The sequence below is a fragment of the Lycium barbarum genome, chromosome 8 (genome assembly GCF_019175385.1).
Source record: "Lycium barbarum isolate Lr01 chromosome 8, ASM1917538v2, whole genome shotgun sequence".
NCBI classification, from domain to species: domain Eukaryota; kingdom Viridiplantae; phylum Streptophyta; class Magnoliopsida; order Solanales; family Solanaceae; genus Lycium; species Lycium barbarum.
The window spans coordinates 124,405,904-124,477,992 of record NC_083344.1 but is presented as its reverse complement, the minus strand read 5'-3'; the positions used below and the strand labels follow the sequence as shown (position 1 = coordinate 124,477,992).

General features: G+C 34.5%; 5 protein-coding genes across 10 annotated transcripts in view; 1 reads left to right on the top strand and 4 right to left on the bottom strand.

Annotated features, from left to right (window-relative positions):
- The window catches only part of LOC132607133 (E3 ubiquitin-protein ligase RZFP34-like), a 5,035-nt gene extending 2,331 nt beyond the window's left edge, over positions 1–2,704 (top strand). The window contains exons 5-13 of one of the 3 annotated variants that reach the window (XM_060320969.1): positions 9–41; positions 136–213; positions 297–340; positions 716–756; positions 878–960; positions 1,043–1,134; positions 1,260–1,329; positions 1,411–1,472; positions 1,562–2,704. In XM_060320969.1, the coding sequence (XP_060176952.1) occupies positions 9–41; positions 136–213; positions 297–340; positions 716–756; positions 878–960; positions 1,043–1,134; positions 1,260–1,329; positions 1,411–1,472; positions 1,562–1,691 (633 nt within the window). In that variant the 3' untranslated portion in view covers positions 1,692–2,704. Of the gene's footprint in view, positions 1–8; positions 42–135; positions 214–296; positions 341–715; positions 757–877; positions 961–1,042; positions 1,135–1,259; positions 1,330–1,410; positions 1,473–1,538 lie in introns of all 3 variants that reach the window. The other 2 variants (XM_060320968.1, XM_060320970.1) reach the window with 2 other exon arrangements.
- Positions 2,705–29,375: 26,671 nt separating this feature from the next.
- Positions 29,376–35,651, bottom strand: LOC132605415 (alpha carbonic anhydrase 7-like). Its single transcript, XM_060318572.1, has 7 exons — positions 35,414–35,651; positions 34,518–34,729; positions 32,490–32,596; positions 32,270–32,381; positions 30,517–30,684; positions 30,363–30,416; positions 29,376–29,711 (listed from the first exon to the last, which is right to left on the bottom strand). The coding sequence occupies exons 1-7, from the start codon at positions 35,502–35,504 to the stop codon at positions 29,631–29,633; spliced, it is 825 nt and encodes a 274-aa protein (XP_060174555.1). The 5' UTR covers positions 35,505–35,651; the 3' UTR covers positions 29,376–29,630.
- A 13,005-nt stretch (positions 35,652–48,656) lies between these two features.
- On the bottom strand, positions 48,657–50,247 carry LOC132605414 (transcription factor MYB27-like). The gene is made up of 4 exons (XM_060318571.1): positions 50,133–50,247; positions 49,770–49,899; positions 49,519–49,619; positions 48,657–49,159 (listed from the first exon to the last, which is right to left on the bottom strand). Exons 1-4 carry the CDS (start codon positions 50,245–50,247, stop codon positions 48,882–48,884), a joined length of 624 nt encoding a protein of 207 aa, XP_060174554.1. The 3' UTR covers positions 48,657–48,881.
- A 1,339-nt stretch (positions 50,248–51,586) lies between these two features.
- On the bottom strand, positions 51,587–63,992 carry LOC132607131 (transcription factor MYB27-like). Of its 3 annotated transcripts, XM_060320965.1 has the most exons (8): positions 63,625–63,652; positions 62,887–62,997; positions 61,942–62,010; positions 59,547–60,902; positions 59,299–59,457; positions 58,938–59,067; positions 58,687–58,787; positions 57,906–58,348 (listed from the first exon to the last, which is right to left on the bottom strand). In XM_060320965.1, the coding sequence occupies exons 5-8, from the start codon at positions 59,411–59,413 to the stop codon at positions 58,074–58,076; spliced, it is 621 nt and encodes a 206-aa protein (XP_060176948.1). In that variant the 5' UTR covers positions 59,414–59,457; positions 59,547–60,902; positions 61,942–62,010; positions 62,887–62,997; positions 63,625–63,652; the 3' UTR covers positions 57,906–58,073. The 3 variants fall into 3 exon arrangements, with proteins under 3 accessions (XP_060176950.1, XP_060176948.1, XP_060176949.1); XM_060320967.1 differs by lacking the exons at positions 57,906–58,348; positions 58,687–58,787; positions 58,938–59,067; ... (1 more) ...; positions 59,547–60,902; positions 61,942–62,010 and adding exons at positions 51,587–51,722; positions 52,985–53,053 and having other exon boundaries at positions 63,625–63,992; XM_060320966.1 differs by lacking the exons at positions 57,906–58,348; positions 58,687–58,787; positions 58,938–59,067; positions 59,299–59,457 and having other exon boundaries at positions 60,602–60,902; positions 63,625–63,984.
- A 7,465-nt stretch (positions 63,993–71,457) lies between these two features.
- LOC132605413 (uncharacterized) overlaps positions 71,458–72,089 on the bottom strand; it is a 1,254-nt gene continuing 622 nt past the window's right edge. The window contains exons 1-2 of one of the 2 annotated variants that reach the window (XM_060318569.1): positions 71,861–72,089; positions 71,458–71,762 (exon numbers count right to left, since the gene is read on the bottom strand). The exon at positions 71,861–72,089 is cut by the window's right edge and continues 622 nt beyond it. In XM_060318569.1, the coding sequence (XP_060174552.1) occupies positions 71,664–71,762; positions 71,861–72,089 (328 nt within the window). In that variant the 3' untranslated portion in view covers positions 71,458–71,663. The remainder of the gene's footprint in view (positions 71,763–71,860) is intronic. The other variant, XM_060318570.1, reaches the window with a different exon arrangement.

Genomic DNA, 72,089 nt, shown 5'->3' with positions numbered 1-72,089 from the left:
TTTCTCAGGTCATTTGCTCATTATGTAACACAGAACAAGATGTGAGTTTCCTTAAAAGTTAATAACTCATTCAAGTCATTAAACGTTTGTCGAAACGTCGTTACAACTGGCTTTTTACCCGTGATTGTCCTTTAGGTTCAACAAACGTGCATTCATTGTGGGGTTTGTATGGGGAAGTACTATTGCTCAAAATGCAACTTCTTTGATGACGATGTAAGTTTCTGAAGATCATTCTACTGAAATGTTCTTGGTTCACTGTATGTATGATTCTTACTCTCGATAATTTCTATTTTTAGGTTTCCAAGGATCAATACCACTGTGATAAATGTGGAATATGCAGGTTAGAGTTACTAATATTGCTCGTCATTTTTCAGTTCTTTGGTGCGTTTTCCTAATTTTCTAACTATAAGAACTCAAAGTCCACAACATCTGAGATATTAGCCTGGTCCGTAACATTTCGGCATAAATCTCTTCTTAGGAGGTTTAATTTAGAAATGCCAAAACATATTTGGTTTATTAGCCATATGTTCTTCATCTCATTCACTAAATTTTTCTTTTTGGCGGCTGATGATGGATAATATTTGAAGTGCAAAAGATTCAACTTAGGACTTAGTACTTACTTTGGTCATCGTCCATCTTTTACCTTTCAAGTGTGCTTATATTGTGTCTAATATTCTCTTTTTTCATTTTTCCTGCTCAAAATGCTAAACTGCAGAACTGGTGGCAACAATAATTTCTTTCACTGCAACAGATGCGGTGAGTGAGATGCTTTGCTTATAGATGAAATCTTATTCTGCAACAAAAGCTCATATTAGTTTTAGTTTAATTGATTAGTTACAGAACATCCGTTAATCTTTTTCTTTTTTTCTTCTTTTAGAGTGCTGCTATTCGAATCTGATGAAGGAATCACATATATGTGTAGAAAGAGCAATGCACCATAATTGTGCTGTTTGCTTCGAGGCAAGTGCTAAGTTTCACAAAAAAGAAATTTAAGAAGATATTGAAATGGAAATATCCTGATTTTTGGTATCGTTTCTTGCAGTATGTTTTTGACGCGACTAAAAGCATTACTGTCTTGCCTTGCGGTCACGCCATGCATCTGGAATGTGTGATGCAGATGCAACAGCATTCCCAGTAAGCTTTCATTTATTAATGTTTTTATGTTTTACTTACTTCAAAGGAAACTGATTCTTACCCCCCACCTCACAACCTTCTCCTTATTTGGTAACGTTCTCTTTCATTTTAACGTGCGAATGCAGGTATTCTTGTCCTGTTTGCTCAAAATCATATTGCGATATGTCTCGTGTCTGGGAAAAACTAGACCAGGAGGTACGCATATGACTACCTGAATAGAATTGTTTTCAAATATTTTCTTCACACTGGTTAACTTCATCTATATTCTAATTCTAGGTTGCATCAACACCTATGCTTGAAATGTATCAAAACAAGATGGTAAAAGAAAGTCATGTCTGCCTTTTTGATTTTACACAAGTACTATACTCTTATTTTACGTGTGAATGTCCATGACAATTATTCAGGTTTGGATCCTTTGCAATGACTGTGGGAAAACATCGGAGGTTATTTTCCATGTCGTTGCACTTAAGTGCCCTAGCTGTAAATCTTACAACACTAGGCAGACAAGAGGAGGCCCCAGTTCATACTCATCTGGAGTTGAAGAAATGGTTAGATGAGGTTTAAGGTTCTTAATTGAGACCTCGGAGCCAATCACATTCGTTTTCACGTTGCTGTTGTCAAATGTCAACCAGCAAATCGCTGCAACAACTTTCAAAGGCAACATTATTTGGGGTATTTTACCTTCATTTTCACCCAACCACCAAAGCATTTTATTGTCGGGAAGGATTAACTAGGCAGTTGCAGGATGTTGTTAGCAACCACAGGGGTTTCGGAGCATCCTTTCCTTTATTTTCAAGTAATATTTCTTCACATGTGAAAAGTTTACTTAATCTGATCCATAGATTGTAATGCAAGTCTCGGAGCATGCTGTCTCGATATGATATTAGCTGCTTTTTTTTCATTAACACCAGAAAGCTTTTCTGGTGAACCTTGTCATCTGGTCCTTGTGTTATGAAAGCATATGTGACAGATACTGCTAGAGGAAATACTGGAGACTTAACTGATTTAGCTGCAGACTTTGTGGATCTTTTGGCTTTACCCTGTTCGACAACAATAACGACGAATCAGTCCCAAACAAATGGGGAAAGTTGATGTGTATTGAAATGCTATACAATTGCTATGGGATGTGGAATGTTCTTTTGCTAGTGTTGCTCGTTAGGCTGGTAAAATTCACAAATAACTATTTTTCAACCCCTGCAGTTAAAATTAACCATTATCATGGACTCAAATTCGATAAGTGAAGCTCCAGGACATTATAATGGAGTTGCACCTTGGAATTTGGAACTCCACGACAATTATTTTTTTTCGAAGACAGGACCGAAAACTGTAATGTGATCTGTGAATGCTATTTGTACTCATTAGGATATTTGATTCTTTGGCCCAACAAGGCAACAACACTATGGGGCTAGGTTCGACTCTAGAAGTATAAAGAAGACCAACAGGTTGGGCTTGTTAGTGAGCTAGTCTAGGGAAAAAACTTCAGACATTTTTTTTCAAAAAAAAAAAGATTTCTTTTCTCTTTTTCATCCTAAATTACAAATTGTATTGCTCATGCATCTTTTGGGACACAGCGTTATTCTAATCACCTTCCCTGTCAATTGATAGAGTTCAAAAAAAAAAAAAAAACTGTGTTTATGACTTTATCGAATTTATTCTTTATTAAAATATCCGTCTGGCACATAGGAGTATTGTCTAATGGTCCACGAAGTGAGAGGAGCATCATGAAATCTCATATTCAAATTTCAGTCCATGACGGAGCTATCCATTTTTAGAGGGAGTCATTTGACATTCGAGCATCAGAAAATTATATTGAATAGTGTAGAAACTATACAATCTTGACTTGTTCCATTCATTCACCAAGAGAGAATATATATAGGATACAATCTTGAACCCTAGTGAAACAAGGAAACTAACAAATATATGGTAATTAGTGAAACAAGGAATACTAACTAATATATGGTAATTATCTCCCTACAAATATGCTACCAAATAAGATCAAATAATATAAAGATATTATATCGCAATACCCCCCTCAAGTTGGAGCATGAGAATAAAAAATGCCCAACTTGGAAAGTAAGAAGTCAAACTGAGTTTTGCCGAGAGCTTTGGTAAAAATGTCTGCCAATTGTGAAGATGTTAAAACGTGTGACAGAGAAATCAAACCTTCATTAATTGCATCACGAACAAAGTGACAATCTACCTCAATGTGCTTTGTTCGTTCATGGAAAATCGAATTTTTTGCGATGTGCAAAGCGGACTGACTATCACAAAACAATTTGATCGCCTTGGGATGTTGTATACCTAAACTCAACAACAGACCTCTCAGCCACTTCAACTCACAAGTGACCGCAGCCATGGACCTATATTCAGCCTCTGCAGAAGATCTAGAAATTGTGTGCTGCTTCTTTGTCTTCCAAGAGACGGGAGATTGACCTAGAAATACTAGCCAACCTGTCAACGAACGACGAGTAAGTGGACAAGCCGCCCAATCAAAATCACACCATCCCTGCAAAGTCAACTCACTGTCGGCACGTAACAAAATACCCTGTCCCGGTGTGCCTTTCAAATAACGGACCACTCGTAAGGCCGCTTCCCAATGTTTAATCCGGGATTCTTGCATGAATTGAGACAAAATATGAACAGAATATGCCAAGTCCGGTCGAGTGACCCCCAAATAAATCAAACGCCCGACTAATCTACGGTAGACCTCCGGATCCGACAACAAATCTCCATTTGCAAGGCCAAGTTTATGATTTTGCTCAATAGGGAACCCACTTGGCTTTGCACCTAGCAATCCTGCTTCAGAGATAATATCAAGAGTATACTTGTGTTGACACAAAAACAACCCTGATGAACTACGAGCTACTTCAATACCCAAAAAATATTTGAGAGACCCAAGGTCTTTCATTTTGAAACAATCACTCAAATAGGCTTTGAAAGTTGCAAGTGCAGCGGAATCATTCCCAGAAATAATAAGATCATCAACATAAACCAAGATATTAATCTGAATATTCCCTCTAGTAAATGTAAAAATAGAATAATCAGAATAAGATTGAAGGAAACCGTACCCTTTCAAAGCAGTTACCAATTTTGCAAACCAACATCTAGAGGCCTGTTTCAACCCATACAACGATTTGCGCAAACGACACACCAACGTAGGATCTGGACTTTCAAACCCGGGAGGGAGTGTTATACCTCATTTTAACCGGGTTGATTAGGAAGTACAACGTATTGGTGATTCCTATTTGTTTTATTTAAGGAGTCGCCACCTAATTAATTTAACGGTGAATTAGGACACCTAAATGTTAACTAAGGTAAAGTTAAAACTAAACCTCCGTTAATAATCTGCTTAACCAGTGTGATTCTAGGTAAGGGCTCTATATTATCCTAAAGGGAAGGGGTTAGGCATCCTTTAGAATCCGTTAACTTACGGTTATCCGACCAAACTTAGATTAATTAATTCAAATTAAATATAATGCTTAAATCTTAAAAAAAAATAGGTTGTAAATTTTATTGAGGTTTTAAAGGAAAACGTAATGATGCTATTTAAACTGACTTGAAGAAATACATAGTAGTTCACTTAAAACTTATAAATGCTGTTAAGCTTAAAATAATAATTTTTATTGTAAAAAATGAAACTTGCGAAATATAATGATTTGTATATAAATAGAAGCTTTTAAGAGAAAACCTAGCCGATTTAACTTGGAATAAAATGACATTATATCAGTACAATAGTGTAGGAAATCTAGACTTGTTTTAAAAATAGAATGCAAAGATGAAGAGTTTCTCTCTTTTTTACTGATTTATTTAATTATGCTCGGCTAAAAATAGACGTGATTGATTCAAACTTGAAGAGTTATTTATAAAATATAATTGAGTTTATATTTGCATATTAATGGCGTTTTGAAATGTTTAGATAATAAAATATGATTCTCTTCATTTAAAATATATATAATCATTCTATTTTGCAAATCGATTTTCAAATAAAATAAATATTAGACCTTGTAAATGATTTTAACATGAAGAGAAAGGAGTGATACTTATGAGGTTAATGTTAATATCTCTCTTAAATTTACTACCCAATATACTAAAGCTAAACCCACTAAATTCACTAAGGTTCGTCTAACTTAAGACAACAAAATAAAATAAAGGGTTAGTCATATAATACAAATTAACTGCACAAAACAAAACAAAACAAAAATAGAGGCATAAATAAGATCAAACGGGCTCAGCCCATCCCTTTTTAGGCACTGCTGTGGATCTACTCATTATTGGGCCTCGGCCCAGTCATTTTTTAGACTGCTGCGGCTGTGCTTGGCTATTGGGCTTTGGCCCAGAACTTTTGTGCTTCTCATTTTGGCTGCGGACACGAGAGGAGTCATGTTTCGTTGGGCCTTTAGCCCAACAGCGAATGCAGGAGAAGAACGAATCCGAGACTCATATGCGGTGATCATGCATAAAAGCGAAAGAAAAAGGATTAGTATCTAATCAATGAATAAGGCTAAACATGTAGAATATGAATTCAAAGTAGATCAGTAGACTGTGTATATTCTCTGTATATTTGGGTATATTTCGTATACACAATTCAGCCACTACATACTTACGGCATGGAAGAACAAGGCAACACTCACGATTTATATTCCACAGCATAGAGAAAACATGCCACATAAAAAGGGAACTACTATTCAATGCATCAGTTCTATTATTTTTTAATAAGAAAATACACACAAAGAACACATCTTACACTTTGGGTCTTTCCAGGATATGAATAAACATGGGCTATTTTCTCTGAAACCAACACCAGCTCAAAAAAAGAATTTGATAAGAGAAGCAATAGGATAACTTATGACAGGTTAGTGAGCATCTCAGTATTCCAAGATAAACCAAACAGACCAAAGAAGTAGGGCAAGGGTTGCAACAAATATGATTTGCATTATCTTCCTAAACCATTCATATAGATTCAGACGTAATATACTTATTCAAATATCAAATTATCATTTCAAAACTTCCCTAATCCTCTTTATCAATTTCATCTCTTTTGAATAAGTCAAATCCTAGACAAAGTGCTTAACTTAAGCTAACAGTCTAAGGCCTTGAACAAACTACCTTTTATGGACTGATTTACTGCTCAGAAGTGCATGTAATATTCCTTCTTAGTTTGATTTAACTTAATGATAACTATGTGCTCCTATAAGAGACCGAAAGAAGAAAAAAAAACTGTGTAGTTACAAATCAAGCCTTTAATGATCCTATCATAACAACTCCCAGAAAGGAAAAACCAACCCACATCTTGTCTGAACATAAACTGGATCATAATCATATTACCAAGCATGTCTAAGCTGGACCATCTAAAAAAAAAAACACTAAGCAAACCAAACAAATTAAATAACTGAATACAAGTTCCTTACCGATTACAACACTGAGCAAACAAACTAAATATAGTGCAAGCAAACCAGTTAATCAGGGAGGCATCCAAACATATCTTAAACTGTATTAACACATAGTGCAGGCAAACCAGCAACAAGCAACTAAATGAGACAGTGAAACTATATTATATACGCATTTAAACATACCCTAGCGACATGTTGAGCTAAACAGCAATTTAAGCATAGAAACAAAACAGCCTACATACCAGAACTGGAAGACAATAAATATGAAGTTTCCTGTCCTTGGACTAAGCAAACATCATTCTAAAACCAGTAGGTTAACCATACATAAAGATAAACAAAGAGACCGACACAACATGGGACACACAGGCACCTTTGACACAGATGGGACAAGGACCTCATACAGCGACATTTAAAACAGAAAGCAAACAGCATGTCGAGCAACTCTGATGATATCCTGAAACTTAGCTAGGCATACTTCACTTTAGTAGCCCAACACAACATTTTCATGGCTGGGCTCAGACCAGCAGATCATGGAGAAGAGTAGTTTGGTAAACAAACAACATGGGTATAGGAATAAACAGAAGCAAACACAAGATCCTCTTTATACGTTAAAACAACCTGACAAAACATTTACTAGTTAACTTCCTAATGTCGAATTCCTAAGGTCATGTTTTGCAACAACAACAAAACTAAAATGGTCCTAGCAGTTCAAACTGGTACATAAACTCAACTGTTGGAAGCTAAGGGTATAAACAAAATGCAGTGCCTTTATTTAGGCTCAAATATTCACAATCTCATTCAGACACATTAAAGTAGAGAAGATGAAACTCATCTGTAAGCAGCTGATGAACTCATATAACAGCTAAACGAAACAGAGGACCAAAAGACCGTTTCCATATTTCATACCCACACCATAGCCAATGTAAAGCTTAAACATCTATGAAATTTAATTAACCGATCCCATACTAATTTGAACATTCAACTGGGTATATTGATGTGGTTGTTGTCGTATTTGTTGATACTAATTTTGAACAAACAGAAACAGGAGCTGAAAAAACTACGCACCAAACATTAAAAACGTAATGAAACCATAGCTAGCTCATTTGATCACATATATCAATTAAACGCGAGTGAGGATCAAACAGCAGGACCATCAGCCACAGGGAACTATAAAAAGACTGAGATGAAACTAAACCACGTCAAGACATAAGCATACAGATATTGTTAACTACTAAGCAAGATTAAGACATAGGCATTTTATCCAATCCGACCAGCATATAACATTCTTCGCAAACCACAAACTGAATTAACCTAATAATGTGCTAAATCATGAAGCCGATAAACTAATGCTAAGACATAACAACTAAGAAGCCAAAAGTGCAAAAGATGAAAAACAACAAAAGGGGATTAACGCACCTTCTTCGGGTGCAGCGAAGTGAGGCGAAGGTTTCGATCTAACCTCGAACACTTCAAATCTACTTCGAAACACTACGAACCCCAAATTGGTATACCCTTCGAATTCAAACAGGTGCCAAGGGCAAAACAGAATAAAATGGTGTGAATTTTTGACTCGATATCGAACAATACAGCTAAAGAATTAACCTCGTCTATGGGAAATTTCTTGTGGTTTTTCAGAGCTTAATTTTTCGGGCCTTTTCTTTGCGACTTAAAAAAAACTGTCTTTATGATGGATTTTTGGGTTCAAGAACTCGTTTTTGTAAGGGGATCCTCGCGATTCCGAAACCTCTCCTCTTTCTGCTGGAAAGCTTGTATTTATAGGGTGGATTAGGGTTTTCTTCGACGAAGAGAGAGAGGAGCGGGGGGGAGACAAGATCAAGTGGGGAACAGAAGCGTGGGGGGACTGATGTGGCGTGATTTTACACCACAATCGATGTTTTTTAACTATAAGTTTTACTTGTTTTTAAGCAAGTCTATGTCATTTTACGTAGTTTTTGTCATGTTTCAGGTAATACGAGGTCCCTAGAGCCTAAGTGTGGAAAACAAGCAAAAAAGTTGCAAAACTGGAAATAACTGGAAGTTCTGGAAAATACCGTGGAAAAATGCTCTACGCGATCGCGCTGAGTACCCACGCGATCGCGCCCACGCGGGAATTGCACTCCACGCATTCGCGCTGGAATGTAGCGCGACCGCGCCCACGCGCGTTGTTAATGACACGCGATCGCGCAGGCTCGACACGCGATCGCGATTAAGGGAGCAGGGGAGCTGACGTCATCCACGCGATCGCGCATGTCATACCCCATTTTAACCGGGTTAAAGTAGAGTACAACATATTAGTGATTCCTATTTATGTTTATTTTAAGGAGTCGCCACCTAATTATTTATGGTGAATTAGGACACCTAAAGTTTATTAAAGTAGTTATCTAAAGTTGATTGTGTTTAAGGTCTGCGAAACTTAAGATTCTAGGTAAGGGTTCAGTTAGTCTAAAGGGAAGGTATTAGGCACCCTTTAAGACCCATTAACAATGGTTAACCGACCGGACTTAAAATTAATTAGGCTAATTGTAAATATAGCATTATAGAAAAAGGAAAGTAATTTTGTAAGTATGGCTAAAATTATAGGTAAATATGTAAGAATGCTATTTAAAATAGAACTTGTAAAATAATAATAATTTGTATAAAAGAGTACTTTTAATGCTATTTTGAAATACGACTTATAAATGTTATTAAATTTTTAAACGAAAGTATAATACTTGTGGAAAGGTAATAGTTGCATAAAAGAGTTTTAGTCAAAAATAGACTAAAAGAAAACGGGACATGTAATGTTTATATGTGGAGGAAATGACTAAAATTTAAAAGAATTATTTAATAAAGTTTTAAAGGTTATTTTAGACAAATATGTATTTCAAGTGTTGGAAGGAATTAAAGTGGAAAGTTATCCGTTGAAACTAATTTATCTTTTTATTTCTTAGAATAAGCTAAGTTAGTGTAAAACTTCTAAAATAGTAAGTATAATTTAGTTTCCTTAGTCAAAAAATATATAGTCATGATACTTTGAAAATCAATTATTCTAAAAGATGAATATTATGGATAATAAATAATTTTGACATAAACTAATGAAGCTAATTGTTAGTTTTCTCTTTGAATTAACTACCCATTATTGAAACTAAACCCCTTAATGTCACTAAGGTTCATCTAAATTAACAAACAAAATGTTAGCCATACAATACAAGTTGAATGTACAAAAGAAATAAAATGAAGGAGTAAGATGATTTAAACGGGCTCTGCCCGTTTAGGAATGTCATTGTCCGCCACTGTTGCTGCGTTACTGTTGCTATTGGGCTTGGCCTAGATTTTTTGTCTTCTTAATCTGGCTGTGAACAGGGCTGAGCAAGAAGGAGGTCATGTTGGGCCTTTGGCCCAACACCAAATGCGGAGGAATGACGAGTTCGGGGGACTCATATGCGATGTTCATGCACAAAAGAAAAGAAAAGGATTAGCATATAATCCATAAATAAAACTAAGATTAATGTATTAATGACTTCCCAAACAGGCAATAAGAGAAGAGGTTAGACAAAACATAGTTGGCCCATATTAGATCTTACATATGTGCACGCACATGAAGAACTCTTTAGAGGACTGATATACCAAACTATACATGATATACCAACCTTTATATATCAGGAATATATAAGGGTTGTATACATATGATATATCTAGATATGCGCTCCACATATAACAGCCAAAACATAAATCAAAGCTTAATTTTATAAGATGCTATGCTATACTCTATTTTGAATTTTAATACCCCTGTTTTCATGCCAAGGTGTGCAATATACTGGAAACTATATTGACAGAGAAATGCATATCAGTTGAGCCAAGACTGCATTATATCATGCTATTATGCTTCTAACATGGCATGTATTGATGTTTCACATATTAGACAGTGTCATTATAGGCAAATTTTGAGAAAGAAATTTAGCACAACAAATAAATAAGCAGATGGCCTGGTTATCATTTTGAAGTGCAGGTCTTATTCATGTTCCAGGAATTTCAGAGGATGCAAAAGCAGTCATGCTTTTATAAAGGAAAGACATATCATGACATGGTTTACTAGTTCATTATCAACGCTACTTAAAGTTGTTTTTATGGCATATTTTGCGATAGTTAAAAAAAATTAGACAAGCTTACATTGGTTAATAGCCAAAATTGGTTAGAGTGACTCAACAACTATCTATGCTTCTGAATTAAGCAGATTTGTATTGGCACTGGTCCGTATCAACCGAGGCAAACGTCCATGACTTAGACCTTTACTACTGACATGAGATTCTATTAACAGCGAGTCATATTTAATCTAATCAACAATAACAGTCCTAGCTAAAGATCAGACCAAAGGATCGTGTGGCATCAGTCATATCCAGACTTAAAACAGATTGAATATACTATGAAAAACAGGACTCAGCAGATTCCAAACCCAAATGATAGATTGCAAACATATGAAAATAGCATCTTATAGACAGACTGAAGCTCTAACTAAGAAACAAATTTAGATCACACAAGAAAGGCTATTGCCAGGTTCATTCATACATCAAAAAAAATAAGGAATTAGTGTTCTAAACAGCGGGCTGATACTAAACTTGATTCAGGATAAACTAAACAACACAGATATATTTAACTATTAGTTCGAATGCAAATTCAGTTCCAAGAAACAACGCAATGAGAGATAATCATTAACGACCAGGGCAAGACTAAATTAATTAGAAGAAAACAGTAGCCTGCATAATACTACTAAGGTGCTGAACTTAGTCTAACCGACTGGAAATGGAACAAGGTTTGATACACGACTTGTTAAGGAAACTAAACATAGAATTCAGATTTTAGAACCAAACACATTTCAACAACCAATACCGACATGTTGGGTAATCTTTCATCGTATTTAAATATAAGCGGATTACATTTATGATAGAGTATATTACTTGAAAAAACAGAGTAAAAGCGAGGCAATACTGGTCTGTTCTAATCACATACGGAATATACCTAAGATATACACACAGTGGTGTGTATATCGAATGTATATTTTCTTCTTATCCCGGTAACCCACTGTATATCCTATGTATATCTGACTCTAGAACAAATTCTGAATCTTGGAAGTTCAGTCTAAGCCTCCAAACTACTACAGACACCTTTCAAATTCGACTAACGATTAATATTTTATCCTAACAGCTTCCCAAAATATCAGAAAATAATGTGACGACAAAGAAACTACATAACATAAAAATAGCAGAACCAGCTAAAAATTTGACCAAAGCAGAAATTAAAGACTCGAAGTAATAAAGGTATCGAAGTTTACCTGTTTTGTGCGCAATGAACTGAGGCGTCGAAGTCGTCGAATCTACTCGAACTCGAAAACGATTAAAGTAATTAAGGCTTCAGATTAGAAAGTAAAAATAGAGTAATATGTGGCTATATTATTGATCAAAATTGATGTTTTTTTTTTTTTTTGGGTTCCAAATCCTCTTCTGATGTTCGGATCCCTTTTCTTTTTTTCCATTCAACTTCGACCCTCTTTATAGGGTTTTTCTTCGTATTGAATAAAGGGGAGGAGTGTATGAGAGAGAGGAAGCGGGGGACAGGCGTGGAGATGGCAGAGCGTGGGAAAGAGGAGAAGTGGAAGGGTGTCGGGTGAAGTGGGGTGGAACGTGAAGAGCAGTGATGGTGGAGATGGCAAAACGAAGTGGGGGACAGGGAAACGTGGGGGACACGGGATAGTGGAGGTGCAGAAGCGTGGAGATGAGTTGGCGGCGATGGTGAGTTGAAGGAGGAGGAAAGAGGCGGAGAAAAAAAAAGGAAAGGAGGCGGAAGAGAAGAGAAAAGAATGAGGGAAGAGAAAGAGAGGTTAGGGTAAGAAAAATATGTGTTGGGCCGGACCGGGTCGGGTAATGGGCTGGCCAATAATTCGTTTGGGTCGGTCCACTAATTTAAATATGGGCTGATATAAATGTGGGTTGGATATTTAAAATGTGGGTTGTTTATTTAGGTAGGGAAATAATATTGTATTTGTATTTTGGGTCATTAATTTGGCTGAAAATTGTTGGTCCTTCCTCCACTATTTAATTATTTTTGAGCTTCCAATTTAATAACTGGTATAATATATGTTATGAAAAGGCAATAAATAATTAGTATGTAAAAAATATATTTTATCAAATGTTGTATTGTAATTAATTCAACGAGTCCAAACCCGAAAAAATGAAATGATGACGAATCATCTAAAATTTGTAGTAAAGTAACACTTGTAATGTTAAAAATAAAAGTAGCGATATTAATAGCAGTGAAAATAAAGTACCCAGTTCGTCAATAAATTTAGACGTCCGAGTGAATAAAAATTAAATAAAGGAGGGACAAAATTGGATGTCAACAGCGCAGACACATGGCGCGATCGCGTTGAAGGATTTTCGGCAATTTCGACCAGAACTCGGATTTTGACGATTTCTTCCATTCCAGTTCATATAAATAGAAAATTAGGGCAAAACATTAGATATCTTTGGCAGCTCCCACAAGTTGGAGGCTAGGGTTCCTACAAAAATTGTTCTTTCTTCTTTTTAATCCTTGTTGATGGAAATCTCTTGGTGACAATTAAGATTGACACTCTTGTTGTGCTTATTTATTCATTTGCATTGTTCTTAATCAAGTAAGTTTTTGCTATTTTAATTATTCTTGTTCTTGAATGTTTTCAAGGGATTAGCTAACCTTTGAACTTGCCCATTTACTTTGTTTGAAACTCGGAAGAGGAAAAACGGAGTTGGGATAGGATAATTAACATGAATTTGGGGCGTTAACCCTCATCTAATGGAAATTGACCTAGGGATAGGCAATACCAATTGTAGCCATATTCGGGTGTTCTTAATGCTCCTAATTGCTTGAGGGATCTTCAATTGGGTAGTCTAGTTAATCTTCGGAAGAAGTTAATTTAGAGTCATTATCCGAGGCTAAATAACATAAACTTGCTATTATTTACAATTCGTGAAATAGATTGGATCGTTACTTGAGAAGTAGTTTCCCTCCTTCTATTCTTGTTGCCATTGATCAATTTACTTGTTTTCTAGATTAGAAGTTATATTTTCATATTTTATAAAAACCTTATCAAAAACCACCATTGATGCGTTCGGGCATAGCTATTGTTAGTGATAATTCCTAATCTGCTTAAATCACCTACATATTGTTCTCTGTGGGATTCGACCCCGACTCATAGTTGGGTAAATTATATTTGTATACGACCGTGCCCATTCTAATTAATAGGGTGGATTTGGACGTTATCAGGGACATGGGTAAGTGGAGAGGCAGTGGGGGTAACGTGGGGGAGGCGGCGATGAGGGAGAGAGGCGGGAGAGAGAGGATGATGAAGATGCGGCGAAAATCGGGAAATGAAAGGGAAACCCTTTAGGGTTTCTTATCACGAAACAAAATGGGCTGGACCCGGTTTAAATGGGCACTGGGCTGGGCAAAATTAAAAGTTAATTATTTGGGCTGGTGGTTTCAAGATGTGGGCTTGGAATAAAACGTGGACTGATCTGAAAATTGGTTTGGGGTGAATTAAATTGGGCTGGTAAATTAAAATGATGCCAGGTAAATTAAAGTGTGGACTGGTTTTTGTGGATTGGTCCGAAAATAGTATGAGTTGATTGGGCTACTACATTTAAACAAAGGACCTATTTAAATAACTTGTGTTAAAATATTGTTCAATATGAAATATGCAATTATTAATGCTCAGGTAAAAATGGCGTTGTAATAGCCGTGTAATAATATTTTGAAAATCCACAATAAATAAACACTATTATTTAATTATGCAAAGATAAATGCGATGCGTGTGCGTAAGCTGGTAAAATGCCGAAATGATGATAATAATAATAATAATAATAATAATAATAATAATAATAATAATAATAATAATAATAATAATAATCAGTGCGGTAATAGAATAGTGAAACGCCGGTATTGATAAGAGACTAATAATTATAGTAAAAATATAACATATATATTTTTAAATTTTCCAAAATATTAGAAGGATAAATAGGTATTTCGGGGGAGAGGCGGAACAAAATTGGGTGTCAACAGGGAGCTTCATATACACCTCCTCATCAAGGTCACCATGTAAAAAGGCATTATGAACATCCATTTGGTGAAGTTACCAATTTTTGGATGCTGCAATGGCTAGGAAGGCTCGAACAGTAGTCATCTTGGCGACCGGAGCAAAAGTGTCATTGTAGTCAATCCCCGCTTGTTGATGATTTCCCAACACAACCAAGCGCGATTTGAGCCGTTCCACATCTCCATTTGACAAAAACTTGGTCTTGTACACCCACTGATTACCAAGTGCTTTCTTACCCGGAGGAAGATGTTCCAAAGTCCATGTACCATTGTCTTCCAATGCACGTATCTCTTCTTTCATTGAATGTCTCCAACCTTCGTGTTTCATGGCTTCTTTGAAGGTCTTAGGATCCTTACCCGAAATAATAGCAGCAAGAAACTTACGATAATTTACAGAAAAATTGTCACAATTAATATAGTGTGCCAAAGGATAGGGAGTTCCTGAGGATTGATTGGTAACAAGAGTTGTAGGGGACGGACTATTAGCAAAAAATAAGTGTGTCACATAATCACGAAGCACAACAGAGGGAAATTTCTCCCGAAAACCACGCCCCAAGCCACCTTCCACATTCGTGACTAGGGTATGGTTTTGCTGCCTCCCCTCCCTGCCAGCGGGCGCTGGGTTCCCAGCGGGCTGTGTAGTGGATGTTGGCAGCCGCTCAACCTCGCTGCCAGCTGGCGCTGGGTTCCCAGCGGGCTGGACAGTGGCCGCTGGCTGCAGCTCGGCCTGGCTGCCAGCAGGCGCTTGTTGGGCAGTGGTTTGCGGCTGCTGCTCGGCAGCCTCCAAACTATCAACTTCGCCCCCTAATTCATCCCCGTACACCATAAAATCACGATCAATTTCAACACTCTCATCAAAAAAACTAGACGAAATATTAACATCTTCCGGACAAGCAAAAGGAAACACATCCTCCACAAACTTTACATCACGAGAGACAAAAAATTCCTTCGTATCAAGATCAAACAACCGCCACCCCTTCTTACCAAATGGATATCCCACAAACAAACACTTTCTGCTCCGACTAGCAAATTTGTCACCCTGAGTTTTTTGATTATGAGCAAAGCACAAACACCAAAAAGTACAAATAGCATCAAATGAAGGAGGTTTATTGAATAAAATTTCAAAAGGTTTTTTATTTTCCAATTTGGGTGTGGGGGTACGATTTATGAGATGAGATGTAGCAAGAACACATTCACCCCAGAAAAAAATAGGCAAATTGGCCTGAAATCTGAGAGCCCTCGCAACATTCAACACATGTTTATGCTTCCTCTCTACCCTCCCATTCTGTTGCGGAGTACCCACACAAGAGGTTTGAAACAAAATACCAGTGGCGGAAAAATAATCGATCAAACAATTAAATTTTGTACCATTATCACTTTGTACAACTTTAATTGTTTGATTAAATTGTCGATCAACCATAGCAACAAAAGCCATAAACATCGAAAACACTTCTGTTATATCAACCAACAAGTAAATCCAAACAGCTCGGGAAAAATCATCAACAATTGTTAAAAAATAACGAGCTCCACACGACGAAACATGGCGATATGGGCCCCACAAATCACAATGTATTTTCTCAAATATTCTAGATGCATTATTATCACTTAAAGGAAATTTGTCTCTAGGATGCTTAGCACGTAAACACACTTCACAATCCTTTGCTAAACTACTCTTATCACTACTGACATGAGGAAGCAACTTAACTACTCTCTCGGAAGGATGCCCCAATCGTCGATGCCACAATTCCAATGCGAACGTTGCCACGACAGTAGACACATGTTGCACTACGTCCGGTTTGCTAAAATAGTATAGTCCGTCCCTCCTAACTCCCGTTCCAATCAGCTCCTTCAGTGGGTCATGAATAGCACACATATAAGAATTAAAAGAGACAATAGTATGTAAATTATCAGTAAGTTGGGGGACGGAGAGTAAGTGTTGTTGCACCCTATTTTTACCAAAGGCTAAACAAAGCACAACTTATGGAGCTCTGAAATAATTAATTATGTACAGAGTCGCCACCTAGCATTTAAGGTATACTAGGGTACCTATAAATTATTAATATATGCAGCTTAACATGGTCTACGAAAATAAGTGAGATTCTAAGTAAGGGTTCAAATTATTCCGAAGGGAAGGTGTTAGGCATCCTTCAGAATCCACAAATATGGTTTCCGGCTGGACCAATTTAACTATACGAGGGATGTGTAAAAAGGCTTGATTATTATTTACAAAAATTAATAAAATTTAGACTAAAGAATAACTAATATGACTATTCACATAAATAATCATGCAATACGTATTTTATACATATGTGATATAATAATTATTTTAAAAAAAAAAGTTATGTGCAACTTAGAAGCTTGGGTATGTGACAAAGGTATAAAAAATGGGCATGAAATTATTTTGCCCTGGAAGTGAGTTAACTAATTTAACTAGCTAAGTATGTACGCCTAATCAATTAATTATGAGAGTATATTCTAAAGCCTAAATATTGAGGCAAATCACCCTATTTATTCACTTAAGTGTGCTAAGCTATTGAATTAAAACTCTAGCAAAACATGATAACTATAAGAATATTAATTACAAAAATAATAACTGTCTAATATTAATATGTCTAAAACACATAAAATTTAAATCGGCTAAGTAAATCATAAATAAATACCACCAACCTACACCCTAAAAAATAAAGTTGCACTATATTTTATGCTTGCATAGTTTAAGAATGTAAAATAAATATAAACAAAGAATCTAAGAAGCTATTTGAACTTCTTTTGAGTGTCATCTTCAAAAAATAACTTCGGATACCTGCATGAGACTTAATAAAAAAATGTTAGTAAGAGAATAAATAATTATCGGATGAATTAAAAAAATAATAAATAAACTAAAAATAAAAATCCGTCTTTGTACATGGAAGGCCTTGGAAATCGACGGAAATTTCTTCATTGGCCATTTTAGCTAATAAAGGGAGAAGTTTTGTTCTCTTTCCCTTTGACAGACAAGTAACTTGAAGAAGAGAGACTACAACAGAATCGAAGGGACTCGAGAGGCTAAAATTTAAACTAGATTTGCATAGGCGAAAAGAAAAAGAATAATTTTTGGGGCAGAAAAGAACTCACTCTTGATCATGGCTAGAGAATTAAGGTAAAGAAGGAAAATGAGTTGATTCATATATATATATATATTGACTGTATGATTGACATTCTGTGAGGTTCATGAAATTAAATAATCAGTTACTCCTATTAAGCTTTACAGATTACAAAGAATATCATTGGATAAGAAGTTAGGAAAAATGAAAGAATCAGTTAACAAACAATAACATATGTCGGGTAATGGTGTACATTGATACTGAACTTGCCAGCATTTTCTACCTACTTGAAGCCATTACTAGTGGAGAATCAAAACTAACGAAAGAAACAACAACACTCCATCTTCTAAGATTTCTTACTAGCGGTTGACTGCAACAAAATTTATATCCATAATTTAAATATTTTTTATCACATAGCCCCATCAAAATGCACTCCTCAAGAAAAAAAATCTAATAAGGTCCTAAGTTACAGCTACATATTCAAAACTTTTATATCCGAAGTCTATATAACTGAGCAAAAGAATGAGGTACTAGAAATAAAAAAAAAACCAAAGATTTAGCGAGTACCCATTTCCTGGCAAGTGATTTTGAGTGCTTCAAACAAGTTCTACCAAATGGAGAATTAGCAAAAGGAATGAATCAGGACAAATGAGAGAAAATGGGAATCAACTTAGCAAATAGCGATATCAAAGAAAAAGAAAGCAGCCTTTTCCCTGTTACATTTTAAAGAACAGACCATTCCACAAACAAGTAACTCAATATTCAATGAGCCAGGGACAAGCACGGTGAGCTGTTTGCATTAGTCAAGAAAACAAAGTACTGAAGAAAGGAATGGTCACAATATAGCTAGAAAGAAAACAAAATGTGGGTGTGGGTGAAGAACACAAAGCAAAGAGATAGAGAGTGAGAGGAGTATAACTGACGATGTTGTCACGGAAGAAAACTCTTAGGTGGAGGGCTTGGCGTTCACTGCTCTGGCGTCATGAGTTCGCCGGAGCAGGCAGTGGGTGAGAGAGAGAGGGAGACGCAGTGGTGGAGGTGTGGAAGCTTGTCGGCTTGTGGGGGTGGTTAGGTGTGTCGCCGGAGGCTGCTGGAGGTTCGGGAGTGAAGGGGATTCGCGAGGAAAAGGGCTGGTTTTGTGGTGGTGGGCAGCGGCGGCTGTGGGAAAAAAATATGAGATGAGGGAAAATGTTTAGGGTTTCTTGTTAGGAGAGAAGAAGAGCCAAAAAAATCTGAAACTTAAGTGTGGTGTGTAAATATGGGTTGGATGAATACCCCCTCCCTTTTCTTATAATGCAAAATGGCCCCTTGTTTTGTCCAAAGAATAGAAGATTGCACTCTTTTGTCTCCTCAATGCTTACTTTAATCCCTTTTTTAAAAAAAGTGATGAAACCTTGACTTGATCGAATTTTACTCTGCGTTTAAAAATTAATTACTCCGATTTTCTATGCATTGTTAGGCTGCACTAAAAATATAATTAATTAATACATGTATAAATAATAGCGTAAGTATAAAATATAAATATTAATGTGCAAGATATAAAAAATGTATTGCTATAAAATTAAGAAACAATTATTAATTACACGAAAATGCTAGTATTGCTCTATACATGTGGAAAATAATGATTCTTAAAAAATGACAATAAATTAATAAAATTTCCAAAATAAGGACAATCATCAATAAATTATATAAAAAATGTAAAAATGTGTAAAAATGTATTTCGTGCTCTTTAACGAATCAGGGCCCCCCAAAACGTTAATTTTAAGCACGTCGAGCCAAAATTAGGTGTCAACAACTTGTCCCTCTTCGACCGGAGACGATGAAAGAGTTTTCGGACGAAGACGTTGACATGTAACCTATTTTGGCTCGACAAAGAATTGCTAAATGGATATGTACGGAGAATGAGGCCAGACGTTAGTAGAGCTTTGATAATACCCTCAGTCCGTCGGCGGGGTTGCAATAAAAAGAAAAATGATAAACGGGAAGGATTGTTCAGGGCCGAAAAAAAATGTTCGCATACCCACGTCGTCGCTTCCAAAATTGCCCCAGTATCGAGCTACGAGATACTGGGAGGGTGCAAGATTGCATACTTGCTGGGGAAAGGATGATTCTCGTCCCGATGTGACCAAACTTTGCATAGAGGTTCCTACATATCTCGTCAATCACGAGAATCGGGTCAATGTAGTTCGAAAGGTGATAACTAATGGAAGTTGTGGCAAATTTTGATCGTCCAATCAAAATTTTGCCCCAGTGTTGTTAGAATGGTCCTAGCAAGTGTAGGATGAAGAACGGTCGTGTTATGTAACGCCCTTTTTTTTTTTTTTTTTTTTAAAAGCCGGCATGATGCAATGCGTTTGAAGGGTATCTGAAAGTGATAATGCAATGCATATGCAGTGTTTGCGAGCATTCGCAAAGCAATGATGCAATGTATGTGCAGTGCATCTGCGAGCATATGCAGGGCATTTAAAACAAACAAATGCAGGTACGGTGCAATGCGTCTGCGAGCCACGCAGGGGCATTTGAAAACAATAAAACAATGCAGGTGCAGTGCAATGCGGCTGCGAGCATACGCAGGGGTATTAAGAAAATAATAATAAAACAAGGCAGATGCGGTGCAATGTCTTATGCAGAAATTTTCAAAAGGCGTGCGTGGCCCGTGCAACATATAAAAGGCGGTGCTCAGCCTTATACAGAAATTACAAAAAGGCGGTGCCCAGCCTTATGCAGAAAATTGAAAGGGCGGTGCGCAGCCCAGGCAACATATGAAAGGCGGTGCTCAGCCTTATGCAGAAATTACAAAGGGCGGTGCATGGCCCATGTAACATATGAAAGGCGGTGCTCAGCCTTATGCAGAAATTTAAATGGGCGGTGCGCAGCCCATGCAACATGAAAGGCGGTGCTCAGCCTTATGCAGAAATTACAAAGGGCGGTGCATGGCCCATGTAACATATGAAAGGCGGTGCTCAGCCTTATGCAGAAATTTAAATGGGCGGTGCGCAGCCCATGCAACATGAAAGGCGGTGCTCAGCCTTATGCAGAAATTACAAAGGGCGGTGCATGGCCCATGTAACATATGAAAGCGATGCAAAGGGCGGTGCGCAGCCCATGCATCATATGAAAGGCGGTGCTCAGCCTTATGCAGAAATTACAAAGGGCGGTGCGCAGCCCATGCATCGTATGAAAGGCGGTGCTCAGCCTTATGCAGAAATTACAAAGGGCGGTGCATGGCCCATGTAACGTATGAAAGTGATGCAAAGGGCGGTGCGCAGCCCATGCATCATATGAAAGGCGGTGTTCAGCCTTATGCAGAAATTACAAAGGGCGGTGCATGGCCCATGTAACATATGAAAGGCGGTGAGCAACCTTATGCAGAAATTTAAATGGGCGGTGCGCAGCCCATACAACATGAAAGGCGATGCTCAGCCTTATGCAGAAATTACAAAGGGCGGTGCATGGCCCATGTAATATATGAAAGGCGGTGCTCAGCCTTATGCAGAAATTACAAAGGGCGGTGCATGGCCCATGTAACATATGAAAGCGATGCAAAGGGCGGTGCGCAGCCCATGCATCATATGAAAGGCGGTGCTCAGCCTTATGCAGAAATTACAAAGGGCGGTGCATGGCCCATGTAACGTATGAAAGCGATGCAAAGGGCGGTGCGCAGCCCATGCATCATATGAAAGGCGGTGCTCAGCCTTATGCAGAAATTACAAAGGGCGGTGCATGACCCATGTAACATATGAAAGGCGGTGAACAACCTTATGCAGAAATTTAAATGGGCGGTGCGCAGCCCATACAGCATGAAAGACGGTGCTCAGCCTTATGCAAAAATTACAAAGGGCGGTGCATGGCCCATGTAATATATGAAAGCGATGCAAAGGGCGATGCGCAGCCCATGCATCATATGAAAGGCGGTGCACAGCCTTATGCAGAAATTTAAAAGGGCGGTGCATGGCCCAGGCAGTAATAAAAGGCGGCGAGCAATGCAGGTGCAATGCAATGCGGCTGCGAGCATACGCAGAGGCATTTGAAAGTGATAAAGCAATGCTGGTGTGGAGGGTAACGCCTTTGCTTCGGCGCGAATGAAGTGCAGAAGGTAAGGTCCTTGGGCCATGAAATGGTGCCTTTAGGCGATGAGAATGATGCCTTTAGACTATGACGCCCTCGAAGTCCTGTTGTGGGGCTGGACGAGCCAATGCAGTGTCCTACTGTGGGGCCGGATGAGCCCGTGCCTTTTCTCTTAAAATGTGCCATTGGTGGAATTTTTGAGGGCCCCCTCAAAAATTCTGTCCCAGTTTAAACAAACAAAAATTCGCATACTTCCAGCGGAAAGTGATGTGCACTTGCTCTTTTTTTTTTTTTTTTTTTTTTTTTTAAGCTACTCAAAAAATGTTCTCCCAATTTCATGCTTCAGCGGAGAAATACGAGGATCTTTCATGGTAAGACCAGATGTCGATACCTCGTAGAGTTAGTAACAACACAACAACATTGAACTATATTTACTGTGCAACGATAAAAAACAAAATTAAGAAAAAAAATAACAAAATCACGAAAGCAAAATCTAGCAAATTTTTTTTTTTTTTTTTAATAATAACAATGATTGATATAACATGCCCCGACTTCAGTTGGTACCAACAATTAGTATTGTGCATAAGAATTCACCATTATTTATCGTCCAACAAACCAAGATCGACTTATTGGTAATTCCTATAGCTTCAAGTGGTACCTCAGACATACCTAAAGATCGACAAGATTGGTTCATTTCGCTTCAAACAAGGATTATGAACTATACCTATCCTCATGTTTCAAGTGCCCTCACCAGAAAGAAAGTCCCTTTTTACACATATTCAGTATTTTTGAACTTTGAGACATCTAGAGAAGTACACTCAAACTCAGAAAGATGTTCAATGCTTGCAATTGTAATACCATAAGCTTGGCCGTCATGTAAGTATCCACTAATGAGAGAAACCTTAGCATAGGATCACGTAGGGCTTGTTATGGGGTTGTAATGTAAGCTTGGGAAAAGGTTGAGATATTATTTGGGTAAGGAGTGACTAATCCTTCCCTAAGCGTTGCACTATGTCTGTGCTTGGTATTTGTGTGCTCTGACGCTGATCTACTTTGTTTTATTGTCCCTTTCTTTTGTACTTGTGCGACCTCTTTTGCAAGTTAAAGCCTTTTTTTTTTTTTGAGTTTAGGGTTGCATGCCCGAGACTCTTGTGGGGATTAAGAGAATTGACCTGGGTTGTATGCCCGAGGTCTTGATACTAATTCCGGGTTGTATGCCTGAGTGTGAAAAAAAATAAAAAAGGAATAACGGGTTGTATGTCCGAGATCCCGAATGACTGAGGTTTTTTTTTTTTTTTTTTTTTTTTTTTTGTGGGCTCCTTCTTGCTTTGGAGGTCGTTCTTAGCCTTTGTTTTTCTGGGACGGTCGAATCATTTTTTTTTTGGAAACTTCAGCTCAGATCTCTATCTGCGGTTGCACATTTTTAGTGCGCTCAGGGAGGTTGGGCCAAGAGAAAGATAGTGCATATAAGCACTCAGAAATGGTATAGGCTTATGATGTGGTTGTCAAAGAAAAGGCTTTAGGCTCAAAGGGGGAATGCTAGGGATAACGTCATTTGGTAGGCTAGAAAGGCTCAAACGGGTCAAAGAAGGCCTACGATCCTTTTCTATGCTGAGTGTTACTCATAATTTCGCCTCAACAGACATTCAGGCCAAGTTCTAGATCACAATGCAATGCAATTGAACGTTATATAAAGCTCACCACACAATGCACATGAAACAATGAGGTTGGTTTTGTTCTTGTCTTACAAGCATGCAAGAGAATTTTTCAAGTGTCCCTTAAAGTGTGAATGAGAGGTATCAAAAGAATCTATAGTTTTACCACGAAGTCAGTCATCTCCATTATATTGATTATCACTTGTTTCTTTCATATGCACAACCCTAACTATGTTGGTACCAACCAAGTCAAAGATATGAATCTAAAAAAATATTTTTATATTTTTTGAATAGGGGTACCGAACCCAAAAGGGTTGCCTACGTATCTCATCTTTGATGAGAATCAGGTGCGCGTAGTTCGTTCAAGTAGGATAGAAAGAAACAAAATATTTTTGTGATTTTTTTTTTCAAAATAAAGATTTTTTTTTTTGTGACTTTTTGAATAATAATACCGAACCCAAAAGGGTTGCCTACGTATCTCATCTTTGATGAGAATCAGGTGTGCGTAGTTCTTGCAGATAGGGTATAAAATGCATGATTGAAGAAAAAACATTTTACAAAATAAAGGGTTCAACACAAGTAAACTAAAAATAGTTAGATAAAGTGCTAAGGTAGTGCAAAGCAAATAACACAATATTTATTTAAAAACAAAACATGTAACAAATAAAGAGTATGTGAAAAAATGAAAAGAATGTTCGAAATAAAGGATAAAATTCAATCTAGCTAAAAACAACTGCAAAATGGAATGTACAGTAACCTAGGAATTCTAAGAGTTGGTTTTCCTATGACACAAGGCTCCCCCAAGCGGACAACTTGGGAGTGGAAAGTCCGTGGCCGTCGACTGCACCGCCGATCGACTAAATCCACAAGATCGATCCAACTAAAAGGGTAATTTAGTAGTGCACAGCCGCGAACCGCGAAACCGCTTTAAGTGTGTGAATTTGTGTGAATTTTCCAGGAGTGGAGGAAATATGAACGGAATGCCATTTTATATAAACTGATAACACGTATGAATATTAATATAAAACCACAAAAAGATAGCAATTTAAAGAGAAACAGTAAAAGCAAGATGCATAATTTACAATAAAATAAAAAAAATGAGTATGGTAAATAAAACTTGTTAGTAAAAAAAAAGGCAATAATACAGTGTATGAAATTAAAAGCAGATATGTACGCAAACAAATAAGGGAACAAGGGGAAGGATATACATGACGAATAAATACAGGCACGTAAAATAAACAAAAACTCAAATAAAGATGACATACCTCGAATAACAAATTGAGTCCATATGGTTAGAACCTAAGTGTCCCCAGCAGAGTCGCCATGTTGTTGCACCCTATTTTTACCAAAGGCTAAACAAAGCACAACTTATGGAGCTCTGAAATAATTAATTATGTACAGAGTCGCCACCTAGCATTTAAGGTATACTAGGGTACCTATAAATTATTAATATATGCAGCTTAACATGGTCTACGAAAATAAGTGAGATTCTAAGTAAGGGTTCAAATTATTCCGAAGGGAAGGTGTTAGGCATCCTTCAGAATCCACAAATATGGTTTCCGGCTGGACCAATTTAACTATACGAGGGATGTGTAAAAAGGCTTGATTATTATTTACAAAAATTAATAAAATTTAGACTAAAGAATAACTAATATGACTATTCACATAAATAATCATGCAATACGTATTTTATACATATGTGATATAATAATTATTTTAAAAAAAAAGTTATGTGCAACTTAGAAGCTTGGGTATGTGACAAAGGTATAAAAAATGGGCATGAAATTATTTTGCCCTGGAAGTGAGTTAACTAATTTAACTAGCTAAGTATGTACGCCTAATCAATTAATTATGAGAGTATATTCTAAAGCCTAAATATTGAGGCAAATCACCCTATTTATTCACTTAAGTGTGCTAAGCTATTGAATTAAAACTCTAGCAAAACATGATAACTATAAGAATATTAATTACAAAAATAATAACTGTCTAATATTAATATGTCTAAAACACATAAAATTTAAATCGGCTAAGTAAATCATAAATAAATACCACCAACCTACACCCTAAAAAATAAAGTTGCACTATATTTTATGCTTGCATAGTTTAAGAATGTAAAATAAATATAAACAAAGAATCTAAGAAGCTATTTGAACTTCTTTTGAGTGTCATCTTCAAAAAATAACTTCGGATACCTGCATGAGACTTAATAAAAAAATGTTAGTAAGAGAATAAATAATTATCGGATGAATTAAAAAAATAATAAATAAACTAAAAATAAAAATCCGTCTTTGTACATGGAAGGCCTTGGAAATCGACGGAAATTTCTTCATTGGCCATTTTAGCTAATAAAGGGAGAAGTTTTGTTCTCTTTCCCTTTGACAGACAAGTAACTTGAAGAAGAGAGACTACAACAGAATCGAAGGGACTCGAGAGGCTAAAATTTAAACTAGATTTGCATAGGCGAAAAGAAAAAGAATAATTTTTGGGGCAGAAAAGAACTCACTCTTGATCATGGCTAGAGAATTAAGGTAAAGAAGGAAAATGAGTTGATTCATATATATATATATATTGACTGTATGATTGACATTCTGTGAGGTTCATGAAATTAAATAATCAGTTACTCCTATTAAGCTTTACAGATTACAAAGAATATCATTGGATAAGAAGTTAGGAAAAATGAAAGAATCAGTTAACAAACAATAACATATGTCGGGTAATGGTGTACATTGATACTGAACTTGCCAGCATTTTCTACCTACTTGAAGCCATTACTAGTGGAGAATCAAAACTAACGAAAGAAACAACAACACTCCATCTTCTAAGATTTCTTACTAGCGGTTGACTGCAACAAAATTTATATCCATAATTTAAATATTTTTTATCACATAGCCCCATCAAAATGCACTCCTCAAGAAAAAAAATCTAATAAGGTCCTAAGTTACAGCTACATATTCAAAACTTTTATATCCGAAGTCTATATAACTGAGCAAAAGAATGAGGTACTAGAAATAAAAAAAAAACCAAAGATTTAGCGAGTACCCATTTCCTGGCAAGTGATTTTGAGTGCTTCAAACAAGTTCTACCAAATGGAGAATTAGCAAAAGGAATGAATCAGGACAAATGAGAGAAAATGGGAATCAACTTAGCAAATAGCGATATCAAAGAAAAAGAAAGCAGCCTTTTCCCTGTTACATTTTAAAGAACAGACCATTCCACAAACAAGTAACTCAATATTCAATGAGCCAGGGACAAGCACGGTGAGCTGTTTGCATTAGTCAAGAAAACAAAGTACTGAAGAAAGGAATGGTCACAATATAGCTAGAAAGAAAACAAAATGTGGGTGTGGGTGAAGAACACAAAGCAAAGAGATAGAGAGTGAGAGGAGTATAACTGACGATGTTGTCACGGAAGAAAACTCTTAGGTGGAGGGCTTGGCGTTCACTGCTCCGGCGTCATGAGTTCGCCGGAGCAGGCAGTGGGTGAGAGAGAGAGGGAGACGCAGTGGTGGAGGTGTGGAAGCTTGTCGGCTTGTGGGGGTGGTTAGGTGTGTCGCCGGAGGCTGCTGGAGGTTCGGGAGTGAAGGGGATTCGCGAGGAAAAGGGCTGGTTTTGTGGTGGTGGGCAGCGGCGGCTGTGGGAAAAAAATATGAGATGAGGGAAAATGTTTAGGGTTTCTTGTTAGGAGAGAAGAAGAGCCAAAAAAATCTGAAACTTAAGTGTGGTGTGTAAATATGAGTTGGATGAATACCCCCTCCCTTTTCTTATAATGCAAAATGGCCCCTTGTTTTGTCCAAAGAATAGAAGATTGCACCCTTTTGTCTCCTCAATGCTTACTTTAATCCCTTTTTTAAAAAAAGTGATGAAACCTTGACTTGATCGGATTTTACTCTGCGTTTAAAAATTAATTACTCCGATTTTCTATGCATTGTTAGGCTGCACTAAAAATATAATTAATTAATACATGTATAAATAATAGCGTAAGTATAAAATATAAATATTAATGTGCAAGATATAAAAAATGTATTGCTATAAAATTAAGAAACAATTATTAATTACACGAAAATGGTAGTATTGCTCTATACATGTGGAAAATAATGATTCTTAAAAAATGACAATAAATTAATAAAATTTCCAAAATAAGGACAATCATCAATAAATTATATAAAAAATGTAAAAATGTGTAAAAATGTATTTCGTGCTCTTTAACGAATCAGGGCCCCCCAAAACGTTAATTTTAAGCACGTCGAGCCAAAATTAGGTGTCAACAGTAAGTTGCAACGTAAATAGGGCACATAAAGGACATGATGTAAGGTGATTTTATCTGACAGTCGAACAGAACCTTCCAAAGAAGCAAGCACCTTTTCACCATTAGGCAAACCAATAGGACAATCAACAGTATGGACATCAAACAACCAAGATTTCTCACCGGTAACATGATGAGTAGCACCAGTGTCAATAATCCAAGAAAAAACATCAAACTTACCATTCAAGCGATTTTCGGGAATTGTAGCATTACCAAAAAATCTCGTAATAGCCTTCCATTGTTCGGAAGTAAAGTGCTGACCGACGGCAGCGTTATTTGATGCGCCCTTGAAACGAGTAGGCGTGATATAGTCCCCGGGTCGGTCTTGAGGATCGAGAAAATAGAGAGAATTAGACTCAATTTTGGGTGGTGGTGGAGGAGGTACGGCGTCACCGGCCATGGAAATTTACGATAAAGAGAAGAAAAAAAATGTGTGGCCTGATACCATGTAGAAACTATACAATCTTGACTTGTTCCATTCATTCACCAAGAGAGAATATATATAGGATACAATCTTGAACCCTAGTGAAACAAGGAAACTAAGATCCTAGTGAAACAAGGAAACTAACTAATATATGGTAATTAGCGAAACAAGGACTACTAACTAATATATGGTAATTATCTCCCTACAAATATGCTACCAAATAATATCAAATAATATAAAGATATTATACCGCAATAAATAGAGATGTTAATCTTTTTTTTTAATGTATATTATACGTTGAATCTTTTTAAAAGATGTAAATTATATTTTGAATCCCCTTAGTAAAAGTCTTAGCTTCACCACTGATCCCAATAGAGGCAGAATTAAAAAAATATCTGTTAGGATTTGAATCCCAAATCCGACCTTTGTAAGCAGGTTCCCAGGAAAGATTGGAGGGTCACAGCTGGACCACTTAAATACCAACCTCCTTAGACAGAACCTACTTACGCCGTGATGTAAGCGAAGAATAAATAGCACACACAAATTTATAGTGGTTCACCCTCAATGTGAGAGCTACGTCCACGTTGCTGCTGCAGATCTTATTAAAGAAGAAATATTACAAGTGTTTACAACACTCAACCTCACAACCCCAATCCCAATTACACTCAAGAATTTTACCACAAAATATTCTCTCAAAGACCTTCTCTTACTTAGGCCTTTCACTAAGAGTATTTCTCTTAGATTTTTTTCTCTCTTTGGGATGTGTTGTCTTCTTCAATTTGGTGTGTATTGCAAATGATCTTGGTGTGCCTATTTATAGGAATGAATTTCCTATGATGAGGTAAGCGCTTACATCACGACTAAGATGAGGTAAGCGCTTACATCATGACTATGTGAACAAAAGAATTGACTTGTTGGTCAATTCCACACCTAACAATATCTGCCTATGGTTTGGTTTGGCGGGCAATGTTATCCCCAAGTTGGCTCGAACACCGGTGTCCTTAAAAAATCGGCTTTGTTTTTCCTCGTCAAATGTTTAAACATTTTTATTCCAAATTAATTTTAAGATATAATCGTAATTCGTATGTCAAGTTTGTTCGAGTCTTTGAAAAAGGCAAACAGAAAAAGGAAAAAGCATGTCTATTAGAGCCAGGATTTCCGCTGAGTGGGTTCAAAATATAAAAAAGTAAACATATGAAGAAGTCTAAGGGGGTTCAACATCTACTATATATACATAAAAAATAATTTTAACTTTGTAAAAACAATGTTTTTTTCTGCCGATATGTGGCTCTGCCACTGTCTATTAATATACATTTCTCTTGACAGCAAGCGCTCTGCTTTAGCAAAAGAAAAGAACATTCATATGCAAGTGTTTTTGCTTTAGCAAAAGGAATAAGAACAATCAAGAGAATTTCAAGTGAACAGCCATCTAATCTGTTACTTCTAAGCTAGTATGAAAAGAACAATTGTCTTAAGCAGTATCCTCTGGTGCCATAAGATAAATTGGCCTCTTGTTGATGGGTTGCAATGGCCTTACATTCCTTTCAGCATACTGCATTCAAAATTAGACAGTAATATATAGTAATGCCGAAGTGTACTAGCAAAGAACTCAATTTATCTAATATTAACAAAGAAAGAAGCTCATTCGATGGACAACATAGACACTAGCGTGTTTGGTACGACATTAGTCATTCTTTTTAAAAAAAACATTTCATGAGAAAGTCAGTTGTTGGTGTTTGGTTACTAGGAAAAATGGGAAATGATTTTTCTCAATTTATGGACGAAAGTCATTTTCCGTACAATTATCATAGCTTTTAATTTCATATCGCTTGCTCAAACCAACATGAGACATTATTATCATATTCTAATCAGAGGCATATCTAATAAGTATATGTTACAGACTTACAGGTTTGGCAGAATTCAGTAACTTTGGTCCACACCTATATTTGTGTTAAAAGATTTACTTAATACATATAAATAATCTAATTCCGAACTCAGTAAGCAAAACATGGTTGTGAATTTAAAAGCCAATAAACTTAAAATCTTGCATCCCCAATGGCTATTTATCAAAATAAGTACAATTTACTAATATTATTAATAATTTTTAATCTATAAAAGATATCATCCGTGAAAATATGTTACGTCATACCAAACATACTTGACAGAAATTAAAGAAAAACTCTTTGTGGATAAGGGAACTTACATCATGAACTGCTTCTCTAAGCATTTTTACTTGAGCTTTTGAAACGGTCCGTACCTAATTTTGTTTCAAATTGCATTTTAGTATAAATAAATCATCATTAAACAGAAAAGTAAGGTTTTAATTTGGACTTAGTTAGTGTCAAGTTGTTAATTACCTTCTTTTTTATGGTCCAAATGACTCCTTCAGTGCAAGGAGGAACTGTAAGTGAACCAATATATCTATAGTATTTTCTGCTGCCAATCTTGATTTCTCTAGGATCAATCATGCCAGCATTTTTCACTTCGTCTTTTTTGTCAATCATAGATGATATATTTCTTATCAACTGCCAACAAAATGTTAATTACCATTTGAATTAGAAAACAACAGATCGAGTTACATTTTTTCAAAATTGAGAAACTATAGTTATAGGATTAGGTAATTTGAGTACTTCATGCAAAGAAAGAGTCAGTATGTACGTTTAAGCTAAATAATTCGATTATTGATTGCAAGAAAGAGTTGGTGTGTTTAATATATGCTGTTCCACTTGAAGTTTATATATACTCAATGTCAACTATATATTGACAAGGTTACCAATAATTGAAATTTTCTTATTCAGTGTCAACTATTAGAACCTTAGAAGGATTAAAATTATAAGAATTTATCCATTCACTTCCTTTTATTTAAGTGTTATTTAAACATCATTTTTTACCAGCTGATTCTGACTACGTAAGCTTGAATCCTAGGAGAATATTGAACTTTTTATTTCACAGTAGTCTCAGCACAGCACGTATATACTCAGAGTTTTAAATGGGTGGGTTCCGAGTTCATCATACGTGTTGTGACAATGAGTACACAAACAGGGCCTCATTTATTTTTATTAAAATTAAGACGACTAAATCTCAATACACGTCTAAATATATATTATAGTCTGTATTACGTTTAGGACGTCCGAAAACACACATATTTGAATATTAAAATGTGTATCAAGATTAAGATGTCTGAATTGAATTACTCATCTGAATATTAAGGTATTGTCTTAAGACTTGAACACTAAATAATTAAGCTTGTTCATTTTCTTAACATTGGAATGTGCAAAATTTAGCTTTATTTAAAAATTAATACATATAAAATGCAACTAAAATACTAAATAATCTAACACTATATATCAACAATATATTTTAAAATTATGATGGTTGGTGATGGTTATGGCTAACGGTGTGTTTAATCTACTCTTCCCCGACTTGAAGTGTATATATCCTCGATGTCAACTATGTATTGACAAGGTCACCAATAATTGATATTTTCATATTCAATGTCAGCCGTAATATGCACCAAAATCAAAAGTTATCCCTTCCCTTCCTTTTTACGTGTTGCTAGTTAATTCTGACTACACAAGCTTGAATCCTAGGAGAATATTGAACTTTTTATTTGCAAATCTAAGCACATCCAGAATTGTAAATGGGTGGGTGCTGAGTTTATGATAATAAAGTGGACAAGTAGTATAAACAGTGACGGAGCCAGAATTTAAATTTTACGGGTTCTAAATTTTACGATAGAAACATTAAGCGTTAATAACTTAAGATATGGATAAAAGTTAATGAATTCAGCTTAGCCCGTATGTAACCTTCTAGCTCTGCCCTTAAGTATACTTTTGCACATTGTTGACACAGACACGCACACACATGACCATCGGTCTCAAAATAAGTGTCATTTTTTCAGGATTTGACCAATATTTGAAGCTAAATTGGATTAGATAAATTTAAAATATTAATATAAAATTATACATATTCAAGAAGTTGCAGTTCATTTCATATCTATAAGAAGAAAAAATATATTTTAAACTAATAAAAATTCACATAATTTGAATTTCGAAAAGCGAAAAGTAACAGCGCGACATTAGAGTAACAATATAGAGAGAATTTTATTACCTTAGAGAGAAATCGGTCGGGTTTGCCAATCTTGTAGAGGACTGCAGTCACAGCAATCTTATAATTTGTTGCATTTTCGTTTAAGTGAACCATGTGCATTTCCATGTCATACCTTACCAAAAGTATCCCAAAAATAACATTAATTAAAGAAATGCGAAAGAAGAAGAAAAGAATACGTATATATACATTTGGACCAAGAAAAAAGAGAATATATTCTTACCTTCTGCCATTGACAGTGTGTTCAGAAGGAGAGTGCCAGTGTGCTTGTTGTAGAGGATAATTTGTGCCATTTATCAAAACATATCCAGCATCACCATGCCATTGTACCTACACCCATATTACTTGGGATTTTTAGACAGAGCTAATATTTTGAATTTATGCGTTTTGAATCTTTATAAAAAGATAGCTTAAGTTTTGGATATATATAAATAATTTTTTTACAAATATAAGATTGAACAAAAGCTACTGGGTTCTATTAAAACCGTAGCTTAGCTCCTAATTTCGAATCGATAAATAACCATTTTACTATTAAAATTAAATTGAATAAATTGATCAACTATATATAAATAGTGGAAAGAGTAATTTATCTTTTAAAGAATAGCAGATCTTTTTTGAAGAATAATTCTCGATTGCCACTAGCCCACTACTTATATCACTTCCCATAGCACCAAAAAAAAAAAAAAAAAGAGTATATACGTCAATATAATAATTCTTTCATAGTATTAATACTTGCCTATGGATATATTTGAATAAAAATATTTTAAGATAAATTTTCCTAAAATGTGAGGTGATGATATAGATATCTCTTACAAAAGTTCAAATTTGTATAGGGAAAAGAGAGGTTAAAGTCCGTTAGAATCTTTAAAACTATAGAAGTGCGTGTAACTTTCTCAAAATACGAAGAATAAAATAAAGCATGATTCGTCTTCGATTATTAGCAATTTTGAATTAGGACGATTCAGAATTGTTATTTTTTCTATTGGCAAACTCCTAGCACATTTACTCGATTAGTACGTTGTCAACAGCTATATTTTATATATAAAAATGTTTAATTTCCATGCATAATTGGTGTAACAAAATATCTACTATATAGTCCGATTTTATTAGGTTGATTACAAATAAATTTCTATATAAAAGTATTTTGTTTGTTGGGTTAGTACTAGTAGCAGCCTGTTCGGTAAGAAGGAAAGGCCAGGTAGTTGGACAGAAGAAACTTAAAAAGTCGTCGAATAGTATTTTTCAGCTTGTTTTGGAGAAATAATTATTGTTTTGGAGTTTTAAATTTGACAATGAAATATTTTATTCAAATTTGAATATTCAGATAGTAATTATTTTTTAATTAGAAACATAAATAAATGACTATTTTTTATCTAAAAAAGAAGTGGCATATTGTGAGAGTAATATCTATTGGATACTAGTAATTGTTTAACAAATGCATATATAATATGACGAAATTGGAAAAATTAATTGAAAGAATACCAACAAATATGTGACGACAAAACAACAACAACAACAACAACAGCCCAGTGAAATCTCACATCTTGGGATCTGGGGAGGGTATAATGTACGCAGACCTTACTCCTACCAAGGTAGGATGGCTGTTTCCGAGAGACCCTCGGCTCAATAGAAGCATAAAAAGGGGGTCAGATAAGGTTAAAAGATTTAAAACGATATTGCAATGAAATAATGCAAGCGACACAGTAAAACAGGATAATCAAGGAATTCAAAGCGATATGGAAATGCAAATCACGAATGTGACGACAAAACATGGTTGGTTATAAAAATGTATCGAGATTGAGATTCTTGAATCTTAGAGTGAAGGCTTTTTTTTTTTTTTTTTAATAATGGAAACAACTAAGCACAATTTGAAATTGGATAATTAACGGTCATGCATTTTTATTTTATTTTTCCATTTTTATTATATTAAATTTTTTGTGTCGAAAGTTGGAACAAGGTTTGAATTCGTGACATGCACGTTTAAATCATATGGTAGGTTCGACACTCTTGCCACAAAATCAAATCTCTAGAACAATAGTCTTCATAAAGAAACTTGTCAATCTTATAACTCATGCATAATTTATTTATTTTTTAAACATAAAATCCAAACAACATCCTTTTTCCAAACACAGGCATCCAAAAACACAACTATATAAATTTCTCGAAATTAATCTCAATCAATATATATGCATTTTAATTTTTTGAGATATGAATGATGGTATTAAGATATAATTAAAGAATATAAACTCACCGAAATATCATGGCCTCTATTCTTGACAGTAGCATTGTGTCGCTTGTAATGCCTTTTTTCTGGCTTTCGAATAATTCTAACTCTTTCATGGGACATATCTATAGGAGATTGCATATCTCCATTCTTGCAAGCTTCCCATTCTTTCTTCAATTCTCCCCACATTTTTGGACCTTTCTCACTTTTTCCACCATAATCAAACTCCCTCTCATCCTCTAAACGAAATCACAAACATCATAAACCAAATATCAATAACAAATTAATCAAACTATAAAAAAGATAATGTAATACGTAATAGAAAGACAGTTCGGTGCACTAATCTCCAACTATCAAGGAACAAAAGTTATGTAGAACCGCGAAGAGATTCAATTGAATTCCCTTCATGAAAAATGTTATATTGTATAAATATAAACAGTGACGGCATAAGAGAAATTTTTAGTATAATCATGACAAGTAGAATTCAAAAATTGCTTTAGGTGGATCAAGGGTTTTCAAATCTCTAAGTGTGATATTCTAGTAAGTTTTTGAATCTCATTACGACCATTATTGCAGCTATGTGTGAGGTCCGGGAAAATACTTAGACCTCATTGAATCTATCATATGCAGCCTGGATTCAATGTTGTGTCATGACTTTTCGGGACCCTCCTCATAATCAATGACGGAGCCAGAACTAGAGGGATTTAAAAAAAAAAGTAAACACACTAAGAAGATAAATGGATTCGAACATTTACTACATTACATAAAAATAATTTTGATCTTGTAATATACTACGCTAATTTTTTCAAGGAAAGCTAGGGGTTCAGTGACAGTACTCTTGCTCCGCCTCACAGTTGAAGCTTAATGTATCGGACTGTCCCTTTTCTTAAATACGAAGAGCACACAAGTGTTGCAGCACTTACCAACTTCTTGAGCTGTAATGGATGTAGCAGAGAAGAAGAAGATAACGAAATAAAGAATGAATAAAACTGACAAATATCTCTGTTCCCTCATTGTTAGAATTGCTACTTTTTTTTTTTTTTTTTCCTCTTGGTGAAAGAAAATGTAAGATTGATTCTGATAATAATTAGAGGGTCATCTACCGGGGCTTTATATAGATGAGATCTATAGAAATATAAGTTTGTAAAGAGACCGTGTATGGTAGTTGGCATCGTGGCTGTGTGTATTTTCCTATGTGGCTGCCACATGAGACTTTCCTATGAGTTTCTTCTTTCTAATTTCATTGGACAACACCAAAGACCACGTGGCGACAAAATTACAACTTGTGGAAAAAGAAATGGAAATCAGTAACTTAATTACTCGAGGAGCGAAGCTAAGGCTCAAGCATTGACAGAGTTAGGATTTTCATTAAGAGAGTTTATAATACGAAAAAGTATACACAGGAAAAATCCAAGGGGTCAATATTTATTACTATATATACATAAAACATAATTTAACCTTTAATATACACTTATACAGTGTCATTTTTTGTCTAAGGGGATCCGATGAACCCTTCGCTCGCACTTGGCTTGGACAATTTGCAAGGGGATCATTTGAAATTTCTTCGTTGGAAAATTCTACTATATACAATATATATGAGGTTAATTTATATATATATATATATATATATATATATGTTGAATTCCCTTAATATGTTCATATATTTACTAATTTATATGTGGATCCACTTACTAAAAATCTGGGGTGCCACTGATTACTAGTTTTCCTCATTTCTTTTGCTAAACATCATTGATGAATGTCGCGTCTTCCTTTTTATTACTCCATTTGTTACTTTATTTGATACAATTTGTATTTTAATCTGTTTAAAAAAAATTGTCATTTTTTTATATTTAAAAATAATATTTTTATCTTTATAAAATAATTTATAAATACATAGATATCTAATTCTTATTTTAACCACATATTTATGATACCTTTTATTTCTTTTTAATTAAATTTCGTACTAGTCGAAAGATTCCACAAAATTGGAAAGGAGGGAGTTCTTTTTCTTTCAGCCCTTTGCGCAAGGTGTAACGCGAGCCAGTAAGACCATGCATGTTTGACCATTCTAGAAGGCCTATCATTCAAGACTAGTCAACGTGCACTGAATGGTCTTTAAAAAAGGTGTTTTAAAATCGAGTTTTCATGAGTCTTAGGCGGAAAAAGTTAATTATACATACAATTAGGTTACATCGTAAGATAATTACATGCAAATTATTATGATCGTCATTAATTAGTAATTTAGTAGAAATAGTTGTACTAACTAAAACTTATTATTACAGATTAGATTGTATAAACATTCATATATACACAAGAAAATATGTGTCAAATGCCCTTTCCGACGAACCCCTTGGAGATTTAATTAGAATGTTCATACTTTTAACATCCATCATTCAAGAGTTGGCTCGAGGACATAACTTCTCTCTCTATATAATATTAATTAATAATATATGCTCCTTCTCTATATATAGTCTAAGCTACGGCTAACTACTTTTTTTTTTTTTTTTTCCTCTCCCATTTAGGAGGATTTATAGTGTTTCCACACTTCCCCTCCACTGTGACTCGAACCCAGGACCTACCGATCGTGAATGGAGGTGCTTAACCACTGAGTCATCCCTCAGTTGTCACGGCTAACTACTCTAGAAAATGCTTGTAATCCTTGAAATTTTTATTTTATCTGGTGGTCAAATGGGAATTTTCCTACAAGCTTCTACATATTCAAATTCTGTTTATGAACTTGATAAATTAATAAGAAATACACTAAATACTATTGAGCTGTACTAAAGTACAACAGAGAACGAATAAACTTTATTGTCAAATATATTTGTTTGGTTGAATGCATAGGGAGACCCTTAAATTTGACCTAATTTTCCTTTCAGACGCTTAAAATAACTCTTCCTATTGTGCACCTAAACTACTAAAAAAAATGTACCAATTTAACACATTTTTGTAGCAAGTTAAAATGCTAGATGTGTGAGATTCACTTGCCACTTACATAATAATGTGACTAATGATAAAATCACACATTAGCAGTAAAAGAAAATTGGAAAATAATTGTGGAAGCTTGGCCGCCGGCGACTACAGAGGAGAGGACTGCTAAGACAAGCGATGGAGACGATGAAGTTGACGCGAAAGAAGATGATTTCATCAACAAGTTCAAACAACAGTTGAAGTTGCAGAGGATGGATTCAATTCTCAGGTACAAGGATATGATTGGCATAGGGAGCTAAAACGTATAAATGATCTGGTCTTTTGGGGCTTAATTTTCAGCGTTATGGTGGTGGAGATGGTGGCGGCAGTTAATAGCTGAAGAAGATAGAAGTTGAAACTAAAAAGTTTTTTTTTAAAATAAAAAAAACTTTCTAGTTTTACTCTCTTAGTCTCTTACGGGAGAGTGTATTACACACAATATGATATATAGCAAAATGTGTTAAATTGGTATACTTTTTTAATAGTTTAGGTGTTCAATAGAAATAAGAGTTAGTTCAGGTGTCTAGGAGGAAAATTGTTGCAAGTTTAAGGGTCTCCTTATGTATTCAGCCTATTTTGTTTTTAAATTAAGGACCCGTTTGGCCATAAGGATTATTTAGAATTATTCACTTTTTTTCGGAATTTTTTTTCACTTTTTTCAAAAATTAGTGTTTGATCATGAAAATTCCAAATACTTGTATTTGGAATTTGAAAACAAGAAAAACTTGTTTTTCACAACCCAAAACAAGTACATTTCAATAAAAAAAAAATACTATTTCAAAAAGTATGACCAAACACAACTTCAACTCCAACTCCAAAATTCTAAAAAAAGTGAAAAAGTTTTTGATTTCTATGGCCAAACGCCTACTAAGTGTTGAACTTTGTTCCACAAATGCATGCTTGATTGATGCTTCCCTACCATAATTTGAAATTTTTGAATATCCACAAAAACCCAATTGAGAATATGGACGACAACTTAACGCTTCTTATTTATGGCTATCACTTTTATAGATTCATCACTTATATTGTCCCGTCATCTGTTGATTAACATCATGAAATTGTTGGAATAGTTAGTGTTGATGGAAATATATGAGAGAATGAACTTTGGAGAAAAAAGAAAGCTACTCTGTTCAAAGGGAAAAATAATAATTAAGTCTGAAATTAATTAAAACGTTTTTGGATTATGGCTGTAGTGCATATTCCTAAAGGATGTGTCTGTTACGAAAAGCCATCTTTGAACTGCTGCGAACAGCTTCCTAAGGTATTATAAATATCTGGTACTGCTTCAAAACAAAGAATGTACAATTACAGATTTCTTCTCTTCTTTTCTAAATACTGATTACAAAACACAATTTTGTTCTTGTGGGATATTCAAGTTAATTGCTGAAACTTGAATTTCATAGGCTTTGTAAAATTCTAGAGGAATTCTGCCACCATCCCTACAGCAACGAAGTGGGAGACTTAAATTCTTTAAGGACAGAAATTACTCTATCAAAGCCGGATTATTTCTTTTCCACTTTTAAAATCTATTTTTCTAACATATTACTTAAAAAAAATTCAATCAGTAATAGCCGAAAGGCCAAAAAGGAGAAGATAAGGGGGAAATAGTCACTCTAGTACACCATTCAGCTGGTCTTGGGTCAAAGAACTAAGAAATTCTTTCCTTCTTCGGTTCCTTTTTTTTTCCGGTTTTTATTACCAATCTAGAGTGTGAGTTAGGCCCAATATGGTATATTCTCTTCAGTTTTAAACTGGCATAAATGCAAGTACCCCCACTCCTTAATCATTTTTCCTGCAATTTTTTCGTTATGGTTAACCATTCGGTATTTGATACTCATGTGTATAATTAGTCCAAATAAGCGTCTCATAGGGCTTGTATAAGGGGAGAATCACACTCCCTATACAAAATTCTCCTCCGAAAGTTTAAATTCGAGATCTATGAGCAAGTGCGAAGGAATTCCATATATTCAATCACATCTCTTGGTGGTAGGTATTTTCTTCATGGCATGGAAAATTAGGGGCTCTATTCATTTTCTTTTTATCTCCATGGAATATCTTGCTTATTTACAAGAAAAAGAAGAAGATAAACAATCTCTAGGTTAATCTAAGGTCTACATTTCTTCCAGAATGTTGGGCCGACTAGGAGCGCAGGACCAAATTTCATCAGAACCAAATTACGGCTGTTTTCTTTTTATATTTGGTTTGGTGGATAATTCATACCACACTATTAATTTCAGCTCCTATTCTTAATTTTGTCAAGTAGCAGAAATATAAAACCTGCTATTAGCTTATTCTGGTGAGTGTTTTAAATTCTTATTTTTAAAGAATTCTATTAATTCGAAATTTTTTTTTTAAAAAAAGGATTAATGTCGCGTCTACCAATTTTACTATAAGAGCATGCAAGAAATTGCACTCAAATGGGTAATCTTAAACTTTTGACTTCCTCTTACTTTTTGCGTAAATTTTTAAGTTCAAAAGTTAAAACTTGTAAAGCTAGACTAGAAGTTTTACCCATCTTTAGATCAAAAGTTCCAAATTTCCCACCTTCAAAATCATTATTGTAAATTAGTCATAAGCTAAGCTCACAGTAGCATATAAGGGAGAAACTGTCGTGAGGACTGAGGCAAGCCCATCCCACTGTCTCTTAAAAGGTCGAAGCCCACTCAATTTGATTTAGGGAAAAGGGCAATTTGCACAATTGGCCTTCATACGGACTGGTCTTTAATTTTTGACCCTCAATTTGCCGGTCTTTAATTTTTGTCCTTTGTTCAAAAAGGTGGCTGAAAATACCTCGAGGTTTGAGTTTGAAACCCAACAAAGTAAAAAATAATATTAATTTCGCAAGGCATAGGTTTCTATGAGCTTATGCCTATTCGGACGAATTTAAATAGAGCCTACGCCGGAGACGGCAGACTTTACCTTGTTAGGCAAATTTTTAATTATGCCTTAAGGCAAAGTATGCCGCATGAGGCAGAATTATTGCAAAAGCTTTGCCTTGCAATTTTTTTTTTAACTGAGCGGGGTTCGAACCCAAAACCTCGGGGTATTTTCAGTCACCTATTTAAGCGAAGGATAAAAATTAAAGACCAACAATTTGAAGGATAAAAATTAAAGACAACCCCAAAAGAAGGGCAATTCCGAGCAAAAACAATGTAGGGAAAACAACACAACATACCCACGAACATCAAACTATTTACCCCCACCAAAATTAATTACATACTGAACAATTTGCACGATTTCCCTTCTTTGGGGATGGTCTTTAAGTTTTATCCTTCGCCTAAAATACCACGACGTTATGGGTTCGAATTCAGGCTTAGTCATAAAAATAAAAATAAAATCGTAAGGCAAAGCTTCGCGAAAAGTGCGCCTTATGCGGCAGTTCGCGATAAGGTATAACTGAAAGTCTGCCGGATACGGCAAACTTTGCCTTATAAGGCAAACTTTTAGTTATGCCTTAAGGCAACGTCTACCGCATAAGACTGACTTTAGTTATGCCTTAAGGCAATCTCTGCCGCATAAGGCAGACTTTTTGCAAAGACTTGCCTTCCGATTTTTTTTTTTAATTTTCTTTTGACTGAGTGATGTTTGAATCCAAAACTTCGAGATATTTTCAGCCTTTTTAAACGAAGGGAAAAAATAAATAAAGACCAGCAGTTTGAGGACAAAACTTAAAGACGAGTACCTTCAAAGGACAATCCGCGCAAAAAATTGTTACATACCTACTCGTTCGACATACCCGTATGTTTAATGAGAGACAAGATCGGTAATCCTTCTCCGTTAATTACATCGGTCAATTTGCAGGATTGCCCTACGCTGGGGGTGGTCTTTAATTTTGGCCCTCAAATTGGTGGTCTTTATTTTTTATCCTTTGCTCATAATTTCTTGATTTCGTATTCGACCCCCGCTCAGTCAAATTTAAACAAAATCTCAAGGTAAAGTTTAGATTCGCAAGGCCTTTGCATGCAATTTGAAGGCAAAACTCTACCTTGTGAATCCAAACATGCCTTACGATTTTTTTTTCTTTTTTACTAAGCTCGAGTTTAAATCCAGAATCTCAAGGTATTACGCGAAAGATAAAAATTAAAGACCACCAATTTGAAGGGAAAAAAATTAAATACCACCCCAAAAAAGGATTACATCATCCAAATGGATTCACTATTCTAGAAATAAAAATGCAGCCCACGAGTATTAATAAGCCACAAGCCATTTGCACACATTCTATGCCCTTAAGCCACTACTTTCCTGCCCCTGCCACATAGTCGTTTCTCAAAAGTTAGAATTACTAGTTTTTCTTCTCCTATTTTTGGAGGATTATTTCCTTAACTAACTATTTTTAGATTAAATAATTAAATTACAAAAAAAAAAATTAAAGACAGTACTAAAGTCACAACTTTATTTGTTAAACTCCAAATTAATAGAAAACATATGTTTATACTTTATTTAGTTTTTGCAAATGAAAACAAAACTTATACTCTCTTTGTCCAATTTATGTGATTCATTTTTCTTTTCCTTCTGTCCAAAAAGAATGATTTACTTTCATATTTAAAAATAATTTAACCTGAAACTTCGCTTTTACACTTAATGAAATGATTTACAGCCGCACAAATATCTATAACTTGTTTAGACCACAAGTTTCAAAAGTCTTACTATATTCTTTCTTAAACTTCGTGTATAGTCAAACTATATCTCATAAATTGAAACAGAGAGAGAATTTAAAATATGATTCTATTTTTTGTAAATGAGTCACTAGTCAAACTCTTTTTTTTTTGGTTGCCAAAAAAATAAAAATGAATTGTGTTTTTCTTGAAGAATGAACCAATCCTTTGTGATACTCTGTCAGTATATGATATATACTATGTGAGTATCATAGAGGAGTGAGCTCTTTTTTCAAGTAATGAATCAGCCCTCTATGATATCTTGCGAAAACATGATATATCATGTGGGTCAACCATCCATTATATCCTATCAGTATATGATATATACCATGTGGTATCATAGAGAATATAATTGTGTTTTTCTTAAAGGGATGAACCAGTCCTCTATGATACATTGTCAGTATATACTATATGATATATAACATGATGTGGGTATCATAGCGGATTGAAGAGTGTTTTTCTTGAATAAATGAACTAGTCCTCTAGATACCCTATCGGTATATGATATATATCATGTGGGCATCATAGAGGACTGAGTAATATTGTAATGAATATGCCTGCTATGATACCCTATCAGTAGATGATATGTACCAGGATGATATCATAAAGGAGTGAATATTTTTCTTGAAGGAATGAAGTGCCAGTCATCTATGATACGCTATCGGTATATGATATACCATGTGGGTATCATAGAGGACAGGATAGTATTTTTTGAAGGAATGAATCAATCTTTTATGATACCCTTTCAGTATATGTTATATATCATGTGGGTATCATGGAAGATTGAATTGTGTTTTTCTTGAAGGGATGAAGCAGTGCACTATGATACTTATGACCAGGTTGGTATCATAAAGGACAGTGTGTTTTGTCTTGAAGGAATGAATCATCAGTCCTGTATGATACTCTGTCAGTGTATGATATATACTTTGCGGGTATCATAGTATACTGCAACAGCATACTTCAGCTGCTATTGTTTTGATCTATTATATACTAAAATAAATTATTTTTTGAGATATAGAAAATTAAAATAAATAAAAAAAGTAATATACCAGTTATCCATTTTATTAATATTAAAAAATAATAATGGAGGCAAAAGGTTTGTAGAATTAGATTATGAAAAAAATAGGAAATAAATAAAAAAACAATTTTAAAAAATACAATTAGAAAACGAGAAAAAAATTAAATGAAAATCACCATAAATTAAAAAAAAAAAAAAAGAACAAATAAAAATAGCAAAAAAGGTGAATTGAATTAGATTATGAAGATAAAAAAGAAAAGAAATTAATGAAATTAAAAAAGGAACAAGAAATAAAGAAAGAAAATAGAAAAAAAAGGAAAAAAAAGGAGCTAGAATTAAATGTGAAATGAGATTATGGTGAAAAGGAAAATAAAAAATGGTATGATTTGGGAAAAAATAAATGAACCAAAAAGGAGAAAAAAAAAAGATGAGAAGTAGAGAAATAAAAAAGAAAACACAGAAAATTACCTACAAAACCTACAATGTGTAGTAAGAGTAAATAGTTTTAGGGGTATAAAAGTAAGGGGGACATGAAAGGATAATTATTGAAAGGGTAATTATTTTGTGTGTAATGGACGTGGGTGTTCTTTTCAGTTTGATTTACATTGGGATTAAATGTCACGTGAAATAGTTTTTATGAGATCATGAGTATGTATATGAAATTTACTAAAATATTTATACATATTTAAAAAGATCTCATTCTCACTAAGATATACCACGCCATAAGACAAATTAATTATAAGTTTGAACCGAAATCTCGCTATCAAACTGTTGACCTAAAATAGTAATCCTTCTCGATAAAATTGATTAATGAGGGTAAAATTGTATACTTTATTAGGAACCTTTTGATGCAAATGGTTTAAAAAAATTGTAACTTAATATATAGATTCCAGATTTTTTTTAATTCTGTTGAAAAGGTTTTTACCTTAACGAAAGGGCTTGTCTTCAATTTTTCAATAAAATAAATTTCAACTTATATTTAGTTATTATTATATATCAATTTAGTATAGTTATAAAAATTATAGTAAACTGTAAAATTTGTATCTGCCTTTCCGTCTTTGCTAGCTTAGATTTGAATGATGAAATGGTGAATATTGCTGAGGTTATATATTAAACCTGAAACTGAGCTATACCCCCTGTTTGGATGGTGATTTCCCGTGGTTCATTAATGTATGGTTTTCTAGGAAAACATGTTTGTTTCCATTATTCTTAAAATTATGTGGTATGGTGTTGTAAACCCGTGGTTCATTCCATGGTTATATAACCATGAAAAGTCCCAATTTTTGAAACCATGGATTTGGTGATTTTTTCGTGGTTACGTATTTTATTTCTCTATTATACCCTTCACCCTCCACCATCCACCCCACCCCACCCCACTCCCACCCTACCACTCACCCCCAGCCCTACCCCTGCCCCACGCTACCACTTACCCCCACCCCAACTACCCCACTCCTCTGCCACCCATCCCTACCACCCCAACCACCACCCACTACCCTTCACCACCGCCCAACCCCACCCCACAACAACACCCACCCCTACCCACTACCCCTCACCACTACCCAACCCACCCCCACCCTACTACCCACTACCCCCACTCTCATCTCACAATCACCCACCTCACACCACCCACCCCTCCCCCACCCACTACCTACTTATTTAAAGTTCCTGTTTTATTCTTTACCTGAGTTTTATTAATATATATAAATTATTTCTAATTAAGAGTTAAGGGTATTTTAGTAAACTTACAAGTTATTATACAATACTATACAGTCAAACCAAACAATACAAATGTTATTAAACCACAACAAACGATACAGTCTATTCAAATATTATATTCATTAATACAGTACAATACAATATCATACTGTACCATACCATACTGTACATTAATGAACCACCGAAACAACCATCCAAACAGAGGGTTAGAATACGTAAGAAAGCACTGGGTTAAGGAAATCATAACGAACAAAATGATACAAAACATAATTACAAGTGCCTCCTCTTTATGATGCCAGCACAACACATTCCTTTTAGACAAAATTCCCACGTTCTCTTTCTACATTTGTCTCTTTTCCCTGTAGAAGTTTCTATGTAGTTCATTCCTAATCTTCTTTATAACGTCTCTCTTAAAATATCATTCGAGTTGCATATCTTATGCGTATTGAACTTCATATAAATGCACGAAAAGGAGTGACTAATTATGTTTAGGATTTAAGTTATGTATATCGTCAACGGAATGAGTGTTTACTCCTTCCATTTAATTTTACCTATGTTATCTTTAAAATAACCTGATTATTATTGCATAAAATTTTACATTAGATCAATATATATACACTCCGAAAACTTCCAATAATAGTAAGTTAGGATATTTCAACAACTTAATTGATGGTACATATCTAGTGGCTCACATTATCACTAAGAGGTGTCTCTGTACCATTGGCTAACAGATCATATATTGCCATTTAAAATTTAAAACATATCTATAGGTAGCAAAAAGTGGAGCACTGGATTTAGCAATCACAGGTGGAATTAAATCCCACAGTAACTCAGATATTTTGTAGCTCACCCAGCTGATATTTATCTACTCTTTCTTACCCAATTCCCCCTATAAATATTAATCGCCAACATACGGCATTTGATGAAGCAAATATTTTGGACAAAATAACAATGAAAATCGTAGTAGTATTGTTTATGTTTTCTCTAATTATGGCAACAGACTCCGTTATTGCTATAAACAGGAAGATGGCAGTAACGGTATCGACGAAATCAGGTGTCGACGATGACGTAGCCAGAGGCAAATCTAGAGCGGGTTCTGTGGACGAGACAAAGGAAAAGTTATTTGCACCGGAAATGGAGCCAGATATAGATAATCACCATAGCATTCCAAGGCAGTCTTGGGGTAATAACCATGGTTAGGATTTCATTTACGTTATGCATGCGCACTAGTTTAATGTTATTAGTGGTAGTAGTATAGTATGTGGTCTTTTTGTAATGCATCGATGTTGCTAATGTTGTATGTAACTTAAGTTTTCTAGATTTTATTTTAAGAGTTTAAGTTCTATTTAATTACGGTACCCATGTAAATTTTGATAATATACAAATAATGATAAGTAATACTTTCCGAACAAAAGTCTCACATAAGTACATGCAAAGAAAAATTGGAAACTACATATAAGGTGTAGCCGTGTAGTGATATGTTTAATTTAAAGCTGATAATATTACAATTCATTAAAAGTATCTTTGGATTATTTTAGCCACACCAACATTCTTTCCTTTTTAGTTTAATACAAAATGAATGAAACCACTTTATATCTAAAAATACTTTAACTTCTAATCTTTTATTTTATCTTTAATAATTTGTATTTATAGCCACAAAAATGTAATGACATGTTTAAAGTCATATATTTCAAAAATAAAGTTTACTAAATCTTGTGTCTAATCCGATAATATCACATTAAAAACCGAACTACTTTCAATTTGCTTTGAGTAAGGGAAGAAAAAAAATCTAATAGAAGTTGATAGAAAAAGGTCTTTTGGCCACACTATTTTGGCCACAATGGTCCAAATGGGATAAATTTATATGATTATTTAGGTCAAATTTAATAATTTATGCTTACTTAATGTCATTTCTATCTTTTCTTCTCAAGGTTTATCTTAATTTAAAATTGTATAATAGTGGTTATGGTGATTTTTACATAAGTGTGGCTAAATTTAGATTAAATTGGTGTGGCAATTTAGCAACTCCCTAAATATAATGATAAGAATCTAATCCAATACGTCATACTACGTTTTCTTTATGTTATTACTTTTTCAAATAACTCGAAATTTTTTATTTCACTTTTGGCAATTTCAATATTAGAGAATACCCAAACTGATCGGCATGAATCTTGGAAGATAAGATTCTAATAAATTGAGGGTCCACGATTTCAGTTGCGTACTTGAATTTAGCCAGTTAATTAAGGACTCATTCTCTCTTTCTAATTTTTCCCTGAAGTGATGAAAACTTTATTTTTTCTCTACAGTCAATAAAGCTGATAGGGAGAGGGAGTGAGAGGAGAAAGCGTTCACGTATAAACGACATAACAATAAACAACGAATGTAACTTAATTATATATTAGACCGAATACACCGGTGATCGATAGCCCTTTCGACTTATTATATTATAAATTCTATTTAGACACTCAAAATATAACTTTGAATTGAACATTTGAACATAAGATAATTAATTTTTGCCCTTCTTTCTTTTAACTGTAACCGATGTATGATTTTATGCCCTCCTCTCATTTGTAGCTTTATTTGGTGGGATTGACGCTGTAGGGGTCCAAGCCTAACACCCCATCACCACAAGGACTGAGACACTAGGTGAAAGGCTTAAACTTAGAAAAATGCATGGTAAAACATTCCCATTAGCAGAGGCAGGGTTCGGAATCACAATTTGTTTTAATTTATTTACTGAGTTCTGAATAAATTATTTGTACATATTAAATGAATTCTAACACAAATACATATAGGATTTGAGCTAAAATTATTCATTCGGTAAAATTACTAAGTTCTGCCGAACTTGTAACTTACACTGTGGTTCCACCCTGCCTATTAGACACTTTCAGTAGCAAGTGATCTGCCAAATTTTCTAGTTGCTAGTTAATCTACTTATTACGGACATTTACCACTTACTTAGGTCGGTTGGCAAACATTTCAAGTTTCTAATCCCACTTATGTTAAATAATTGGAGATCACATGACGAAGATTTAATATGGTAAAAACAGTAACAGTATCTAAGAAATATTTATATTATTTTTTCTTAATATCTTAATACCAAAATTAATTTCATGATATTCAATGTAACGGCTCGGAAGAGCACAAACTCTCAATGAATTCATATATAATAAATTATGCAGGATATCCTTGCACATATCTTTGAAAAAAACGAAATTATTTCCATAAGTTGGCTACTGCCACAAAGCATTCTTGGTGCATGGTGCTTCAAGCATGTTGCCTGTATGAAAAAACAAACTTTACAAAACTCTTTCACCTAATCGATCATGGTGAAGTTAGCAAAGGATACGACGGATAATACACCTTACAATAGAATTGGGAAAGAATACGAGACTAAGGTGAATTTTAAGAGAAAGATAGAGTGGATCTTTTTTTTTTTTTTTTTTGGTTGTTCTATCTGGCTGTAGGCATGGGCATTGCATTGGCAGGGTAGAAGATCTCAGTCCAAAGAGACACTTCACCTCCTCAATTGTGACTCTTACCCTTGCTCATCTCTTTAATCAGAGAAATTCCTCTCGGCTCGTATTAGTCTGTGTTTTATTGTAGGTAGTCATTCCCCTGTTCCTTATTACTCTTCTCCAGGATATGACGCCATGAATCAAGAAATTCGGGTGATATACATACAAAGGCCTTAGTTCATCAATGCTTTAAAGAAAAAGTCATCAGCCCTAACCGGGAACAATGATCTTTATCAAGCCTAACGCCTAAATTGGACTTTCTCTTGCAGTACTTGCCACTCTGAAATTTAGGATTTAGTTTCGATATGGCTTTTTACCTATTGTTGTAGGTTATTTTACTTGATTATTAGTACACATAACTTAAAGCTAAAGGAAGAGATAGTAGTATGGCCAAAATGGATATTTTTCTCCTTTTCCCCCATAAGAATGTACAATTCAAGCTGTATATACAGATCAAGATTCTTTGCATTTCTACAGAAAGAAAAAAAAAAAAAAACTAAACATTACTATTGATTTAACTATTGTCCCATGTAGTGCTAGTATTGTCTTCAGAGGTCCATGGAGAATAACAAGAACATTGGTATGAGCTGCAAAAGTACATATGATGCTCCATTCTGCTTTGTTCATATGACCAACTTGGAATCCAATCCAATAATTTCACTTCATTTGAAGAGTATGCCAAAGAATCAGCAGAGGAACAATCACCTTTTTCAGAAAAAGAGCCACCACTGTTAGATGAAGGGACATTTGATGATTTTTGTTCTGAATTACTCGTATTATTTCCAGAGCATTCTGTCAGAATGAAACAAATCATTTGTGAGAAAAGGCACAGTTAGGAAACAGACATTCACTTATAAACACTGACTGTGTGAACAAATTATTACATTATCTGCTTATGCTGCTCGGATTCTCCAAAAGTGCTGCTAGACTCATGTCGTATCCTCCAAAAATACACTACTTTTGGAGGATCCAACATACACCAATAGCATTTTGGAAGAGTCCGAGCAACACAGGTATCTGGTCATCTAAAAGATAACTACGTATAATTGTCCATATATAAGTGGAACTGGTTGTCTGAAAAACAACATGTCAAATTACGTTGATAGTGTGAAAATTAAATCTATATCACCAAGCAGAGTCATGCAATAGACCTTGTTCGTAAATTAGTGCTTTCTTTCTCAGATGACTTCTCCAGTAGTTCTTGATTTCATTGTCAGTTCTTCCAGGCAATTTTTTAGCAATCTTCGACCACCTATATGATGTCAATAAAACTTTAGTACAATAAGCAAGTGGGATAATCCTAGGCTGAAAACAGGAAAAGGTTTTTTGGCATTTGGATAGCAGACTTTGTTGTAAAGCATCTTTAGAACTTATCAAAATGAAAATAAGGTTAATTACTTACTTGTTTCCCAAATGTTTCTGAAGTCGAATTATCAAACGTTCGTCATCTCTTGTTATATGACCATGCTTTAGATTTGGGCGGAGGTAGTTCAGCCATCGCAATCTGCAGCTTTTTCCACTTCTCCTCAGCCCTGCGTGGAGCATATTTAAACAGGGTTATTTGATGTTTCTTCTCAGTATGAATAGAGGGAACAAGGGCGGATTTTGTGGACTCGACTTGAACTCTATATATATGCATATTTATGTTAAAAACATTTAAAGTGTATAAATACAATAAGATTAACGCATTCTGAGCCCACTTACTCTTGATTCTAAATTCACCTCTGATTCGTGAAGTTTAAACATTGTGCATAGCTAATCATACCTGAAGCTTTTGCTAATGCATCCCAACGACGTTCACCTAAAATGGCTACAATCATAGCTAGTCTTTCATCTTCCTCTTCGAGCCATTGCCCTCTTCGCAGTTCCTCTTCTTGCATGGTTAATTGAGAAGCCATTAGTGAATATTTATGGTTGCCAGAACCTAAGAGAGTCACCCTTCTTATATAGGACGCCAAGTTGGCTAATTGTATATGGATAAAAAAGAGAAAAAGAGTAAGCAGAAGATCTTACCTGGAAAAAATGGTGGAAACCATCAGTTTATAATGGAATGTTAGCATCATCTTAGATAAATTCATCCTCTTGAGGCTACCATTGAGTCAGCAATGGGTTTTTGAATTTTATATACATAAAGAGTGGGGTTCTATCTCCTTTTTACATCACCGAGGTTGTCTGCTACACAAGTTCTTTAACACTACACTGGGCATAAAGATTGTCTCATTCATCATAATAATATAAACTATAAAAGAACTTTAATTAGGCATGTGCTTACATAGAAAAATCAAGATAAGCATGAAGTTTTGGTGCATAGCAAAATCCAATATATGCATCTCCTGTGGAGGCAACTAAATCTTATTGTGCTTCACAGCATTTTTAATTGAATTGAGACACTAATACAAGTTGAATTTTACCACTACTGCGAAAACCATTCACTTAGCCAATTGCAAGACCTGTAAATATGGCCCCAGCTTTCAAAAACTGGAAGGGTTATATTACCTCACTGTTTCAATTGCTTGTCTTTATTTTCTCTTTTTTTTTCGTCACACATGTGAGCTCCTCTATTATTCCGCTGCTATCTCCTACCAGCACAATGTAAAGCAGTGCAGATAGATTGACGCATAGTGTAAAAGCATATCTGGTGTATTGTGAACAAAGTCCCACATAGAAAGTAGGGAAAAAAAAAGCCACTTATAAGATGTCGGATACTCTTAGTGAAGCCTTATGGGGAAAATCACGTGAGCTTGGCCAAACGAGGACAATATAAGAGTATCTTTGGCTGTTTAGCCAAATAAAGCTGACATGCTTCGTAGATTGATTTGGCAAGATAACATTCGCTCTATCACTATTATCATCCTTACTTGACAGTCAATACATGACAAATTTAAGTGATTCTACTAGTAAATCTTCATTGTGTATTCTTATTTTTTCTTATAAGCAAGAAAAAGTCATTGTGTATTCATATATCATTATACGTGATGGAAGTCTGACATTTGGGAGATGTTACTGAATAGAGTAAAAGTTTGATAGTCTGCAATGAGAAGGTAGCATAGGATAATGACATCACCATAAAAAGTTCCATACCATATAACTTGAGATGTAATTAACTTTATCAAAAAGCCACAACTCCATGTAGTTGTCAAATGTACAATAAATTTCAAGTTTGATAAAGTACAAATAGGACCTCCTTAAATAAGGAACAGTTGCAGTAACCGATGATCTCTATAACCCACTTCACTAGTTTTTGACAAGCCTCAAAGTAGTTGGTATAACAAATGGTGAACTTCAGCCACTCCAACGGAAAGTATTAGCGATCAATGAAAGATTTGTTCATAAGATCAACTGCAGAATCCATGAACTGCAAGCACAAAAACAATAGCGAAGTGTCAAAAAGGTAAAATGACACTTGTACTTTTGTAACCACAGTTCTATGCAAGAATCCAGCTACAAATGTGCATCTTTGTAACAGATGGTCTATTTTCACATTCTTGATTATACTTTTGTCTAATTGAGAAATTTATACTAGCAAGAAGAAAGGGAAGATCACCATCAACCTATTTGTTAATTAGCCAAATCCTTTTTTATGAATGCATTTATAATAACTACATTCATTACTTTGATAATAGTTTGCAAATGTAACAGGAAATGGAACTATCAGCTCCACCTTCTTCAGAGATCAACATATTATTTTTGTCCACCTAGCCATTCTATTAATAACTCTCTTTGAAAAGCATGGAAAGCATTCTATCATCCAACAGCTTCGAGGAGCTAGTAATTTGCTATCCATATTCCACAGAAATCATAAGCTATTACATTGAAGTTCAAAAGATGTGACAACTTTTGCAGGTAATATATTTTATAAAGCTAAATCAGTTTTGAGACAAGGCAGTATCTGCTTATGCAAGGTTATGTGAAAGGAATGTACAGCTTGCATTAGAGGCAATAAATCAATAAACTGATGAAATTAGTTTGCTTTCACAAGAACTAAACCAGATACTAGATTTGCCTTAATAGCGGGATCCTTTTCTATCAAATAGGAAGGTCTGTAGCACAAAATGTACTTCTAAGTAATTTCCCCATAGATCTTATATCTACCTTTTTTTTTTTTTTTGAATAAGAGATCCTATATCTACCTATATGAAGAAGAAATCATGCAACGAAACGGGAAGACCTAGTATGTAGAAGATCATAACATGAGTGATTAGGCAGATTTGGATATATATATATATATATATATATATATATATATATATATATATATATATATATATATATATATATATATAGTGGCGGAGCCAGGATTTTCGCCGAGAAGGTTCAAAATATAAAAAAGTAAACATACAAAAAGCCTAAGAGGGTTCAACATCTACTATATATACATAAAAAATAATTTTAACCTTATAAAAATAATGTTTTTTTCCGCCGAGGGGGTTCGGATGAACACCCTCAGCATTGTGTGGCTCCGCCACTATATATATATCCACCCATGTGATAATTCATTCTACGATATATATATATATATATATAAGATCCATATGTATAGATATCATCATCGACATCCAGAAAGCCGGTTCGTTTTTTGATAATTGGAACACTAAACCAGACGAAGTAAGAATTTACCTTCCCAACTGACTTTAGTTCTCGCCCAACAGGTTCCATAAATTTCAAGTCGACTTCAATGGGCCATACCTGCATGAATATTAAAAATAGGGAGTGTTAGAACTGAACGTTAGGAATTAAATGAAGAGGCTCAAAAAAAAATCCAAAAAGTAAGGGATAAAACATATTTAGCACATAAAGCCAACTATCATAAGTATTTACATTACTAAATTCAACAAGTGTCTTTCATGTGAGCTCCACAACCCACCACCCAACCCCCCACCCCCCAACCAAAAAAATATAAACTTGTAACGGAAAAGGAATTGATTTCCTTCTTTACATGTACTGATTTGCAACATCATCATTCGCTTTCCCTAAAAGTGCAAGCTTGTTTCAAGCCGAGCAACAATCCCATCTTTATTATACCTTACAAAGACAACTAGTAGAATTTCAAAATGCTAAGAAGATTTCAGTATCACCAACTTAAATCCCCTCTGCATAGCAGTTCTATCATTAATAATATGCAACCATCAGACTGCAGCTTAGAAATGCTTGAACTTTGATGAACCTACATTAAGCTAACAAAAAGAAGCACCACCAAAAGCGCTACATAATATTACATAGAAAATATATAGTTAACTATAATAAAATTAACCTATAGAATATTAATCAAGTACTATTTTTGAATTAATAACAAAACTAGATTAGATAATACGTCCAAATTATTAATGACAAAGAAGTGCAAAGAAAAGCAGGACAACATTGGGTGTCAACACCATTGAACTACGAAATGACTCATTTATGCACTCGTAAAATGAAGGGTTTAGATTATGCCATGTGGCAAATCTGGTAATAGTAGAATTTTGCTAGTGAGTAATGGCATATATGACCCTAAATGGTAACGATGGTGACATTTTTGAGCCCAGCTATTAACGAGTGGCATGACTGAGCCTATTCTGACAGTTCGATAGCATATTTGAACATTTTCCATAAATTCTATTTAGATACTCAAACTCCAACTTTCAATTGAACATAAGATGATAATTTTTGCCCTTTCTTTCTTTAACTGTAACCGATGTATGGTTTTATGCCCTCCTCTCATCAGTGGCGGATGTAGATAGAGCCGAGGGGGTTCATCCGAACCCCCTTCGGCGAAAAATTACACTGTATATATAAGGTGAAAATTATTTTTTATGTATATATAGTAGACGTTGAACCCCCTTAGCTTCTTCATTTATGGCTTCTTTATATTTTTGAACCCCCTTGACATAAATCCTGGCTCCGCCACTGCCTCTCATTAGTAGTTTTGTTTGGTGGGACTGACGCAGTAGGGGTCCAAGCCTAACATCCCATCACCACAAGGACCGAGACACTAGGTGAAAGGCTTAAATTTAGAAAAATACATGATAAAACATTACTATTAGCAGAGGCAGGGTTCAAAATCACAATTTGTTTTGTTTAGTGGTTCTGAATAAATTATTTGTACATATTATATGATTTCTAACACAAATACATATAGGATTTGAGCTAAAATTGTTCATTCGGTAAAATTACTGAGTTCTGCCGAACTCGTAACTTAGATTGTGGTTCCACCCCGCCTATTGGACACTTTCAGTAGCAAGTGATCTGCCAAATTTTCTAGTTGCTAGCTAATATACTTATTACGGACTAAAATCAGCTTATTTTGAAAAGTGTTTTTAAAAAAAGGACTTTTGGTGAAAAATAGTTTGTGTTTGGCCAATTAATTTAAAAAAACACTTTTGAATAGCAATTAGTGTTTGACCAAGCTTTTAAAAAGTGCTTTTAAATGTATTTTTCTTAAAAGTACTTTTCAAAAAAGTACTTCCGGAGAAAAACTACTTTTTTTAGCTTCTGAAAAACTATTTATACTACTCCCCAAAAGTACTTATTTTCTCTCAAAAGCTTGCCCAAACACCTCCCCTTTTTAAAAATAAGCACTTTTTGAGAAAAATAAGCTTGGCCATACAGGTTATACTTCGGCCGCTTGGCAAACTTTTCAAGTTTCTAATCCCACTTATTTTAAATAATTGGAGATCACATGACAAAGATTTAATATGGTAATAACAGTATTTAAGAAATATTTATATTATTTTTTCTTAATATCTTAATACTGAAATTAATTTCATGATATTTAATGTAACGGCTCGGAAGAGCACAAACTCTTAATGAATTCATATATAATAAATTATGCAGGGTATCCTTACACATATCTTTGAAAAAAACGAAATTGTTTCCATAACTTGATGATATACGCATGCAACACGAAACTAGTATTCCTAATAAGAAAGGGCTAATTAATTAGAAGACCAAGTAAACTGATCAATAAAGGATGCAGCTCTTTTAAGTTGCTCGTCACACTCCGCATTAACGAACCAACATCTTTTCTAATAGTATTTCATTTTAGTAGAAAAAAAACCAACTTGTTTTTGGATAACACATGATCCATAATTGATTTTGCACTTTATGGATAGGATTTAATTCATATGCACTAATTAATAATAATAATAATAATAATGTAAAAAAATTCTACAATCAATGTTGTAGCAGGTGATCTATAATATTTTCTAGCTTACTAATCCTACTTTTATGAAAGATTATAACCAAATACTTTGAAAAAAAATTCTTACATTGTCAGTGTTTAGAAGTTAAAATCCAGGGTTAATACACTGAATATCACTCAATTTATAGTATTGATCGTTACAACAAAAGTCATCAAACTAGTTATTTTTCTAATCGCAAAATAACTCAACTTTTACTTATTTTCCTAAAATATCATTTGTGTCAATGAATTTGACTGGAAAACACACAATTTCATTTTGAACAAAAAGAATACATGACCCAAATTACAGTGACCTGCTTACTGAAAATGCTAAATTATCAATTACTAACAATGCTTGCTGATGGAGGAGTTATATGGTCAGTAATTTTAGCAGGATGGATTTGATGTAAGATCATGATCCAATGATTTTAAAAGATAGATGTTTAATTTATCAGCATTATCATGATCTTAATTAGAATTTGAAGCATATGGGTAAGCATTGCTATCATCACCTAATAAGGTAGAAGCATATGGCTCCCATCTATTGAAAATTATTAGTTCAATGTATATGGATAATCAAGTACAGATTGAATATATATCGTGACGGATGCAAATTATTTTTAAATGTTGGTGATTGTACTTAACGGACTTGATGACCTCTGGAAGATTATGAATTGTGAAATGCATGCAAATTTAGAATTGAAAAAATTGTATTAAAACGAGCATAAGATTCGAGATCAGTAAAATGGGCACCTAAATAATAGAATAAAGGCATCCAATGTATATTTAAGTGGTTTGTAATGTTGGTGGGAACGTACCAAAGGTATGGGTGCCCAAGAGCCTTTTGAAGGCTTTACAAGTAGAGGTTCTCCAAATTACTTTTAGAGTAAAATAATCATTCTGTCTCCATCCCAATTTAAGTAATGAGATTTGAGACACGAAATTTAAGAAAAAAAAAAAAAAACTTTTGAAATTTGTGACCTAAACTACGATTATATCATCTTTTACGGTATATGTTAGGTGCCTAAATACAAGTCATATTTGGGAGTTGTAAAATAATGTCCAATCTTTATCGGAATTTGGAGGTCAATCCCAAGGACTGATTGTGGGACCGAGGAATATTGGATTTGAGATTGATTCCTCTTCTTCCATTTAGTGCTTGAGGGATAGAAAACAAGTTATCACGAATAAAATGTAGATTTAATTTTTGTCTAACGTTTTCCACATTTTACTTTCAAGATAGTGAAGTACTTGTTTGTGCAAGCCATTCCATTAAAAAACATGATTTGTAAAAATAAAGAGAGAAATGTAAATCAACTGTCTAAAACATGTAGTTAGTACCATTAAATATAAACTTCTCTGGGGATAATAAGCAAATAGACTTGTAAGAATCAGTTTCTGTAATTGTTGCCTTCTCTTTTTCAATTTTATGAATAGAGTCCTCATATGATTTCAGTCAAACTGGTAGAGCTGATAAGTCCATTAATAGATGTAGAAAAGTGCTGTTGGTCCTCGTCATTGCTCCTTTGAGTGTCCTCTGGCATTATTCCATTCCTTTATCCTTCTTCATGTTTAATTTAATGGCAAACAAGTAAAAGTTAAAGAATGGAGTTATATACATTGACAGTATAAAGAGTGTTTCTGTTATTACTGCAATTTAACTGGTTATAGTAAGTTCTCATTCTGTTTTTAAATGATCATATCAGGCTAAGATACTGACTTTGCCGAATAATAACAGGAAAGCCAGACCTGATTTCATCTTCATGCCCAAGAGGGATGGACGTGTTCGCATATGCATCTATTTTGAAAAGCAGACACGCCGAAGTTGGCTACTGCCACAAAGTATTCTTGGTGCATGGTGCTTCAAGCATGTTGCCTGTATGAAAAAAACAAACTTTACAGAACTCTTTCACCTAATCGATCATGGTGAAGTTAGCAAAGGATACGACGGACAATACACCTTACACCAGAATTGGGAAAGATATTTACGAGACTAAGTTGAATTTTAAGAGAAAGACAGGGTGGACCTTTTTTTTTTGTGTGTGGTTGCTCTATCTGGCTGTAGGCATGGGCATAGTCATTCCCCTGTTCCATATTCTTCTTCTCAAGGATATGACGCCATGAATCAACAAATTCGGGTGATATACATACGAAGGCGCTAGTTCATCAATGCTTTAAGGAAAAATCATCTGCCCTAACCGGGAACGATGATATTTCTCAAGCCTAACGCCTAAATTGGACTTTATCTTGCAGTACTTGCCACTCTGAAATTTAGGATTTAGTTTCGATATGGCTTACCTATTGTTGTAGGTTATTTTACTTGATTATTAGTACACATAACTCAAACTCAACGCTAAAGGAAGAGATAGTAGTATGTCCAAAATGGATATATAATCATGTTGTTTTTCTAGTATGTCCAAAATGGATATATAATCATGTTGTTTTTGTCCCTTTTCCCCATAAGAATGTACAACTCAAGCCGTATATCCAGAACAAAATTCTTTGCATTTCTACAGAAAGAAAAAAAAAAAACTAAACATTACTATTGATTTAACTATGGTCCCATGTAGTGCTATTGTCTTCAGAGGTCCATGGGGAATAACAAGAACAATGGTATGAGCTGCAAAAGTACATATGATGCTCCATTCTGCTTTGTTCATATGACCAACTTGGAATCCAATCCAATAATTTCACTTCATTTGAAGAGTATGCCAAAGAATCAGCGGAGGAACAATCACCTTTTTCAGAAAAAGAGTCACCACTGTTGGATGAAGGAACACTTGATGATTTTTGTTCTGAAGTACTTGTATTATTTCCAGAGCATTCTGTCAGAATGAAACAAATCATTTGTGAGAGAAAGCACAGTTAGGAAACAGACATTCACTTATATACACTAACTGTTTGAACAAATTATTACACTATTTGGCTATGCTGCTCGGATTCTCCAAAAGTGTTGCCGGACTCATGTTGGAGGATCCAACATGCACCAATGGCATTTTCGAAGAGTCCGAGCAACAAAGGTGTCTGGTCATCTAAAAGAATGTCCATATATAAGTGGAACTGGTTGTCTGAAAAACAAAGCAGACAACCTAAAACAACATGTCAATTACATTGATAGTGTGAAAATTATATCTATATCAACAAGCAGAGTCTTGCAATAGACCTTGTTCGTAAATTGGTGCTTTCTTTCTCAGATGACTTCTCCAATAGTTCTTGATTTCATTGTCAGTTCTTCCAGGCAATTGTTTAGCAATATTCGACCACCTATATGATGTCAATAAAACCTTAGTACTATAAGCAAGTGGGACAATCTTAGGCTGAAAACAGGAAAAGGTTTTTTGGCATTTGGATAGCAGACTTTGTTGTAAAGCATCTTTAGAACTTATCAAAAAGACAATAAGGTTAATTACTTACTTGTTTCCCAACTGTTTCTGAAGTCGAATTATCAAACGTTCTTCATCTCGTGTTATATGACCGTGCTTTAGATTTGGCCGGAGGTAGTTCAGCCATCGCAATCTGCAGCTTTTTCCACTTCTCCTCAGCCCTGCGTGGAAGCATATTTAAACAGGGTTATTTGATGTTTCATCTCAGTATGAATAGAGGGAACAAGGGCGGATTTTGTGGACTAAACTTGAACTATGTATATGCGTACGTATGTTAAAAACATTTAAAGTGTATACATATAATAAGATTAACGCATTCTGAGCCCACTGACTCTTGATTCTGAATTCAGCTCTGATTCGTGAAGTTTAAACATTGTGCATAGCTATTATACCTGAAGCTTTTGCTAATGCATCCCAACGACGTTCACCTAAAATGGCTACAATCATAGCCAGTCTTTCATCTTCCTCTTCGAGCCATTGCCCTCTTCGCAGTTCCTCTTCTTGCATGTTTAATTTAGAAGCCGTTAATGAATATTTATGGTTGCCACAACCTAAGAGAGTCACCCTTCTTATATAAGATGTCAAGTTGGCTAATTGTATATGGATAAAAAAAGAGAAAAGAGTAAGCAGAATATCTTACCTGGCAAAAATAAGTGGAATAAATCAGTTTATAATGGAATACCAGCATCATCTTAGATAAATTCATCCTCTTAAGTCTTAAGGCTACCATTGGGTCAGCAATGGATTTTTTGAATTTTATATACATAAAGAGCGGGGTTGTATGTCTATTTTTACATCACCAGTTTTGGTACGGTACACCAAGGTTGTCTGCTACACAAGTTTTTTAACACTACGCTGTGGGCATAAAGTTTTTGCCCATTCAACACTATAATATAAACTATAATAACTTTAATTAGGCGTGTGCTTACATAGAAAAATCAAGATAAGCATGAGATTTTGGTGCATAGCAAAATCCAATATATTCATCTCCTGTGGGGGCAACTAAATCTTATTGTGCTTCACAGCTTTTTTCATTGAATTGAAACACTAATACAAGTTGAATTTTACCACTACTGTCATGACCTGTAAATATGGCCCCAGCATTCAAAAACTGGAAGGGTTATATTACCTCACTGTTTCAATTGCTTGTCTTTCTTTTTTATTGTCTTTTTTTTCCGTCACACATGTGAGTTCCTCTACTATTCCACTGCTATCTCCTACCAGCACAATGTAAAGCAATGCAGAAAAATTGACGCATAGTATAAAAGGATATCTGGTGTATTATGAACAAAGTCCCACATAGAAAGTAGACAGAAAAAAGAAAAAAAGCTATTTATAAGATGTCAAATACTCTTAGTGAGGCCTTAAGGGAAAAATCGTGTGAGCTTAGCCGAAAGCGAAAAATATAAGAGTATTTTTTAGCTGTTTTAGCCAAATAAAGTGACATGCTTCATAGATTGATTTGGCAAGATAACATTCGCTCTATCGCTATTATCATCCTTACTTGACAGTCAATACACGACAAATTTAAGTGATTCTACTAGTAAATCTTCATTGTCTATTCTTATTTTTTCTGGTAAGCAAGAAAAAGTTATTGTGTATTCATCTATCACTATCCGTGATGAAAGTCTGACATTTGGGAGATGTTACTGAATAGAGTAAAAGTTTGATGGTCTGCAAGATAGCAAAGGATAATGACATCACCATAAAAAGTTCCATACCATATAACTTGAGGCGTAATTAACTTTATCAAAAAGCCACAACTCCATGTAGCTGTCACATGTACAATAAATTTCAAGTTTGATAAAGTACAAATAGGACCTCCTTAAATAAGGAACAGCTGTAGTGACCGATGATCTCTATAACCCGCTTCACTAGTTTTTGACAAGCCTCAAAGTAGTTGGTATAACAAATGGTGAAACTTCAGCCACTCCAACGGAAAGTATTAGCGATCAATGAAAGATTTGTTCATAAGATCAACTGCAGAATCCATGAACTGCAAGCACAAAAACAATAGCGAAGTGTCAAAAAGGTAAAATGACACTTGTACTTATGTACCCACAGTTCTATGCAAGAATCCAGCTACAAATGTGCATCTTTGTAACAGATGGTCTATTTTCACATTCTTGATTATACTTTTGTCTAATTGAGAAATTTATACTAGCAAGAAGAAAGGGAAGATCACCATCAACCTATTTGTTAATTAGCCAAATCCTTTTTTATGAATGCATTTATAATAACTACATTCATTACTTTGATTATAGTTTGCAAATGTAACAGGAAATGGAACTATCAGCTCCACCTTCTTCAGAGATCAACATATTATTTTTGTCCACCTAGCCATTCTATTAATAAGTCTCTTTAAAAATACCAATCTCGAGTCCCACAGAGAGAATATACCATGGAAAGCATTCTATCATCCAGCAGTTTCGAGGAGCTAGTAATTTGCTATCCATATTCCACAGAAATCATAAGCTATTACATTGAAGTTCAAAAGATGTGATAACTTTTGGAGGTAATATATTTTATAAAACTAAATCAGTTTTGACTTTTGAGACAAGGCAGTATCTGCTTATGCAAGGTTATGTGAAAGGAATGTACAACTTGCTTTAGAGGCAATAAATCAATAAACTGATGAAATTAGTTTGCTTTCATAAGATCTAAACCAGCTACTAGATTTGCCTTAAGAGCAGGATCCTTTTCTATCAGATAGTAAGGGTTGTAGCACAAAATGTACTTCTAAGTAATTTCCCCATAGATTCTATATCTACCTTTTTTTTTTTTTTTGAATAAGAGATCCTATATTTACCTATATGAAGAAGAAATCATGCAACGAAACGGGAAGACCCAGTATGTAGAAGATCATAACATGAGTGATTAGGCAGATTTGGATTCATATATATATCCACCCATGTGGTAATTCATTCTGCGATATATATATAAGATCCATTTGTATAGATATCATCATCTACATCCAGAAAGCCGGCTCTTTTTTAGATAATTGGAACACTAAACTAGACGGAGTAAGAATTTACCTTCCCAACGGACTTTAGTTCTCGCCCAACAGGTTTCATAAATTTCAAGTCGACTTCAATGGGCCATACCTGAATAAATATTAAAAATAGGGAGTGTAAGAACTGAATGTTAGGAATTAAATGAAGAGGCTCAAAAGAAAATCCAAAAAGTAAGGGATAAAACATATTTAGCACATAAAGCCAACTATCACCAAACATGTAACAGAAAAGGAATTGATTTCCTTCTTTACATGTACTGATTTGCAACATCATCCCCTCACTTTCCCTAAAAGTGCAAGATTGTTTCAAGCCGAGCAACATTGTTTCAAGCCGAGCAACAATCCAATCTTTATTATACCTTACAAAGACAACCGGTAGAATTTCAAAATGCTAAGAAGATTTCAGTATCCCAAACTTAAATCCCCTCTGCATAGCAGTTCTATCATTAATAATATGCAACCATCAGACTGCAGCTTAGGAATGCTTGAACTTTGATGAACCTACATTAATCTAAAAAAAAGAAGCACCACCAAAAGCAGATTTTTTTTTGTCTTCCTTTTTTCTTTTTTCCAAATTAACACTTGGAGATTAAATTGAAGAGACCCCCATAAGCTCATAGTGAGCATAGTCAACTTCTAATTACCTTTTCCCTACAAGCTAAGCTATATAAAATTACAAATAACTAGATAACAGCCGCAGCAAGCTTAAGTTAAACAAATCACCAGTCCTCTCATTCATTCACAATTCTGTTTATATTCTCACGATAACAAGCTAAGAAGTGCATCACAGAATTTACCATCTTAAGAGTATTAATTCTATCACATTATCCAATACAGTCATAGTTCTGGAAGAGAAGTAAAACATTTTAGGCTCTAATAGTAAGAAAAATCTAATCTTTGAAAACTTGTCATTGTCATCTAAAACGCACTACAGATAAGATAAAAAGAGCAAGTCAGATAGAAGCACCTTTAACCCGAGAAGTTTGATAGGTGGATTCTGTCCAGGAACAACGCAATCAGGCCCTGCTGCTTCTACTATAGCCTCCGTCCCCAATCCGCTTCCAATTGGATCTGGATGCTGCAATTCCCATCCAAAAAAGACCACAAAGATTACATCTTTTGAAGTGAATTCCATAGCCACTCATCATCCCCAATAAAAAGAAAAACGGAATACTACTGCAGCAACTCTAAGGGCGTGTTTGATAAAATGTTTCCAATTTTCCCATGTTTGATTGGACAGAATGTTTCGGAAAACATATTTTCTTGGAAAACAAGTTCCTTAAAAATGACTTTCTAATGGAAGTAGGGAAAACAAGTTCGATAAGTGATATTCCAAGTTCATTATCTCCTCCCCAACCCCTTGACCATTCCCCCCCCCCCACCCACCCCATCCCACCACATAGTATTTTGCTAGATTACATATAAATGCACTTGAGATAATATCTTTTTGCCTACTTGTTTTCCAAGAAAAGATTTTCCTTGGTACCAAACACACCCTAAGTATAAAGTGCCATAGTACAAATTAAAGAACCGTATAACTTGCAGAAAGGGAAAAACTATAACCTAACACCTCACCAAAACAATGAACGCCTATAAAGCCTAATATGCACTCCAATCTTTTCTTGGTCATCTTTTTCCTAGCAGGACCAATAAAACAGAAACAAATATATGATTCTTGAAAGACTGCCCAAAAAAAGAAATAAACCTTCATGATGGAAAGAGCATAATCTGAGTGAGGGTTTTGAGGAATACGAAGAATAGGTGAATAATGAATCTTGGGTATTGGTCTTGCACCACCAGATACAGCTCTCCATGGCACATCTTTCTGTAGCGCTGCCGTTCCTCCACCCATCCAATTGTCCTTAAATTTCTATATCTATTCACTTCTTTTCCTGTCTCTGGAAAACAAAAACAAACCCTTTTTTATATTGCAGAATTGAAAGAGAAGATGTGTGATTGAAGAAAGCGTTAGCTACAACAAGTGGTGCTTCCTTTCTGTTTTATCTGGTTTTTAGTGGACGGACGCCATCTATTTTTATCACACATAAGGGCTATCTCAAGAACATAACTTGTACAAATTAAATTTCTCTGTTTTAATTATAAATTGATAACATAATTAATTTTTCATTTTCTAATTTCTCTAATCTTTTTCATGTAGGTCCAATATCCTACAGAGTGGAAGACTGTTTGGAAAACAAAGTCAAAGTAGCCTTTGTATGTCTTTTTCAATTTTTAATTTATTTTTCTTGTTGTGACATGGTAAAATATGAGAAGGTTACAGAAGTACAAATTCCTTTCTTTTAAGGAGGCAAATTCACGATTTCACGAGGATGAGTTCACCATTGCTTTAAAATAAGATATAAATTTATGGGGTTCACCATTTTTTTTTTTCATTTTTTTTTTTAAAAAAAAAAAATGGGACTTGATATAATTAGAAATAAAGAAAAGAAAATTATATGATGCAGTATGAAGTAAAAATACCTTTTTTACTTGAGTAATAGTATAAAAAGGAAGGTAAAAAGGTAGCTTTAGTAAAAATAAAAAACGCTATCCAAGCTGGGGATTGAACCTGTGACCTTGAGAAAATAAAGATAACCTTTGACTAGTGCTCCACTCAGCCTATTATAACCATGTTTTCATTTAGTTAATATTAGGTATATTTTCAGAATTATACACATAATATATCGAGATTAGTCGAGTGATCATGTATTCACATGACCCAAAATTTACACACAAATTCGCCCCCGCTAACACGGGCCCAACATTTTAATTCTTTTCTGTTAACTTTTAGTAATTATTATTTTCTTAAGCTAGAACCTTTATCTCTTCTGCTTCGCATTGTTAAGTTTTTTTGTTGTGCGTGTTATTTTGGCCATTTTTAATTATATATACCTATTAATGGCTGGCTCAATGTAATTTAGCCATAAATCTCCGGATTTACAAATCACATAAGAGGAAGAATTTTTCAAAAGTGGAGTTTTAGAATTTCTATGTTTTGCTGTTTTTTTTCCTTTTTTAAATAATAAATTCATTAGAAGTTTGGTCTCTAAGTTTTGTCAATCTCATTTAGCTGGAGGTTCAACGCTGCATTTTATAATACCTAAAATTTTAATAAATCATAACAAAATCATTTGCACTAATATTTCATATGGATATGGAATTTCATTTGTATATTTATCATTTAACATTAGAAATTACATTAGGGATTGTAAAATGTAACTGTTAAACTTATAGTTTAAAGTTGGTGCGGGTTAAAAAAAAAAAAAAAACTTAAATGTGTTGTCATATTGCAAGAAATGGGTTAAACGACGCACTACTTGTGCGCTCTTTTCTAATCTTTCCAATGGAACGTTGATTATTTTAAGCAGAATTTTATCATGGAATTATTTCTCCTAATTTTGACCAATTGAATCCTTAATAATAATGTTAAGAAGTTGTGCTTTGAACTTGAAGTGCTGCACTAATGAGCTTTTGAGTGTGCTGCACTAATGAGCTTTTGAGTGTTAGAGCCTGTTTGGATGGGCTTATGCTTATAAGTTGTTTGCAGCTTATAAGTTAAAAAAAATAAGTTGGGGTAGTCTAACTTATTTTTTTTTTACTTATAAGCTGTTTTCAACTTATAAGTTGCTTTAGATAAGCTAAGTCAAATGGGCCCAATTATTTTTTTGAGCTTATTTTAAGCATAAAATGACTTTAACCTGGCTAGCTAAACACTCAAAAAAACTGAAAACAATTTATAAGCAACTTATAAGTCAATTCAAATGGGCTCTTAATGGTTAATTTTTTCAACGTTAGTGACATGCAGTGTGAGTGGAGTCATTTCAGAAACCACTTGGCCTTAGAGTATTAGACGTGCAAAAAGCAAACTAATCAGCAGTTTTTTTAAAACTGAATAATGAATAGTGCACAATTACTCAAAAATGTCATTAGATAAAATAAATCGATCCAACAGAAATAAGGTGAATCGGTGATATTTTTTGATGACATAAGCACAGGAGTAAATAGGTCAACACTTTCAAACTTTCGTCTTCAGCTACAGTGCAGCTCTTTTTCATCCAATGGAATTGTTCCCTTTTAATGCAATTACAAAAACGTCCTACTGGGCCCAAAAAAAGGATACGCTTGACCATGGGCAAAAACGTCTGAGCAGCCAAAAGCTGATAGCAGGCACAATGATCTATTTACTTGGACCAATTAAGCAATTCAACTGAAATTACCAAAGTGCCCTCTGGTCGACAAGCTGGCATGATGACCAGGAAGATATATAATGAAGTCCGTGTTGTGCACGGCCCAACATTGTGTGTGCTTATAGTTTTACAAGATAATTTATATAAAAACTTAATTTTTTTTCTTATTTAAAGCTCATCTTTAAATCAGTTTAACGTTTTTTTTTCCAGACAAAAAGTTAATTCGGGTTTTGGAGGAGATGGTCTTCCATGATCATTTACAAATTGAATAGAATAAAATAATCTTTTCAGATTTTTTGCGAGTTATTTCTAAAATTTTATCTGCAAAAAAAATCTCTTAAAAAAGACATAATTAATTTTAAAATCTCTAAATATAAATTTTTATATTTTATCTTCAAATTGAGATAAATATTTATTTCTAAATTTATTTCTATTTATGATAGTCACAATAATTGTATATCAACATTAAGGCCCCGTTTGAACATGGTTTTAAATCATGTTTGGACATACAATTTGATGGTTTATAAGTTGTATTTTCTCTTATAGACATAAAAATTTCACAAATTGTGAAAAATATCAAAACATTCTCAATTCTTATACAATCTTACCAAATGAGCAAATCATAGTTTATAGCAAAATTAGTACACCGCTAGAAGGCTTTTCTAAAAAAATGCAACATCAATTAATCAAACTTTACTTCAATAAAAAAAAACAAAATACATCAAAATACCCCTAAACTATACCCCAAAAGTCATTTTCACACTTAAACTATCCTGCGATCTATTACACACATAATATATAAAAAAGTGATATTTTTTATCCCTCCAAAGCTGATGTGACATAAAAAAGAATTATATTTAAATAATAGGAAAGTGAGATCAATTTTTTTAAAATTTATTATAAAAAATAATTTTTAAATAATAAAAAAATTATTCCTCCACCACAACCGCGCCCCCATCCACGCACCGCACCCCACCCCCTTCTCTTCCAACTTCACGCCACTGCCACCCCACCCTCCCGTCTCCTCCACCTTCATGCCACCCTATCCTCCCGTCTCCTCCACCATCACGCCGCCCTACCCCACCCCCCAAACCCTTTTTCTTCATTTCACCACCACCACCCTCGCCCGCTCCCACCTCCATTCTCCTCCGCCTTCACGGTTGGCGGAGCTCTTGCCCAACTCCCCGATCTCTCGCCCACTGCTCGACACCAAGCATACAAAAACGCACAAAAAGGGACAAAAGAACAGCAGCTCTGCACAAACAGCCAGCAGCCAAACGATTTTTTTTTTCTTTTTCTCTTCTGCTGCTGCCTCATTCTCGTTCCAATTTTTTTCTTGTTCCTCTTCATCTTGGTATTCTTCTAATCTTTAATTTTGTCAAAATTTCACTTTTTCTTTTCATGCTCTAAGACACACATTAATTTGATTGTTTCTTTTTAATGGGTTTATGTCAAATCTCATTCTATCTTGTTCATGATACTGATTTTTTTTTTTATCTCCCAAATGTGCATTCGTGATTCTAATCATTCTACAACTTTGATAACCTTATCAGCGGCTTGAATGTTTGTATGATATGTTTTTTTGATTATGGGTTCTCGTTCTTAAGTTGTTTACACTCTCAGTTGAACTTGTTTTTTTAGCATGAATTTCATATTTGAGCTGAAAATGTGAAAAAGAAAGGGAGTAGGGATAAAGAAGAAAGGGAGGGTGGGGGAGGAAGGGAAAGGAAAAAAATATAAAATTAAAAATACATGGCGCTGATATGGACTGACGTGGAGCTGATGTGGGGAGAGAGTGTGTACACTCTCCCCTAGTGCAACTGGTCATATTATATGAGGGAGTAAAAAATATCACTTTTTCATATATTAGGTGTGTAATGAGTCACCGGGATAGTTTAAGTGTGAAAATGATTTTTGGGGTATAGTTTAGGGGTGTTTTGATGTATTTTGCCATAAAAAAAAAAAAATTAACATGAATAGTAATGTAACTACTCTTTAAGATAATCTTCCCACATAAATAAAGGTTGGCGGAAGTTACTGAGATTGGTGAATGATTGATGGGGTAATTGTTAAAAATATTTATCAACTTAAGGGTCTTTTTTTACAAAATATAAACTTATGGGTTAAATTTTATATTTAAAAAAACTGAAATCATAGTTTCAAATCCCAAACCATGCTTTTTGGATGATTTGGGGTTTTAAACCATGACTGAAAATGCACGTTTAAATGCTGGTTTCAAACCATGATTTGAAAATTGATGGCCCAAACGCCTACTAAGTATGTTAATATGCATAATATTAAAATCGGAGGAATATTTCAGTACTCCATCCTTATAAAATGGATAATACTGGCAGCACATTCATATCAGATAATTAATCTTCTTTTCTTCCTTTCGTTACAATTGAAATATTCTTCTCTTTTCATGTAAATTTTTGGGAAAGGAAATAATATTTCAGTTGCCAAACCAACAAAAAATACACAACTCCACATTTAGTCAGTAAGGTTAGCACGCAAACATTTTTAAGGAAGTGAAGACATAATTAAAGTAGCAGATTCGCATTGAGATAATTAAATTTATCACATATTAGCTGTTTTAATAAATCAAGACTGAAATAATATTTACCTAAACGTGCATTTGAAATGGCTATCGGTTGGACCCACGTACAAGGTAAGAGAAAACCCAAGTACCAACAACTAACAAATGCAGAGAGAGGTTAGAAAATGTATTCTCAATGGGGCCCACAGGTATTACAACATTTCGGCTGGCATAGATGTAATTAAAGTAAAGTGAATTGGTTTTCTTGTTCAGCAGCCGAAAAGTACATTCATGCAGCTGTCTGGTATAATACTTTTAAAGCACTGAAACTGTGGAATTCCAACAATAGCCCTATTTCAGCAAGCTGGCATAACGACCTCCAGCTGCTTTTAGGGCTCTTCTATATATAGGAAAATTTTAAATATTTATCTACTTTTACCACTGAAAAATCAAAGAGTAAATTGTGTGAGAAATTAAAATATAATATTCATAAATAGAGATAGAGTTACGTTTCAAAACTTATGTAAAAAGATATAAATAATATTTTTGTAATTTCTTTTGGAAAGAAAAAAGAATAATGGTATATACATTTGGAAAGAAAAAAGATCTCAAAATAGTTTTTGTTAAGAAAAATATTTGAACACATCGAACTATACAATTATTTATGAGGAGAACGGAAAGAACAAAATGTATATGTAAACTAATTTATGGTTATTCATAATATCAAATATTTAGTAAAATATTTTATGAATTTAATAAAATGTTTTACAATCGCACGAAGCGCGAGAAAATTCACTAATAGTAAATATGCTGAAAGTTAATGCATAATTTCTTCCCTGGATTAAGCTCTTATTTTCTTATCTTTCTAGAGCCCAATCTCTTATATCATACTCCCAAATATCTTTCTAATTATTATATCTACGACTTCTTTAGGTAGTAGTTATCTTAATCCTAATATAAGTCCTGTAGTAAATTGACGAAGATCTCTCATATGAGAAACATGTGGTAAAAGATAAGCTAGGAAGTAAAAAAGGTTTGATACAAAAAATCTTCACTTCCAACTAAACAAGTCAATGCTGGCCTGGCCCACCTAACTCGGCTCATAACCGGCCCGGAATGAACCCCGTAAGAGGGATAGTGGGCTGGGCTAGTGGAACAATTTAGGGGGCTGGGCCGGACATGCCATATAGATTGGTAGCCCGGCTCACCAACAGGCCAGGGTTCTAGGTCACTGGCCCAGCTCAGTTCGAATTAATTTTAAAAAAATATATATATAAATAGGCAGTTTAAAAATGAATACATATATATATGATAACGTTAATTGATATCAGTTATGACATATCAAATATTTACTTTCATAACTAGTATCAGATTCATGTAAAAACTTAAAAAGAATGAGAAACTAAATGACAGGACCAAAAACACCTAAAAAGTAGAAGGAAATTGGCAAAGAATACATATAATTAATCACTTATTAATCTAAAACTTCACAAATGCACAGATCATTATAATCCCCGTTTAATCCCTTATTTTAAAATTCATGTATAACTTGTTTGATCATTGTGTATAACTTGTTTACCCATCAAACTGCATTTAAGATGTATTTTAAGTGTAATGACCGGAGACTCTAGGAATTTGTTTTGCTGCATTAATAAAGAATAGGTGATGGAAAATTCTCATAGAGTGAAATTAGTACTCTCCCTTTAATAAAAAAATTGCACGGAAGAACAACACATTTTGCCGATCTCTTATTTTCTGTCTCGAACATATATTTTTCCGGGGATATATGTTCCCAGAAAATAATATAATTACGGATAGAATAATACTTTAGTATTTTTTTCTTACTGATATATTTCTCCCGAACAATTTCGCTCTCAAGTTGGAGATAACCAGAAAATTTGAAGGTCACAATTAATGTTTGTCCCTATTAGTTGTTTTTTCTTTTTTTCAACACTATTAGTTCACTTGACTAATCTGATCTTTCATCGTTTTGGTACAAAAACGAAAAGGCAATACTTCCTGTTTTTTTAAAAAAAAAATTGAGTAACGTTGGATGATGGACACATTTAATTCTTCTATGACAGTTTTGAGTATGAATATCTTACTTTCTGATATAAAAAATTTACATAAACAACTGAATTTCTACATTTAATCACACTTATATGCATACTTAACTCATAATACATCTTTTTTCGAATACTTCTAAGATCTTAATTCTACAAGATTGAGTTATCTTAGTTTATATTGCTCAATAATAAAGTTAAATTGACTCAATTTTAATGAAATGTGTCAAACAAATCATAACAGACATATATAGAATACTCATTTGATTTGGCCAAAATAGAGAAACACATTTACTAGAAGAAAATAGTCCATAGATACAGTGAATGACCAAAGACTAAAATCACAATGAAGAAAATATTAGTCAAGATGTGTTCAATTCAATTAGAAGCTCCTTCAACGTCCTGCTTAGGAGAAAAAATAATGCCAAGGTAAAAATGATATCTTCACCTGTGTCATTATATAGTTTGTAAGATCACCATCAGTTGCCTCCATTTAGTACCAGAAAATGACAAGTTATTTGAGTAATCAATTTAGAAAAGTTTCGTTGGAGACTTTTGGACTTACTAGTTGATGGCAAAATTTATGAGGTTTAACTTTTTAATTGAAAACCGCTGTTTCTGTAACAATGACTTATAGGCATTTAAACATTAAACTGCATAAAAAGATTAAAAGGCTCAAAAGAATCAGAAAAAAAAGATACTTATGAATGATGGCAAAAGAAAGATGTCACGTCACCTTCTTCATTCCCAGTGTTAGATTATCAAATACTTCAATTAACAAAGATGAGAGATCACTTCTCAAAGTAAAGGGGTTATAACTACACAGATTAAAATGGTCTCAACAAGTACTAACTAAGTTTAAAAAACTATAGTCCAACGAATAATATATCAGATACTCCAATAAACAAAGGGGTCAGATCTGCCAAAGTAAAGCACTTAAACTACAAATGATAAAATCTCAAACAAGACCAAAGTAACATAACTTAAAACAATACTTCAAGCGCCTCCTCTCCTCCCTGACGTGCCTCTCCACGCAACTTACCAAACCAACAACCGCCTGTAAATTAGTTTGGAGAAACAAACCAAAGTGAAGTTAATTATCAAGTTAGTGCCTTGTTCATAGAAAGCAAACTGTAACCCTTATAAGGTGTTTACCTCTTCTTTAGGCTGGCAACAATAGATAACTTTAGCATCATCATTACGGCAATGTTTACCAGCATGGATTTGAAAAGTTTCGATAGGAGTGCCAAGAGTGAGATTTAAGACTTTCACAGTCATCCAATATTCATAGTATGATGTCACCATCAAATTCACTTTCTGAATCTTCAACACCTTGTACTTGAAAACCTGCAAGGTTAGTCGCCAATTATCACCAGAAGAGGAA

Bases quoted from the DNA above. Each gene is read 5' to 3' on its own strand.
- LOC132605415 (XM_060318572.1), bottom strand. From the start codon at position 35,504: ATGAGGGAACAGAGATATTTGTCAGTTTTATTCATTCTTTATTTCGTT. The intron at 34,730-35,413 runs GTAAGTGCTGCA...GATTTCGTTTAG, and splicing joins CATTACAGCTCAAGAAGTTG to AGGATGAGAGGGAGTTTGAT. The intron at 32,597-34,517 runs GTGAGTTTATAT...ATATGGGTGTAG, and splicing joins ATAGAGGCCATGATATTTCG to GTACAATGGCATGGTGATGC.
- LOC132605414 (XM_060318571.1), bottom strand. From the start codon at position 50,247: ATGCAAGAAGAGGAACTGCGAAGAGGGCAATGGCTCGAAGAGGAAGAT. The intron at 49,620-49,769 runs GTAAGTAATTAA...GACATCATATAG, and splicing joins CAGAAACATTTGGGAAACAA to GTGGTCGAAGATTGCTAAAA. The intron at 49,160-49,518 runs GTCTATTGCATG...TCATTCTGACAG, and splicing joins AGCACTAATTTACGAACAAG to AATGCTCTGGAAATAATACG.
- LOC132607131 (XM_060320965.1), bottom strand. From the start codon at position 59,413: ATGCAAGAAGAGGAACTGCGAAGAGGGCAATGGCTCGAAGAGGAAGAT. The intron at 59,068-59,298 runs GTATAATAGCTA...GCTTCCACGCAG, and splicing joins TGCATTAGCAAAAGCTTCAG to GGCTGAGGAGAAGTGGAAAA. The intron at 58,788-58,937 runs GTAAGTAATTAA...GACATCATATAG, and splicing joins CAGAAACAGTTGGGAAACAA to GTGGTCGAATATTGCTAAAC.